Genomic DNA, 60,948 nt, shown 5'->3' with positions numbered 1-60,948 from the left:
TAGTCATAGGGTCAGTGTAATGTCAACTCTAAAATCTGGAGCCAATTAAGTTTTTGAAATACCAAGGTTATATTTATAAAAATGATTTTATCCAATAAAATCAAACCTCTATAGTTCTTTATTGAGAATCCAGTTGGAGACTAAGCATATATCCCAGTTTTTACTGGAGGAACTGAGATTTTGATTGATGATCTGATTTGTGTGAGGTCACACAGAGCAGTGGGCCTCTTTATTTGCAGTTTAATTGCTTGGGTTTCGGTTCTAACATGTCTTAAAAATATATTGCTTTTGAAAATTTGCTTATAATAAAATCTTACACAACCGGTAAATATTAGAAGATAAAAGAAATGTGAGAATTATTTAAATCATTCTTTGGTACCAGAAAACATTGATTAATCAGAATCAGCAAATATGAATCTTTAATTAACTAAGAATACCTTTCCACACTCTTTGAGAAGAAAGAGGCAAATCAGTACAAAACAGATTCAAATCAAGTATTATTGAAAATTCACTTTCTGGGTATCTCTTGAATATAACATATTTGTCCCACTTTATTACACTTTCTAAATATGTATTTTTTTTCATTGCTACCTCGTGGTCATTTATATTTAAGGTAATAACCTGGGTGATGTTACCTTCTTAAAATATCAAATAATAAATGTTATATTCATTCTTCAGTCCTTGCTAAGGCAGGAATGTGAACTAATAGAAAACTTCCAGAAACATCAACATATAAGAGAATTTCTGATTAACCTGAAATTAGCACTCATGCTTATTTTTCTCTTTCTGTTCTTCCTTCTATCCATTCTTTCATCCATCCATCCATCCTGGCTCCTGTCTACCTCTGGAACTCATGCCATGTTACTCTCCCCTTTACTCTTCCCTATGTTACACTCCTCTCTAGCCACACAGGCCTTCTTTCTCTCCCTAGATAAGCCCAAGTTGTTCTGGCTGTAGTATCATTCCATGAGCTGTGCCCCTCCCCCAATCTCTGTATGGCTGCCTGCTTCTGTCATTGAGTTATCAGGTGAAATGTCACTCAGGGGTGGGGAACCTGTGACCTCTGACCAAATGTGGTCTTCTGGATCCTTGAGTGTTGTCTTTTTACTGAATCCAAATTTTGTTCTGTGAAGTTTAGATTCAATTGAGGGACCACACTTGGGGATCTGGAGGGCCACACCTGGCCTTGAGGCGACAGATTCCCCAATCAATCTAAAGTAGATTGGGGAACCCCAGTCAAACTATCACATATCCTAGTTAAACTCTCTTCATACTTATTATTTCTGATATATTTTTTGTTTGTTTTTCTTTTCTATTTATCACCACTAAAACATAAGTTCCATGAAAGCAGGGATGTGTTTATCTTGCACATCACTTTTCCCTTAGAGCCTAGAACAGTGCGTGGCATATAGGAAGTATTCAATAAATGTGTGTTAAAATATGATTTGAATTAACATGTTCATTTAACCCATATTTATTAAGGATTTGAGTTTAAATTATTGATTCTCTAGCTAAAGAAACTGGATTTATTTATTGTTCATTATCTTTCTTTGTTGAATTACCCTATCCTCTCATATTCTTACTCTTTCTGAGCCTGTTTGCTTAGCTGAACAATGGTAGTGACAATGCTTGCTAATTTCAGAACCTATCTATGTAGAACAACCAATAAAATAAACTGAAATAAAATAAAGATCCCACATCCCATCATGGATAAAGTTTATGGGTCTCTCAATAGTCACTTACAGCTTTCTATTATCAAGCTGTTGATTGGCAGATAATGGTTATAAATGCTTACTTTCCACCAGCTGCTAGAATAGGAAGTGAAAATTGTAAGTTACTTGCAAGCTATGAATGTGCATTAGAGTACCTTAAAAGCATTATTTCTCCATGGTAATAGAAAATTTTGAAATGTGTTTGCATCTGTGATTTATTCAGTCTCTCTAGACTGAAATACAAAGTGTAAGCAATCCTGTTAATTCAACACTGTATTTAGAAAAATATATGAGTGCCATCTGGTGGATATCTCTGGTACCACATTGAACAAGAGGATTTAACAAAATTGAAGGGATTGTTTTTTGTGCTCAAGTTTGGGAATAATGAATCCTTATAAAAGAGCCTGCCTTCCTTCCTTCCTGCCTGCCTGCCTGCCTGCCTGCCTGCCTGCCTGCCTGCCTGCCTTCCTATACTATATGTAATTTTCAATTATTTAAATATATATACATGTATAATTTAAAATATGCATTTGATACTAATTTTCAAATTAGTATGACATATACCCTAGAGAAATACAGTCTAAGGGACATAAAAATGAAATTTTTCTGATATTATAGTAGTTTCCACTTTTGCTAACCTTAAAAGAGCCTAATTGCTTTAATCAATACATTTTCTTTATTCTTTAATTACAAATGTAAGTAACAGACTTTCAGTCTCTTTTTCAGTGTTGGTCTTCAGTTTCAAAGATTCATTCATGAGTTGTTGCTCCAGTAAGTGGGCATTCTACTTGGATCTTTGATAACTGACCTGCCAATCAGCTTTATAACCAGATATTTGTTTGCTTTAAAACTTTATTTAAAAATTCCCCTCTCTTCATCATTTAACATCTACAGAATTCACATTTTTCATGAGTTAAGCGGCTGAATTATTTTGTAGTGCAATTCTCCTGATGAAGGGAAATTGGGACTCTCTATTTATTCTAACAATATCTTAGTAGCTGAATATTTGACAGCACCTCCCGTGTCCAACCCATCAACAAATCCTGTTGTTCCTACCTTAAAAATATGTGCAAAATCTGAAACCTCTTCTCATCATGCCATGAGCTACCACCCTGGTATAGGACCCCAATACTTCCTGTCTTCCTTTTCTGCTTTGTTTTTCTTCTTAGCATTTACACATTTCATTTTACTTATTTATCAATTTTGTCATATTTGCTGTCTGTCTTTCAGACTAGAATGTAAGCTTCATGAGGGCAGGCATTTTTTTCTCTCATTCATTGCTATATCCCCGGTTCCTGGAATGGTGCCTGATTGTATGAGTACATTGTATGTACTCAGAAAGTTCATTTCTTGAATGAATAGGTTTGCTTTGAGTGATTTTCCTCTTTCTCAAATAAAATATTTTCAATTCTATCAGTAGGAACCTATTCTTGGTGCTTCTATCAACTCTAAATTATCATGTTCAAATCAGTATAGTCTTTTCATACGTACACTCAGTTTGCCTATAGCTCAACTACATTTTTAAGTGAAAAATGAGCACCTAGTAAACAAGATATCATGATAATTGTGGTTTGAGACCAAAGGTGACTAAGGAATGGCTCTTGTGCTTACGGAACTTAACAATTCTTCTTCATGAAGACTGTTAAGGAATTGTGAGATAGCAAAACAATTCAGACTCAGAGCTACTCGATTTATTCTTCAGTGACATGGGACATAGTTTTTGTTTTGTTGCATTTTGCTTTATTTTCCTACAGGGCATCAGTTAAACCTGGCAATGATTCTTGAGTTCTGTGTGTATACTGACCTGTAAACACTGTGTGTGTGTGTGTGTGTGTGCGTGTGTGTGTACCTATGTATATATTTCCTGTTAGAGAGTCCAAATTCAGAATTTCATCCTTGATCTCTCATGCTAGGCGCTTTACATTAATCAACTCTGATGTTCACCATTAACTTGAAAAATGGGAATATTGGTGACTGTTTTATAGCCAAAGAAACAGAGGCTACAAAGCTAAGTAAACTGCCGTGATAATATACTATCAATTTTAAAGCAGATTTGAACCCAGGACTGTCTGAACTCAATACTCCCTAATAAATGCTATATTTCACCATTCAGAATACCTAAGGACTGGTTTCTCTGGGTTTAGAAATGCAGCAAATAGCCATTTCTTTCACAAATACAGAGAGCAGTTTGCTAGGTGATGTTTAAATTCCATTCTTCCCAAATGGAGGCAACTGCTTACTCCTTCCCATTAAATGTGGAGGTAACTGGAATGAAAATATCCATTCATTTCCTATTTTACACATGTGTTCCTTCCTCTGCTAAGTGTCTTCTGGTACCAGCAGGCAAATTGAGCATCCCCTCTGTACCTCACAGAGCTTTTTGTGAGTGTACATTATAGTATTATCCAGCAGTGGTAGAATTATTGGTTTCCTCTGAATTGTGAACTGTATGAGGGCAAGAACTTTCACTCATTGATCTTTGCATTTCCAATGCCTACCAAAATGCCTTGCACATAGCAGGTTCCCAATAAATGTGGCAAACTTCATGCATATGATTAACTTATACTTCATGTACTTAATGGGTTGAAAAGGAAATATTTAAATAACTTAATTAATATTAATTTTTGGAGACTAGGGACCTGCCTTTGTGTATTTAGCAAAGGCTTGTTCTGGTTATTTTTCCCCAAAAAACTCAAATTTGCACTCAATACAACAAACTGCCATTTGCCATTCACAATAGCACCTTATAGTATTGAAAGGGAAATTAGAAATACTCACTAGTAAGGAAACATTTCAAAAGGAAAGGAAGAAGTGTCTAGAAGGAATAGCTGATGCCAGATTTCCAGAATTAAAAAATTAACTTATATATGTAGGTCAGTGGAAGAATTTCTTCTTAGGAAAGGATGTTTTGATTAACTCCATTTTGCGAATGTAGAAAGAAGCAGACTTGGCTAAAATAACACTGTATTTTGCAATAGTGATGATGTGTCAAATGGGTTATACTCTTGTTTAATTCAGTTCTAATTTCTGTTTTCATAAAACTTAATTAATTTGATTGAACTGAGAATATACCTATTTGAAATAGAGGAAAACTGAGTTCATCTTTGTGCTAAGAAAAAAAAATGTGATTTATTTTTACTTGAACACTTAGTTAAATGAGGATCTATTGGCTTGCCTTAAAGAGTAACATAAGACTAACAATGAATTTACATACCTTCTTCTAAAGTCAACTGTATTACTTTCCTATTGCTGCTGTGACAAATTACCACAAACTCAGTGGCTTAAAGCAACACCCATTTGTTATCTTACATTTCTAGAGGCCAGAAGTCTGATGTGAATCTCACTGGGCTAAAAGGAAGGTGTCACCAGGGTTGCATTCCTTCTGGAAGCTCTAGGGGAGAACCTGTGTTCTTGCCTTTTCCAGCTTCTACAGGCTGCAGGCATTCCTTGACACATGGCCCTTTCCTCCACTTTCAAAACCAGCCCATTAGGCTGACGTTTCTCATATTGCATCTCTTTGGTTCTTCATCTTCTGCCTCCCTTTTCTACTTACAGAGACCCTTGTGATTATTAAGCCTATATGGATAATCCAGGATAATCTCCCCATCTCAGTGTTGGTGGATTCGCTACAATAATTCCATCTACAGCCTTCATTTTTCATTGCCATATAATAAAACATATTTATGGGTTTAGGAGAATAGGATGTAGACATCTTTGGAAGTGGATATTATTCCTACCACATCAATGAAATGTTTGTGTTCTTTAAAATAGGTTAAGCTGTCTTCCTAAGTTGAGTATTACTTAATATTTTACTTTTTATGATTCTGTGGCCCATCTTCTAGCCTGCAATAAAGTAAAAACATGATGTAGTTGAGTGATTTACCCACTACCAGGAAACAGGGTCCTGTTGTTCTATTATAACAAAGTGAAGATATTTCAAGGGGAGTTTTAGGTTAGCATTTTTCTCTCCTGCTGCCTTCTCCTCCTCCTCTTAATTGTTAAAATTTCTCTTTTTCCTTGCTGAGCTTCCCCAAGCTCACTTCCATGGATTTTTTTTTCCCCTTATTTTTCACCTCCACTCTTCTTACTCACACTTACCTCATTTATCTACTTTGCTGGATTACTTCCACTTTTGAGTAGTAAGTAAAGCCATGTTCCCTTTGTTTTGTTTTGTTTTGTTTTAGATTTTAAAACATTATGATTACTCCCTAGCTGAATCTCCCCTTTCTGGTGAAAATCGTTATTTGGAAGGTCTCCCTAAAGAACACAAAACCTCAGAGTGATCTACATAAACTAAAGCAAGAATGGGAACCCTCAAAGTATCCTTTGGGAAAACCACCTTGTTGATTCAAATGTTTAGAATCTGGTTTTATTTTAAAAGATAGAGGATATTGCAAAGTAATGTTATGTAACAAGGTCACTATGCCTCTGAAGGGTTTTCTGTGGTGTTGATTCCCTTGGTAGAAATCCATCTAGTGACCTACCATATCTCTCTGTGATAATCTTGAATGAACTTGTTCTCGTGCGATATTCACAAAGCTATTAAATATATGATAGTCTTTAATGAGTATGTGTTGAAGTTTTGTTCTGGTAGGTACTATATGGGTAACAGAAAATAAGAAGATGTGGTCCAAATCTGTAAAAAGCTAAAATTCAAGTAGGCTGTGTTGCTTACAAAATCAGCTTGGGTTTTGCATTCAAAATATATTTATTTGCTTTTACCTCACCTTATTCAAAATGGTCATGTGGTGGCTTTAGCATGAGGCAGACTTGCGGTTCCATTCTGTCTCTGCCTTTCCTGTATTGCCTTGGGCTAGTTACTTAACTCTTCTATATTTCAGTTTTCTAATTGGCAATAAAAGAACAAAATAACATCCATCTTGTTGGGCCGTTGTAAAGATTCTCTGAGACAATGTATTAGCTCTAGCATAATTCTACTATATTTAAAATAATTAATAACAATGATTCTTCTTATTTCTTCTTTAGAGGCTACCTACCCTATAGTCCTAGCTGATGAGACATCTTCATTTCTCTTCTAAAGAGATTTCTGACCATGTTTACAAATACAATCTTAACCATTAGTCTCTCATCCATCCATTCATTCATTCCTTCAACATTTTTACTGAGTTCCTCCTTTTCCTCATTCTCTTGCACTGTGCTAGGTGCTAGAGGTAAAAAGATGAGTAAAACAAGGCCCTGCCCTTGAAGAATTCACAGTGAAATAGGAGAGTAAGACTTGTGCACAACTTGGTTCCCACCATTTAGGAGCTTATAACCGAGAGGTGAAAAGAACACATTATATTGTTATTTGAAAAAAAATCGGCTATGGAAATAATATTACTTTCTAGAGAAATAGAGTTGGGGAAATCTGTTCCCTGCTAGGTCCACACTTGATTTTGTAGAGCCAGAGGAAGGAAATTGGTGGAAATTATTACAGTTCCGTATTTTTTAAATGATAGAATATTAATATATTTTCATCCTGTATTTCTTTAATGATGGAATCACCTTTGCTTAGCATTTGGTACCTGGGGGTTTTTATTTGTATATTTCATAAATGGACATAAATGCAAAATTGGATAGAATAACTGGATGGTATAATCTGTAAACCCAAATTTCATTTTTGAGAATGTACAGTTTGAAACATATATAAATATTTAAATCAATTTAGATTCTAATCACTTACATATAAATTAAAGAATGTATTTAAAACAAAAATATGTCTCTGTAGATTTTTGGTTTTATGCAGGTAGGACAGAAACTAAGGTAGAGAAAGAGGAGCCAATAGATTATATGATACAATATTCCTTTTCCAGAAAAATAAAATAGAAAAAAAGCTTAGCAACAGTAGCTAAGCAACATATTAAAGAGCACATTGATTTTGAGGAAAGAGATCTGTTCATTGTTGTATTCATACAACATACAAGATTTAATTGTACTCATACAAGATTTAAAAATTTTAGAATATTATTATTTAAGATTGTATATTATGTATTGATGATACATTGCACTTACTTTAACTAAAGGTCTAAGTTTATCCACTAGGTTAATGAAAGAGAAAGAAATCTCATTAGAACAAAATGTCATTTTAAGAGATGTTCAGAAATATCCATGTTTCTCTAGAGCAAAACATCCAAAAAGTATAAATTTTCATATTTTTCAACTTAGATTGACTAATTCTTTTGTTTTTACACAATTAAAATTTAGATGTCATTATTTTTCATTTTCATGCATTAATAGTTTGATATTAGTTGATTATGAGATTATCAATTAGGAAAAAATATCCTGGCTTTCCTCTAGAAAGACTTTGGGCTAGTTTATTTTTATTTTAAGATGAAAAATTTCATTACTGTGATTACTTTTAAAACAAATTTGGATTATTTTGCTAAGCAGGCTAATTCCTTACACACATTGATCATTATAAAAGCTACTAAAAGCTTCACTAATAATGTTACATTTTTTTAGGAATTTAAAAACCTTATGTACCCTACATATTGACTATTTCATGTGATACTTTAAAAAAAATGTGAAGTTCATTCAATAGGTAATATTTTCTCCATTTTATGTGTGAAAAAAACGAGCAATTAAGTGAGCTGCCTGAGACTACCCTTTGGGAACGTCAATCATAAAACTGGATGGTTGGCCACCCAATTTATAGGGTAGAACTTCCTGTGCTTTTAAATGCAGTAGTCCCCCCTTATCTGCAGGGACACATTCTAAGACCCCCACCGGATGTCTGAAATCTCCAGTAGTACCGAGTCCTTTACCTATAGCGTTTTTTTCTATACATACATATCTATGATGAAGTTTAATTTATAAATTAGGCATAGTACTCTTGTGCTTTGTGACCATTGTTAAGTAAAATAAAGGTTAGTTGAACAGTAACCTATCAGGACAGTAGGCCTAGATAGCGACTAAGTGACAGACAGGTGGGTAGCATTTACAGTGTGGATATGCTGGACAAAGTTATGATTCATATCCCGGTTGGGACAGAATGGAGCAGTGCTAGATTTCTTCATGCTACTCAGAATGGCATACAATTTAAAACTTATGAATTGTTTACTTTTGGTACTTTCCATTTAATATTTTCAGACTGTGGTTGACCACAGGTAACTTAAACTGCAGAAAGTGAAGCCATGGATAAGTGGGGCCTACTACTGTACCTTGACTGGTTTTAGTATACAAGTTTGGGAGTAGAAATTGTAAAAAGAGAGAAAAGCAATCTGCGTAATAGAAGGAGAAAAAGTTGGGATTTCCTGGACATTCAGGAGGGAGGTTGTGAAGAGATGAAAGAGGGACACAGAAGGAGCCAGAGAAATAGGTAGTAGCTTCACACTTCTTCAGGATCCTTAAAACTTTAACAATTTCCACTAAATTTCCAAAATGCTTCGTATGACTGTATTTTTTGTGAAAACTGAATTTTCCATAATCTTGATTTCCTTGAGCATTCATTTATTTGTTCAATAATTAATCAGTGATAGTCTATTGTATGCAAGACATTGTCCTTTGGTGTTGGGAAGCAATGACAAATGAGACTCATGCCTTCCCCTTATGGAGAATATAATCTACTATGGGGTCAGGAAACTACAGCCCACAGGCCAAATATGGCTCACAAGCTAAGAATGATTTTTAAATTGTTAAAAAAATCAAAAGAAGAATAATATTTCATGAGATGTGGAAATTATAGAAAATTCAGATTTTAATGCCATTAATAAAATTTTGTTATAATATGGCCACACTTATTTGTTTACATATTGCCTATGGCTGATTTTGTGCTACAATAGCAGAGTTAGTTGCAACAGAATCCATCTGGCTCACAAAGACTAAAATATTTACTATCTGCCCCTTTATAGAAAAAGTTTTCAAAATCTAATTGGTAAAATTGATGTTAAATAAGAAATTACAATTAAGTGTAGTAAATTACAGTGGAAGAAAATTCAGGATTATATGGGACCATATAGATTATCAAACAAGACAGCCATGATGGGTAATATTAGTTATCTATATTAGCCAGATAGAGTCAGGACCCTTTGCATGTTACAGAAACCCATCAGCTCAATCCAAAAAAAGAATATATTGGTGTATGTAACTAGGAAGACCAAGGAAAATTCTGGCTTTAGAAATGACTGGATTCTGCAGTTCAAATGATATCATGGCCAATTTCTCTCTTTTCATCTGTTTTTTGACTCTGCTATCTTCCTCCATATTGGCATGATTTTGAGGTAGATTCTTTCCGTGTGTTAGCAAAATGACCACAAACAATTCTAGACTTCATTGTACTTTCAAGTAGTGAGCCTAAAGAGAAGAGAGTATCTCTCAGTTGTTTAAACAAAAACCTGAGGAGGATTCTGACTGGCCTGGCATGGGTCAGGTGCCCATGCATAAATTGCAGATCTGTGTCTATGCTACATCCATATGACATTATCTCTGTGATAGTGGATGCAGGGCTATGCAACTGACATCTCTACCAGTAGAGAAAACCTACTGGGCTAATAAAAATAAGAGACTCACACTATACCACCTATAAAATTTTTTGCAGATATTTGAGGTATTGGGAAAGATACAGCTTTCCATTCAAGGTGATTGGTATAGTTTCAAAAAAGTAAAATTCTATTAATATGAAAATATGGTACACTTTAATATAGAGATTGCTACTGATTGTCTATGAGGCTAATCTAGCTTGCTGATCTATACTGCCTGGACTATTAACTTATAGTGTTTTTGTTGTTTTTTTTTAGTTGAACCAATCATTTTTCAGCTTATCTTTTAAAAAGTCAATCTGACAATAGTGGAACTGCATTCCTACATAGAAATAATCAGCTCTTTCTTTTATATGGAGCACCAGCAGCTATTCCCTTAGACGGAGCATTTGCTCTTTCGTTAGCCACAAGTGCCATCACTCCCTATTGTCTCTAACACTGAGGCTGATTTCATTTGTCACTTGTACTTGCTTCTCCTATACTAGAATAGGGAATTGCTTCTGTATACCCATATTTCCACTGAATGTGGAAGAAAGAAGCTTGATTCAGGCACAGTGGAAGAGATCATTTTTCTTTGATGAAGTGAAGAATATTCCTCCATGTGTAATATGCAAATAAAAGATGACTGTATTAAAAGAACCATAATTTTAGAGGCCATTATGAAATAAACCACAATAAGATCTATGACTGGTATATGAAGAAGATGAGAAATGAAGACTTTAGACTGAAAAAATGACTGAAATTTCAGCAAGCAATTGTTTTTAAATATGAATAAAATATCTAATGCTTCTATAAATGGGGTTATATATTAAGTGAAAATGTTGCCCAGACATCAAAGCTTTTGAAGATAGCAAGTTTATAAAAGAGCATTACAGAAGGCAGCAGAAATTGTGTGTTCTGCACTGAGACAAGCATTTGTAAATTTAAGTCTTACTGGAAATACTGTTGAGCAGTATATTGATGTTATATCTGAGCACTTGCAGAAAAGTTGTTTGAAAACAAATTGGTTGCAGCATTTCTATTGCAAATGATGAGAACACAGACATAAATAAATATCACCTAGTTAGTTGTATTTAATTGGTGATACTGACAAAAATTTTTCTGCGTGAAAGATGATAGGCCCTGATTGGAACTCAGCAAATGACTTATCTTCATTGGTAAGAACATATTGCAAAATGTAACGTAGTTGGTTGAAATTAGTCAGTGTGACTCACCTCCTGCAATGGACACTGTTAATGCAAAAACTTAAATTCAAACAGGGTACATTTTCCCGAAGACATAGAATTTAGTCTCCTAATTACATCATTTGCCAGGAATTGCTTTGGGCCAAAGAATTTAAAATGTAATATACCATGAATATGTAGTAATTGACAATATGAACAGGGTAAAATCCCATGGCTGAAATCCAGATGCTCCAGGGCTTCCTTTTATGAATTAGACGTATGGTGGCTTGTTGGAGTACATGAACTGCTGTGGCTGAGTGCTGAGAGCTATTTCTGGACACTTTATGTCATTCAAGAGAAAATCCCTACTCAATCCCTAACGATGAAGAGTAGATCAAAGACTTGGTCTTTTTAGTTGATATTACATTGTCTAGACTTTGAATATTTCCCTGCAAAGGCATTTACAAACAGCTACACAAATGAATGATTCAATTTGCTCATTTTAAGTAAAATTATGCCTTTGAGAAACTAATTTGGCAAGGAATAATCTGGCCCATTAGCCTATACTGCAATTCATTTTCCTGAAATGAATGTCACAGCCTGAACTACATTACCAAAACTATAGAGTTCAAGATGGAATTCCAAAAAGGTTCCCTGATTTTAAACTTTATGAAAACAGCTGGGCATGGTGGCTCACATCTATTATCCCAGCATTTTGGGAGGCTGAGGTAGGAGGATCATTTGAGCCCAGGGGTTTTGAGGTTACAGTGTTACAGTGAAGTATGATTGGACCACTGCACTCCAGGCTGGGTGACAGAGAGAGGTCCTGTCTCAAAAAACAGACAAAAACACACACACAAAAAAAATTTATGAAAATACACTAACATTGCTTAAATTTACTTTTCTAGTTTGGTATTGATAATATGAGCAAAGAGCTACAAATTGAAATTTTTTAACTGCAAAGCAATGAGTGACTGAAAACTAAATACAATGACACTGGAATGCCAGAACTGAACACACATTTCTGGATAATAATTGTTGGATACAGAGAGTCTATACAAGTTAAGTAGCACCAATGTTTGTAAACTCCATTTGGCATATGAAACTGAGTAAATCACATTGTTGCTCCAAGTTGAAGGATCTGTGGTTTAGGTTTTATGGCCTGATAGTGATATATTAGATTACAATGACAAATCAAGGAGTAACAAATTATGAAGAAAAAAAAAACCTTAGTAATGAAATATTTCTATTTTTTCAATTTTTTTATTTTAAAATTTCAAATATATCTAATGTTATACATGCCTGTTTGTACTGTTTCATGCTTGTATCACTGTTTAGGAAATACACAGTAATTTTGGTTGTTTTTCTGGCACTTGAGTAGACTGGCATCTAGTCTGCTCCACTTATTTATGTGACCAGATGGCCCCTGTAGGCATCTGAATGAATGACCTCTGCCTAGACCTAAGCCTCTATGTGGTGCTTTATTGTCCTTTGATAAAAGACGATATTAAAGAGAATAGTCCATATGATGTTTATAAATAGAGAGTCTAAAGAGCAGGAATTTGTTTATGTGTCTCTAGCACTGCCTAGGGGAAAAATGCACCCAGACCAGTGGCCTCAAAGATATTGTTACTGTGGAGATAGATGCATTGTCTTTTTCTAGATTGATAACAGTGGTCATAAATCTCATTTAACTAGTTGTCCTTGATCAAATGTGACACTCACCAAGTAACAGGAACAATATTGATCTGGCCTGGGGAAGAGACCATAATTATGGGCACAAGAGTAACTTTTCTCCTGAGAAGTGAATTTTTTCCTCATATGTTGATATATTTGCTTTCTGGTTTACATAGCAGCCTTTGTCAGTTTGGGTAGCTAAATTAGTCATGAGAACCTAATCCTCGTGTGCATCCTGACAAAGTATCTCGACCTGTAAACAATGGTCCAGATCCTGCTACTTGTTTGTTTATAGTAATAACTCAGTGTTCTAAAAATGGTTAGACCACACCGTTACAGTTCCACTGAACTGATGTATGAGTATTTGAGAATAATACTGAGAGCCTCCCTTTCCATAATCATTTACATATAAAATTACTATTACTTTTACTTTGAAAGCTCACATAAAATGGATGAGCTTAGGCATTGGTGAATACTTTTGGAGAAATTTTGGGACTATTCAAAGTGCTAATCAAAGTAGCTAGTAGTAGTTCAAGGAAAAGATGTTTCTACTGATGTATTTTTAAACTTTATTTTAATCTAATCCAGTGGCATTCCATCTTGAAAAATTTACCCAGTAGGCTAGTTGAATATGAGTTTACTGTGAACAGCAGTCTGCACTGCAGGAGAGTAGGCTGAGCCTATAGTGCTCATGCTCTCAGCCTCAGCCTGTAGCCGCTGGCACTTTGCTATGTAAAGCAAAGGCAAAGTGGTTAATGGCCCTGATAGGATTTTCCACAATAAATTCATTAATGTGGGTTTACATTCTTCTCAGAGGCGAATATGCATTCTCTGACATGCCCCCATTAATATAAGTTATGAGACAAATTATTTTAATTATATATCATGCCACATAAGACTTTATAACTTGTACCAAGTCCGTCAATATTGAAGTCAATAAAAGTTGAGTGACTGTGAAATAAGATTCTGAACAATTAATCTTAAAACTAAAATAGTATGAAGAGTAAATGGAAATTATAGATGTATGTAAGTTTATTATATTAGTCCCATTTTTCTGGTTTATATTATATAAAATAATTAAGTTTTCCTTTAAAAAAAAGTCCATCATTATATTGAAAAAAATGTTTGTATTTGCCTTTTATAAATAGTTTTAAATATGCTCTATTGGCTTTTTCTAACTGATTGAATTCTCAGACATGTTTTAAGTAAATTAATTAAGAATGTTCTAAGAACTAGAGAAAATGAGTGTATATAACAGAGGCACATTTCTGCAGAAGACAACATCTGAGATGTGAGTCGAATAGAAAGTCAGACAGTCCTTTAAAAAAAAAAATCCTTCCTATAGTGATAGTCTTAATAAAACCACAAAGCATTTGTTAGAAAGAACAAATCTTGAAGGTCATGTCATTTTACTTCCTACCCGATGTATAAATCTCTCTTACATCACTCCAAATAGTCATGCAGCCTCTCCTTGAACATTGCCAATGACATTGGATTTATTACCTTTCTACTCAGTTCATAAATTTTGCCTTCTATCTGGTTTTAAAGTTCTTTATGTATATGCCATACAACTTCTACTAGACTGTAGTCTCCTTGAAGGCAGAATCAATATGTAAATCTCTAAAGCACTGTTTATAACCAGAGTCTTCCCCATAATAATGTTCTCAAATATATCATTGAAGTAATCAATTAATAAGTTCCATCTTGGGAACATTCTACCTATGAGAAGATTCCTTTTTAAATTGAGCCCTTTATCTTTTGTCAGCTGATCCAATCTCTTTCTTAGGAGTCTCCCAGCCCAAGGGTGGGGCTTCATCCTTGAAGATGAAGCTGAAAGGTCTTTAGCTCCTCATTATTGCTTTCGGTACCGGTACCCCTTTCCACAATGGGGAAAAAGGATGATCTCAGTTTCAAAATAGCAGTAGTATTCATTGCACTGCAAAGTCTCAGATTTGATTGGACATAAATCAATGCCTTCACTCATCAAAACACACTGATTCTTTGGTTAATTTAGTTGCAATTCAAGTCACTCTCCATTCCTAAAATTGTTTAATAACATGCTACTTCAAGAGACAAGCTTCTGGGTGGTGCCAAGAGTCCCCACCTGAGTATGATAAACACTGAGGCAGCATAGGTGGCAAGAAATAATTGCACTTTAGGATAGTTTTGTGGTTACACATCAGCATCATTGTGAGATAGGAAGCCAAACTGGTTAATTTTTTTTTCTCAGAAGAGCTTATTCAAGTATCTATGAAAGCGATCCTTAAAATCCACTGTTTTAGAGCCACAAAGGACCTTAAATCACCATGTTCAACTTTCTTATTTTATGAACAAGGGAGTCAAGACTCAGAAAAAGTGTATTGGACCATGGCTAGCTGGTCAAGTACTGTAAGTAGAGACCAAGACCCTTTATTTCTATTTCTATCTGCAGAGAGCTCTTTCTTACACTACTCTCTTCAGATGTCAAATTGAGTTGGGTTGTCTTTTCTATATCAGGTCCTGTTATGTAAAATTTAAATATAAAATCTGCCAGAGGGAAATAAGTGCCTTTGTTAAAATGGGTTTTGTGATTTATCATATAGCGAGCTAAAGGGTACATATTCAATAAACCTCAACTAGTAGCACGTCATTCTGTCTATACAGCCCGAGTACTGGCTCTCTTGTGAAAAGATAAAACTCAGTCATCTTCAAGTTACCCCCAAGTCATCTTTTCCTCAGAAAATTTAAATTCATTAAAATTGAACAAGCCATTTTGGAAATATGGAAGCATAAATAATATTGAACTAGTTGATAAAATGGTCCAGTATTTGGCCTGATTAGAGGTAAATGTTCATCAATTCCAATGTTGAATTCTTGACATTATTTGTTACAGGAATATATATTTATTACATTGGATACATATACTTATTTTACTATAGCAAAGAGAACAATACATAATAATCTTTGTACTTCAGATAGAAGGAACCAGGCATGAAGTTAATTTTTTTTTTTTTAAAAAGTGCCTATATGTACTAGAAACATGAAGAATGAAATAAATAAACTCACAGGGTTGCTTCCTTTCCCCTGAATCACTAAGGGTTATAATTATGGAAATTTGGTCCCATAGACAAGAATTTTTATGTTTTGATATGTTTAGCCAAATCAAGATGAGTCCGTTTATTATTTACTTAGGTCTCCTTTCTTTCTTTCTTTCTCTCATTTACTTGGTAAAATATTTGTTCAAGAAGTACTGAGTGTCACCAAGTGACAGGCCCCTTACCTGGTACCAGGAAACATAAAGATGACTCAGTCATCTATGAAGCATCGATCTCCTTAATCTCAAGGAGGTAGTCTGGTACAGTCCAACATGTGACTGATTCTAATGTAAGCGCATCAGTTAGAGATATGTCTAAAGTGTGGGGGAGCCCTGAGCCCTAAGTGATAATTTCCAGTTTAGGGGTTGGGATGATTTTACAGAGTGAGCAATACTTGAGCTGGATATCTTACCCAGTAGAGGAGGGGGAGGGAAAAGTGTTGTAGAAATGGCACAAATGAAGGCCACAGGCACAGGTACAGCTAACTTGTTTGCAGTGTTCTGAGAGGTTCTGTTTAAAGCGCGCTTAAAGCAAGGGGTGGTAGGAGAAGCACAAGCATGTGGGGGCAGTTTGGGAAAGGCCGTGCATGAAGGCTGATGAGTTTAGATTTTATCTCATAGACAAATGATCAGATCTGCGTTTTGGAAAAAACCTGTAATAAACAGGTATTATAACAAGCATACAAATATATACACTTGGCCTTTAAGCTTACAATTTAGCAACCAACAGAGATGAAAAAATAAGTAATACAAGATTTTTTAAAGATAGATACAAAAAATTAAAAATGATACAAGATCCAGTGCATAGTTAGAAACTGCAGAAAAGTTATACAACTGACAGCAATCAGAAAAAAGTATTTAAGAAAGAGATTATCACATTCGATCTGTGCCTTGAATTTATAAGAGGTGTTCAAAGACTACTTTCAGGGATTATTTCTATAGTACATTATGAGGGGGATTCAGGTATATAGAGAAGGGTAGGGAAGGACCATCAAAGTAGAAGAAACAGCATGCTCAAAAAACTCACGACTTCAAAGCTCAGAAAATAGACTGAGAAGACAAAGAAGTACTTGATTTAAGTTAAATCATTCGAGTTTCATTGAATAGAGACATTTGAGGAGAGTGTGATTAGAGCTATGATTCCAGATGGTTTATCTGTAGACAATGTCTAGGATGCATGACTGGGGACACAGAATCCTGGGACACCAGCAATATTTCAGGAAAGAGATGAAGTTCTGAGTAGAGATTGTGACAATGAGTCTGACAGGAGGAAATGAGCAAAGGGGGACACCACTGAGGGAGGATCAGCAGTAGCACAACTCACTGAATGGGAGGTAGGGACCTTAAGAATGTCGAAGATGATGTGGACATTTGCTCATGACTCAATGAATTGCAGTTGCAATAACAGGAACAGGAAAGCCATAAGGAGCAGCTCTTTGGAGAGAAAAGAGTTTCTTAGGACTTGGATATGCTGACTTTATGATTCAGTTAAAACACCTGAAAGGCCCAGAAGACATTGGCAATGCTGGGCTGGAAGCTTTGAAAACAGGATTGATTTTGTGATGAACTTTTGAAATCTATCATTAACTCCTCTATGTGACATTTTTCAGGCAGAACTGCCACAATTTTAGCAAGCATCTATGGATTCATTGCTATCTGATCCCCATTAAATACATTTGTTAAAGTATGAGTCTTCATCTCTTAGAGTGATAATCTCTCTAGAGGAAGAATTTCCTTGGATGATGTAAGATCAATGAAATATAATGCTATTTTTTTTCTTTCAACAACTCCTCACCAAGTGTGTGCTATAATAGACCTATTGCCAGGTGTTGGGGGCCCAGAGATGAACAAAAACCAGTCTTCGTCCCAGAATGGCCCAGAGTAGGGGAGGAGATTAATAGGAAAATGCATAACAATTCTATAATATGCTAAGTGCTATAGTAAATTCCTTAAAAATTGTGTAAAAAACATCCAAAACAGGGTGGTTTAAGAAAAGGTCCTGTATTATCATTGTAGATCTTTGTACTTTTTTAATTTAAAAATGTTTATTAAGCCAAGTGAAGCAAAAACAGCAGAGATGTCCAAGATGTACACATAAAGAGTGGTTATAATTGACCATGAGATTTAAACGGAGTAAGAAGGGAATTGAGAGCTGGCTGCCTAATAAAATGTATTTTTAACAAAATACAGTTATATGAAATTTAGATAAAACACACATTTCTACCACACATGTGTATCCATTACATAGCTGCCATAAATTAAATAATTTAGTATACATCACATTTGTATTATTACCTATATCTCATCTATTAGATTTATAACAGAGTCCATGTGCACTAAATCTTCTGGTACCTAATACGTATGCTAGTAACTTCCAAATTCAGTATCTCCAGCTGAACTTCTCCCTTGAATTCCAATGTCATATCTGCAACTGCCTCGTAACATCTCTACTTAGGCATCTAATTCATATGGAATCTATATATCCAAAACTTAACTCCCAATATCTACCCCTAAATCTGCTCCTCCCAAAGTTTTCCCCATCCCAATTAATGGCAACTCCAGTCTTCCAGGTGCTGTAACTAAAAACCTTGACCTCATTCTTGACTTTTCTTTCTATCACACCTGACTGTCAATTTGTCAGGAAATCCTTTGGGATCCTCCTTCAAAATATATCCAGAACCTGAGCACTTGTAACCACCTCCACAGCTACCACCCTAACCGTAGCCACCATGGTCTCTTATATAGTTTGTTAGAATAGCCTCCTGGCTGGCCTCCCTGCCTCTATCCTGGCCCTGCTTCAATCTAGTCTCCATGCAGAAGCCAGCCTCAGTCAGTCCATGTCACTTGTCTGCTCAGAGCCCTCCATGGCTTCTCATCTCATTTCAGAGTAAAAGCCAAAGTCCTTCCAATGCTCTACCAGGCAATTTAGCCCTGTTCCCTCTCCAGTTTTGTTCCCTGCTACTTGTTCACCATCCTTTATTCAAACTCCTTTTGGCCAGATGAATTTCAAAATTAAGATTTCTTTTTGGATTTTAGAAAAATACTATGGTAAATATGCTATATGATATATTACCCCCAGAAGGATCTGGGGCAGCACTCCTCTTACAACCACATGAATATTTCTGTCGTAAAATTTATAACTTTTCCCATTAAGTGGGACAAAGGCTATAAATAGTCTCAGGACAGTTTTTTGCTGCCAAAGGAATTACTGCAAACTAGAAAAAAAATGAACAAAGTAATCAAAAACCAACTTTTTTCCCCCAGAGATTTTGAGAGTGTGAAATAAGGTATTGTGGGTCTTTCTCTTCCACCTTTCCTCATTCCCTGGCCCCCATTCAGGGTGGCCTCCTTATAATTCCTCTGTCATAATAGGCTCCCTATGTCCTTTTGGAGTCTTGTGCTTTTCTTCCCTCTGCCTGGACTACTGTTCCCCCCAGATATCCACATGGTTTGCTCCCCACCCCTTAGGTCTTGATTCAAAGCCTGCATTCTCAATGAGGTCTTCCCTGGTTACCCTCTTTGAATTGCAGACCCCTCCTCACCTAAACGCACACACACACAGCTTCATCCCTTCCGTGCTTTATGTTTCTCCCTGCACCGTCACTATTTAACACAAACCACGTTTTTATTTATTCCTATTTATTGTTTGTCCCTACATCCCCTGCTAGACTACACACTCTAGGAGGGCTAGGACTATTTTTTCCACTGCTGAATTCCAGTGCTAACAGTATCTGGCAAATAATAGGTGCTCAAACAAATAAATATTTCTCAAATAAATTATTGAATCTATTTTCCAGCTTTTCTGTGTCACTGGAAAAGGCTGCTCACAGTAAGATAGAGAAATGACTCCTTTAGAAAGTGGAAATTAGGAAAATATGAACTAATATGCCAATTTACATGATTTCTTAACCAATTAAAACTAGCTTCATGTAATATGCTATATATCAAATGTTTCTTTAAAGAACTCTTAGGCCAAAGAGGAAATAAAACATTTCAATTGCAGAATGTATTAAAATATGATGACCCGAGAACTGAAGAAACTAGAAAAAGAATACGTAAGGTCGAATGAAGAATTTAATTAATAAAAATAAAAATAAAAGTTAATGAATTAGGAAAACAGAAAAAAAAACAATTGAATTGGTAAATCTATGTGGCAGTTGCTTAATAAAACTAATAAAATAGAAAACCATGATAGCAAATTTAAATAAAGTGAAATAAACTCAGATGTGGAGAAAGTTAAAATGACTATATTTTGCATAAATTTATGCTAAGAGAATTAACATTCTAGATGCAAATCTTATGCCTTACACCAAAATAAATCCCAGAGGGGTAAACATTTAAAAGTAAAAAATGAAACAAAAGAAGTATGAAAGAAAAGAGTGAAATTATTAATAATCTTGGAATGAGGAAGACTTTTTTAAAGAAGATAAAACCACTTACCCCTTAAGAAAAAGATTGATAATTTTGATTGAATAAAATGTAAAACCTCTTTAAGGTAAAAGTGAAATAAATAAAACAAATACATAAACAACAAACTGGAGTATATTTGCCAGATATCAGACTGAAAAGGGGCAAATTTCTCTACTATTCAAAGAATTTTTACAAATAAATAAGAAAAAGCAAACTTTAGAAAAATACACACAGGACACAAAGATCTCATCCACAGAAGATGTACAAATAGCCAGAGATGTACAAAGGTATATTCAAAGTTTCTGGTAATTAAAGAAATGCAAATTGAAATAACAAAAGCATTTCATTCTGGTGGAGTATATAAGGTTTTCATTTTGGTGGTACTTATAAAAACTGAAATCTTCATACCCTTCCATAGTGGATTGCATTATTTTTCCCCATTATGTACTCTCCCTCCCTTTAAGATCATTATACACACTCACCTCTGACCACACGACATGGAAGAGAATGTGCCAAGTCTGGACACCTCTAAGAGCCTTTGCATGGTTCTACTGTTGCATCCTTTTCCTCTGCCCCAAGAGTAACGTGTACAGAACAGAGCCTACTCCCTTAGCTTGGATCCCGCAACAAAAAAGACTGGTAAATCACAGCCAGAGCCAACCTAAAAACGCTGTAGCCAAAATATAACGCAAGCAAGAAATAAACTTTAATTTTTGTAAACCTATGAGATGCGGGGGCTATTTGTTTCTACAACATAACCTACAAAAAGCTAATACAGTATACCTCTCCCAGTTCCACTTTGTAATAGAATAACCTGCATGATGGTTCACTTGTTTCTTCGGCCACTTAACAGCAATGCAACATTTCACTTAGGTCATCAGTTTTTCTAACTTTTCTTTTCTCCATATACATGGCACATAGAGGTCAATCTTTTTTTGGTATTTTAATTATTATTAATAAGACAAAGAAAGCAGACTGGGCATCATTTGATAAAGAAGCACCCTTTCTTTACTTTTGTGACTTTTTTATTGTTATAAAAGTAGTTTGTATTCATTATTGAAAATTTGAGTAGATAGATAAGTATAAAGAAGAAAACAACAACTGTTGTGATCTCATTATTGTTAATATTTTGGTACACTTTCTTTGAATTTTATTTTTTCCCCATTACAAATATCATTACAAATTCTCTATAAACATTTACAATGGCTGTACAGTATTTCTCAATACCATAATTTTAAAATTATATCCTTTATTATTGGCCACTTAGGTTATTGGCCCCATTTTAATTTTATAGCAAATGTTATTTTTAGAGAACTATTAATCTTTTAATTTTCTCTTAAGTAGCTTTAATGCCTTATGATGTTGCTCATTCTGCTTTATCATGTCTAGTTCCCTCAAACTTTATGCTCTTTCTGTGAGTATTTTCTTATTGAAAAGAGCACAATGGCAAATACCCCTGGTAAATTATAAGCATAGAAAACAGGGAATAGTTATAAAAATACTCATTTCAAAATCAAAACTCTCTTCCATAGACTGAATAATATAGTTGATAGCCTGGAGGGGAAAAAAAGCCACAGAATGGAAAAAATAAAGGTACCTGGATGTTCTAGGAAAAACAGAAGGTTGTATTAGGAAGCTATGATACAAATAAGAAATCATTGGTTCAAATCAGAACAGGATCAGAATGGATTCCAGGCAGGAGCAATGTTAAGAAGCTGCAATATACTAGGGATATATTGAAAAAGGCACATGTTTATCCTTTCAACAATAGAAAAAAAAATGCAACTAGAGAATCCAGGAAAATACAGCACACAAAAGACATGATCCAAATATGAAGTAAACTCAAATGACACTGATCTTGAGTAATTCAAGTATTAGAAGAGAGAATTCATTTGAATAGTCTCCTTTGAAGGGAAGGGGGTGTCTGAACAATGGAGTTGCAGAGAAGGAAATATTTAATATAATTACAGCATGCTAGTTGGCTGAAGGCAAAAATATTTATCTAGTCATAATAATATAAGTTCTATTTATTGATTTTCAACTTTTTAGAGCCAGCCTACAGACAAAGCATAGAAGGCTTAATTATGATTATAGAACAAAGTCTGAATATTATCCATCTTGACAGCATGAAAGTGAAAGTGCAGGAAAATGGAAAGTAGGAAGAGAAGGAGAGGTGGGTTCACTAAAAAATTCCTCTTGCAAAGGTGGGGAGTCAAGTTATAAGGAATATAAGGTATGGATCAAAAATAAAAGATTATTTAAATTTACAATTGAAGGCAATAAATGAGCTAAAAACAGAGTCATTGACTATATTGGAGGAAAAGATGAGACAAAGTGGACAGTGGGCCATGCTGGGTTATAGAGCTGTTGTCTCTCAGCTTCAAGCCGACCTTCTGGCTGGGTTCTGCTGGGGCTGGGATACAGCCAATGCCATCCTAACAATTGTGGGGTTTTTGGTTTCTTTTTTCTTTTTCTTATACTGTTCCAAGATTCAGGAAACTCACTGTGGTTTTGATTTGCATTTCCATGATGATTAGTGATGTTGAGCACATTTTCATATACCTGTTGGCCTGAAAAACATCTAATTCAGGTTCTTTGCCTGTTTTGTAATTTTTTTATTTGCTTTTTTGCTATTAAGTTGTATGAGTTTCTTATGTACTTTTTTCATAGATATAGAAAAAAACAATCCTAAAATTCATATGGAATCACAAAAGACCCCAAATAACCAACAAAGCAATCTTGAGAAAGAAGAACAAAGCTGGAGGCTGCATACGTCCTGACTTAAGACTATATAACAGCCGGGCGCGGTGGCTCACGCCTGTAATCTTAGCACTCTGAGAGGGCAAGGCTGGCGGATCATTTGAGCTCAGGAGTTCAAGACCAGCCTGAGCAAGAGCGAGACCTCATCTCTACTAAAAAATAGAAAGAAATTAGCTGGACAACTAAAAATATACAGAAAAAATTAGCCAGGCATGGTGGTGCATGCCTGTAGTCCCAGATACTTGGGAGGCTGAGGTAGAAGGATTACTTGAGCCCAAGAGTTTGAGGTTGCTGTGAGCTAGGCTAATGCCACAGCACTCTAGCCAGGGTGACAGAGCAGGACTCTGCCTCAAAAAAAAAAAAAAAATTATATTACAGAGCATGGTAATAAAGATTGTATAGTACTGGTATAAAAACAGACACATAAACCAGAACAAGATAGAGAGCCCAGAAACACACTCATGCATATATGGTCAACTCATCTTTGACAAGGATGCCAAGAATATACAATGGGGAAAGGATAGTCTCTTCAATAAATGGTGTTAGGAAAACTAAATATCCACATGCAAAAGAATGGAATTGGACCCTTATGTTATACACAAAAATTAACTTGAAATGAATTAAAGACTTAAATGTAAGACCTAAAGCCATAAAAATCCTAGAAAATGACAGAGGCAAAAAGCTCCTTGACACAGGTCTTAGCAACAATTTTTTGGATATGACACCAAAAGTACAGGCAACAAAGGACTACATTAAACTAAAAAGCTTTCACAGCAAGGAAAATAATCAACAAAATGAAAAGGCAAACGACAGAATAGGAGAAAATATCTGCAAGCTGTGTATCTTATTAATGTCCAAAATTAAAGATTACTTTAACTCTCATAGTGGAAAACACAGCCTCTCCCTGGGGCTGCTTCCTGTGTTACTGACACTCCATCTTTTTGCTGCAGAAAAAGAAGTTTGCTATGAAAGGGTAAGGTGTTTTAAGGATGATTTACCATGGACCAGGATTTTGTCAACAAAGTTGGGAGATTTACCCTGGTCTCCAGAGAAGATAAACACTTGCTTTCTGCTCTACAGTATATATAATCCCAAAACCTATCAGGTAAGCAAACTTGCTGCCTTCACACATATATTACTCTATCACACGAGATGTAGCTATAGATACAGAAAACAGATACAGTAACCTATTCTGGCATAAACTATTGATTTAAAGGCAAATAATTCTTTTTATCATTGTAATCCAGAATTTTTCCCATGTTATTTATCTTAGTATTTAAATGTGAAGATTGCTTTGACTATGTTACTTCATATGAGATGAATTTGATATTACATTCACTTAATGTACTGATTGAAATTTCCATAGGTAAGATTGTAAATAAGCAACAGCGCCTATTATATATTGAATTGAATAAACAAGACAATGTCTTAAATTTATTATGTTAGGGGAATGGGGTATGTAAACAAATACCTTTATTGCAACACAAATTATGATCTGTAGTATAAGATGCAAATAAAAGACTTTGGGAACAAAGTGAAGAAGAACTTGACTTCACTTTGGGGCTGGTGTTGGGGCCAGGCTTTGAGGAGGACACATATTTGAGGTGTATCCTGAAGGATGGGCAGGATTCTCACAAGCAGATACAAGCAGGGACATGGCAAAGGAAATGGCATGAACACAAAGGTGAGGAACTGCTGGGCTGACGAATGTCTGTGTGATGAATGACAACAGTCTGGGTTAGGTGGGGACAGAGAGGAAGGCCTTAAAAGTAAAGTTAGAGAAGTAGATTATGGATAAATTGTACAATTCCTTCCTGCCGATTTTGTATTTCATCCTGTGAATTAATATCATAAGCAATTAATTATTTATAAGACCATATGGTAAAAATAACCTATCTATCTCATTAAGGATTAAATAAATTAATATATAGAAGAGTTAGGACACAGCCTAACATATAGTAGATCCTCAATTAATACCTACTAATATTATTTCTTATTATAGAATCAAGTCTTGAGACACTTTGGTTTTCTTTAACACTTACTTCTTTAGTATTCATAATAAATCTTTGTACCAGGCACTGCTACAAGTGAAAGACATAAACTGCATTAATTTAGACTGGATTAATGGTTCACTGGAATAAATCCATGCTATAAACAATCTACGCGTTGTTGATGCTGAGGTGGCTTATTTTACTGATGTTCTCGTGGTATGAAGAGTTGATTTTTTTAATTTTATTTAATTGGTTTTGGATCGTAACACCCAGAATTCCAGACAATTTTGTGTCCTTTTTATTCGCTTAAGCAAGTACGGAACATGTGAAATAATAAGCATTTGTGCACAGTAGCCAGAAAAGGAGAATTTCTTCTTAGGAAAGAAGAGCCTGTGGTTATATGAAGCAGCACTTGGTGGCAATGTGTCTACACAGGCTCATCACCAAAAAGTCCCCTCAAGGTCACTGCCTTGGTCAGCGTGTTGGACTATGTTGGTTAGTTTTCATCACATTGTAAATCTATCCTTAATGATTATAAACTGTGTCCATCTTATGAATGCTATTTGTTTAGATCATAAATGCATTTTTCCACAAAAAGAGGGTTCTATGGCAATGAATTAGTTAGATCTATAAGCCAGTCCAGATACAACTATTTAACATACATATTTTCTAAAAGAATAAAACAGACCTTGATATTTATGAGGGCTATACTCTGAGACATTTATGAATCTCCAAATGCTTTGCCATTGTAGAAAGTAATTTCCCACCCTAAAATGCAGTGAAATAAAATCTAAAGATGTATGACCCTTTTGGATTTTTAAGGAGAGTTCATTCAAGTATAGAATAAAATATTTGTTGAAAAATATTTTATTCTACACTTGCTGTGGAATTGACACTATTCTAGCCATTGAAGGTATGACTTGTGAGCAAGACAGTGTTTCTTCTCTGACTCTAGTAGATAATGGAAGCAAGCAATAAATAAATGAACAAGAAAATGTCAGCTAGGACCAAGTGCAATGAAGAAAATGCAACAGGATGGAGAGTGGCAGGAGTAGAAGCAAAGTGGGTGATCAGCCAGTGGAGCTGATATTTGAACCTTGACCACAGTTAGTAAATAGCCTGAAGAAGGAATCAGGGAGTCAAATATTCACTTGTGCCCCTGTACTTCTCTATCTTCTCTTCTCACTGCGTCAGGAAGACTAGGGTGCAAGAAGGTCCTTAGAGTACAAGGAGGTTTTTTGCATACAAAGGATGAAATCAGATTCATTTCCTCTTTGGAGAAAAACCAACTGTAAGCTTTTGGGAATTTCTTCATTGATCCTAGGGCCTGAGCTGTGGGCTTTTATAAGTCCAGTAAATAAACAGTAGTGGCTTATAGGAAGCTGGCAGATGTGTGCAGAAATGAAGGGCAGTATTTGCTGAATTAAATATTCACTGAATTGAACAGCCCACCTTGGAGTCTCAAAGTGAAGAAGGGGAGAGGGTTTAGGGTGAAGAAAGTCTGGAATCCCCTGAGAATAATTCAGGAGCCAGGCTTAAAGAAGGAGCAGGTAAAGAAACAGATGAATCTCTTCTCTACCTCTCTGTCATCTCATCAGAGGTAACCAGGCCACCACATTTCCCCACCTGCACTTGTTCTGGGCCAAGCAGGTGCTTGGGAATAGGATATTAATTAGGTTGATGGGGAAGAAGGAGAAGAATGAAGGGGAGGAGGGCTGAGAGCTGATCTCAGACACCAGCCTGTATAGGGAGACAGGAAAGAAAACAGATATAAAATAGTGGGAGCAGTGATGGAAGTGATGCCTTAATGACCATGTGCCACTCACTGGCACCCATTCACATATGTAAATGACAGAGAAAATACTCTTTGTAAAGGGACATATATATTATATATGGTAGAAAACATAACTGGTGGAAAAATAGATCATTTGATCAAATGACAAATGTTTGCAAGTGCAATCAATTGCTTGATTTTCACCATAATCATGAGAACCTGAAACTTAGATGAAACTATTAATAAAAATGCTTGCTCAGGAGTGATGTCATCAAGATAGCAGAATTAGAAAGCCCTGGGCCCTTTCTTTGCCCACAAACAACAATATACAGATAAATTCTTTTTGTGAGAAGTCCCAAAACTAGTTGAGAGGTTCCTACACCCTGGGTAAATATAAAAGCAGCTTCAATGAAGCCAGTAGGAAAATTTGAGACACCTTTTTGTCATTACTTCTGCTCCCGGCACAGAGTCATATGATCTGAAGGAAACTCCTAGCTTCCAGCTTCACTTTGGAGATGGAAAAAGCTGAACTGAATGTTCAATATTCCAACTTTTCTGAGGGCTGCTTGAGGAATTCACTTCAATCTTGCATGTCTCGGATCACTGATGAGACCCAGCATACTTATGAAATCTAAGGGCCAGTGAGAACAAAAATGGCAGTTTGAACTAGCATGCAAGCAATTGCCATAGTCCCTTCCCCTGAAGTGCAGAGTGAGTGGGCAGAAAACCCTAGATTCCAGGTTCTTCTTGGAAGGGAAAGAGTTTGACTGCAAATCAAAATTTCCAACTTTTCCATGGGCTGCTAGATTCTGTCTCATCTATCTTCAACCACTTGTATCACCCAACTTACTCTAGATGCCTGGGAGCTACTAAGAACAAAGACAGTGATTCACACTAGCACAAAGGTTCGAGAGGTCTCCTGCCCCCTAGTATCTCTGACTGGGCTGATTGGTGAGAGTATTCTCATATATAGGTCAACCCATGAACACTGGGAGGGATGGTGTTTTTTCTAATGTGCAGATGTTAACATCAAGAGTCAGGGAAAATGAAGAAACAGGATATGTATCTCAAATAAGGGTACAGGTTCATTTTCAGAAACTGACCCTAATGAAACAGAGATATATAATTTGTCTGGTAGATAATTCAAAATAACCATGATAAAGATGTTTAATGAGATCAGGAGAATATTGCATGAAGAAAGTGAGAATTTCAACAAAGAGATAGAAAATAGTATAGATTCTACAGGAGCATACCACCACACCCAGATAAATTTTTTTTTAGAGACTGGGTCTTGTTGTGTTGCCCAGGCCGGTCTTGAAATCCTGGCCTCCAGCAATCCTCCCACCTCAGCCTTCCAAAGTGCTGGGATTACAGGCATGAGCCACTGTGCCCAGCTATTTTTAATTTTTTGAGGAATATCTCCATACTGTCCTTCATAATGGCTGTACTAATTTACATTCCTTCCAACAGTATACAACAGTTCCCTTTCTTCCACATCCTTGCCAACATACATCATCTTTTTTTCTTTTGATGATATATTCTGATATATGTATACATTATGAAATGATTATATCAAGCTAACTAACATAACAGGTAGAAGGCGATATTTCATTGTGTTTTAATTTGCATTTCCCTGACAATTAGTGATAGTCATCGTTTTTTCATAGACCTGTTGATAAGCTGTATGTCTTCTTTTGAGAAATATCTGTTCAAGTCCTTTGCTCATTCTTTAATGATGTTATTTGTTTTCTTGCTATTGCGTTGTTTGAGTTTGTGAATATTCTTAAAAGCTCCTCCTAGTGTTGCCTTAGCCTGGAGGAGACAGACACAAGCAAGGTGGATAACAGTGTAGGCATGAGCTAGCTGCCTTTGACTCATGTTAGTGGTGTGCTGAAAGGGTTTGGCCTCACAAGGGATAAGCATGGATCTGGAAGCCAAAAATGCAGCTGCTGGGGCTGTTCTCTTATTCCCAAAGACCAGGAGGCCAGCTCCTTAGCACAAGAAGAGCTCCAATAGAGGGCATTCTTCCAGGCCTGTCTGATTCTCTCCTTTGATCAGATAAAGATGTAAGTGCACAGAGGTGTCACTTTGTCAGTTTACCAGTCTGCATCTTACATGCAAGAGAGAGAACCAAGTTGTTTCTGGCTTTTTGTTTTCTAAAGCATATTTAAGCCAACCTACCTGTTCCGTTTTCCTTTAAAACAATCCTTTCAGAAAACATGCAAATATTCCCCTTCTAAAGTGCACTTGATTAGCACCAGCTTGGGAGCACATCTGGCTGGGGAAGCTGGGTCCAGGATACCAGGCTTTGGAAGAATGACCAGTAAGCATACCCTGGAGTTGGGCTTTATGTTTGTTTACATACAATATCAAGTATCTGAATACCAAATAAAGTAGCAGAAGCAAATGTAAGATACTACTAAATGTGACTCATCTAAAATAAAACGTGAACTGTTTTCAAAGCCTGAGTGTGTAAACACACATTCAAGGGTGTCACTGCAGCATTGTTTGTGGTGGCAAAGTAATAGAAACTATGTAATCTCCCACTTGTAGAGGAATGGTTAAAAAAATGCAACTGGTGAATCTACAGGTACTCAAATAAGAATTAAAATCAATTTCACCTAGTAGAGATAAGCTAAATTCATACAAAAAAGGCCTATTATAAAACTTATTTCTCTCATTATTTTTCACATTGTGGCCTTAAATCCTTTCAATGAGGATAAAATATAGATCAAAAGACTTCTCAAAAGACTTCTTTATATAACTATATTAAGTGTTATACACAGATCATATGAAATTCTGTAAAGGATTAATGCAAGTAAAACATACATTTATCATAAGCTATCATTTTGAAACATTATAAGATTTCCTACAACTTTATTAGATTAAAAGTACATTTATCATTCACATTAAGTCTTCAGATGAGTTTTAAGACTTTAAGATATCCTATTTTACATTATATTTATTACTAAGGAACCATTACTTTTAAAATTAATAGTTCGCTATATTCTAACGAACTGTCTTGTCTAAATCACAATTAATTGTGAATATAAATAGGTACATTTACAGAAACCTAATGTAAGAGAAGTCCTTGTTTAAAAAAAAAGGATACCAATTATTGATCTCTGCTGACTGTATTACATTTCTGAAATTATGCTGTCTCAGTTATCTATTGCATCACAAACCATAGTTTCTTACAAGAGCAATTATTTTTTTGCCCAGGGTTCAGAGGGGTCAGGATTCAGAGTTCTGGTAAGACTCTGCTTTGTGTAGCATCAGCTGGGTAATTCAGGGGGCTATATCCAGCTAGGGGCTGGGCTGAGCTAAGTTGGGTGGGAAAGTCCAAGATGACCTTCCATGTCTGGGTCCTTGGGACTGGTTTTCCTCTGTTAAGTGGTCTATTATCTTCCAGGGCTTCTCTCCCCAGCCAGTGAGCCTGGATTTCTTAAAATGGCGGCTGGGTTCCAAGAGAGCAAGAATGGGTACTGGAAGGCCTCTTAACACTAAGGCCCTAGAACTTGCACAATGTCAGTTCTTCCACATTCTATTAGTCAAAGCAAATTACAAGATCAGCCCATAATCCAGGGGAGTGAAAAAATAGGCTCCATTTCTTGGGAGGAGGAATGATAATGTGTTATTGCAAAGGGTTGAGGACCTAGGAAGGAGTGATTTATTTTAGGCCATTGTTATAGAATAATGATCTGCTGCATATACTAAAACCAAAATCTAGTTTCTCAAAGATCAACTAAGCTGGGTAGGTAGTTAGAAGAATATAGTCCATGCCATTCAGTAAAAATGTCATTATGTAAGATAAAGAAAGCATAAATGACTAGAATGCTATGAAAACTTCAGACTGTGCAGATGTATTTAGATTTATTATTGCAATGATCCTAACTATTGAGGGCAGTAATATCATGCTTGACAATGAAAAAACTAATTTGTCTTTAACATTTTGTATAATACCCTCCACCTACCTGTCACCCTTCTAAGTCAGTTCTGTTTAACATTGCTCACCGTTTTGTGGTTAAATGGAAGGAAGTTCAGTCCCTCCTGCAGAAAGAAAGAAACAGAGACTTGGTCTAAGGCAGAGATGCTGTGTGCACAGGGATACTATGTCAGAGATCCCAGGAAGTGTTTGGGGATATTGGTGTCAAAGGTTATCTACATTTACTTTTGTTTATTTACCCTACTGGAATGTCCCTTTTGAGTCAGACAAAAAGAATCCAAAGAAAATGAAAAAAATTGTCATTTAAAGTTACTCTTTCTAAGAAATGCTACCAGTTATCAATTAAGTGCTATCAGTTAATTGGCAATTGTTTTCACAGAAGTGGCTTTCTTCTATGAATGTAGCCATGCCCGAAGTCATTGCTTTTATGCCAAAAGCATTCTCAATCCTGATACATTCATCGCTTAGCCTTGTAGATCCTACAAATCTTTTAAAGCAATAAGTAAGCATTTTACTTAGAATTTAATTAGAAAGTAATTTTTTGAAACATGATTAACTAGCTAAACATTAGGGCTTTGAATACATAGCAAAAAATGCATCTGCCATTTTGGGAAATAATGGCTTGTTTCTCTGTTGAGTACTGCACAATAGCTAGGATTGCTGGAGGGTTGAAGTAACAAAACCAACAATTTGTATTCTGGTTGTTTCAGGTCTTTTGAAGATTATAACCAATTTTGTTTCTTTGGCCATTTGTTATGTGGTAATTAGATGCTACTGTGTAACAGGCATAAGTCCAGGGCAACAATTTTTGTGTGTATACATATTTAAATGTCATCTTCAAAGATGCCCTGAGAAGGCTGAACCAATCAATAGCTACAAGCAAACATATTACTATTTACTAGGAACATGGAAATTATTTTATTAAAATTTAATTATTTATACAGAGTAGAACTAAAGCATAGCCAGCACACAGGAGTTCCACACAGATCAATACGTGACAAAATATCAAATCTGATTTTGCTCACGTCATAAAGCATGCTGTGCCAGATCTGAGCTAAACGTATTTTTCATTTGGTTATCACTATGAAAAGGACAAAGAAAATCTATTTTGTAGTGGGAAGTAGAAAAGATTTTTATTCTTGTGCTTTAGAGATCTAATCCCCTGTTTTATCAGCTGGGCTTTCCAGTTTGAAGTATACTATACGTAATAGCACTTTGGGAATATGTGTGGCATTGGGACTGGAATAAGCATTTCCCTCCTGCTACAGAGCGTGTGGGTGCGCTCAGGCTATACTCTGGGTTTCATACTGTTCTCAGAAAGCTTGACAGCCAGACACTGGAGTTTCCCATATAACCTCCTTCTTCTCCACCTCTCCCTTCTTCCTGCCACGGATGCTGCTCTGAGTCGCTAAGGGATCCTGGCATTTACTTTTAGGGGAGCAGGCCCTCGGAGTCATTGTATATTCAGAAATAAGGGTGTTGATCTGCAGGACTAGAGAGCCTTTAGGAGCTGGCTCATGCCACTTGGATGCTAATTTTGGTTACAGACTAGAAAATGAGTCAATTTCCTTGACATGTTTTATTGTATTTTATCCAGTCATACAATTAAATTAAATTAAATTAGAATTGGGCACAGTGGTGTGTGCCTATAGTCTCAGCTACTCAGGAGGCTGAGACAGGTAGATCCCTTGAGCCCAGGAGTTCAAGGCTGTAGCCTGCAGTGATCATGCCTGTGAACAGCCACCACACTCCAGCCAGGACAACATAATGAGACCTTGTCTCTTAAAAAAAAAAAATTAAATTAAATTAGGAGGGGTTCTAGTGCCAAGCCACTCATGTTCACATTCTTGCTGCATCACTTACTAGATGAGCAACATTGGACAAATTGACTTCTGTGTGCTGTAGTTCCCTCGTCTGTAAGACAGGGAGAATAAAGGCATAATGAGGGAGTTTGTGAGTACTAAGTTAAATGCACATGAAATACTTAGAACAGTGCCTGGTACATAGTAAGCACTCAATAAATATCAGCTCTTACGATTTTTTCAGAATTTCCCTTCATTAAAAATGGAATTTTAAATGAGGTATGTTAGATAGTCTGAGCCTAAATGTCCATGGTTTATTAAATTAAAAATTCAAAGCCTAAAATAGCAAATACTCAAGCATTGCTACACAAATTTTTAAAAAGTTAACATTTTGTTAGTTTTGCTTTAGATTTTAAAACATATAAATAAAATTAAATAATTGAAGTGCCTTATTTAAAATACATTTGATGTATATCAAATAAGTGGAGTTACATTGTAAGTGTCTTTCTGGATTTGCTCTCTTCATTAAATATTAAAATTTGAGATCTACATTGATGTATATAGACCTAGTGTATTTATTTTGTAGGAATCAGCCACAATTTATTCATTCCCCTACTAATGTGCATTTTGGTTGGTTCCAGTTTCTGTTATTAAATACAATTGTGCCACATACATCTCTTTGCATGTCTTCTTATGTACTTGAATGGAAGTTTCTTTATGACAGATAACAGAAATAAAATTATCAAAGCTATGTGCATTTCCATCTTTATTACACACTGCCAAATTGCTGTCTAAAGGATCAATTGTTAAAGAGAAATAAAAAAGGAAAGCCACAGTTTAGACAGAACCCAAGCCACACTACCCATAACCACATAGCCGAAAACTTAAGTCATCCTGATTTCTCTGAAACACTAGCTCTACTCATAAGCGAAACACAGAAACAAGTTTTACTTCCTTGCCAGCAGGATTCAGTGAAATTAAACTAATCAGTTATAGACAAATCATCCAGAACAGCTCTACTTGCCCTAAAAAAGAATGTTACTGCGTAATAGCCAATCACAAAAATGGTCAAAGCACTTCCTCCTTTACGGTTTATAAACTGTGCTGTAACTGCTGCAAAGGGGGCTTCTTAACTACTTTCAGTTCAAGGTCTCCTGGTTCAAGAACTGCTCGTTTGTATGCACAATAAACTTTTCTAAAATTCAAAAATTTGATCCAATCAATTTATTTTTGACAGAATTTATATTTCCTTCAGAAACGAATGTGAATTCCCCCAGCTCCATGTACTTAGTATTGCCAATTGTTTTAATTTTTGCAAATCTGCTGAATATGAAATCATATCTTGTTTTAATTGGCATATCTCTGACAACTAGTAAGACTGAGCATCTTCTTAGAAAGTTATCAACTATTTGAGTTTCCTCTTCTGCAGATTGTCTATTCATATTGTCTACCATTTTTCTAATAGGAAGTTTTTCTTTTTCCCTCAGTTGCTTTTGTTTCATTTTTGAAAACAGGCATGGTGGCCTTATTAGTCAATTTAGTAATTTTTTAGTGCATATACTTTATTTAGATTCCAAAGATTTATTATCATTTAATTATATAGCATGAGTTTATTGAAGGGCAACATTTCTAACTGCATAAGTAACTACCTCTTATTTTCTGTCACCAGGGAGATTGCTTCCATTGTCCTAAAGAAGGATGTCCAACAATGGGTCATTTCACTGATAGATTTCACCTCAAAAATACAAAGACTAATAGATCATATTATTTTTTAAACACCGGGTCTCTTTCCCCATTTGTCTGTAAGTATTATAGCTAAGTTTTAGTGTAATGCTTTAAGGTACTTATCTTTAAAAATTCAACAGTTGTTATTGTGTCTACTAAACAACTGGGCACTGGGCCAGACTGGGGATGCAGTGAAGAACAATGCAGTGAGGTCCTTCATTGCGTTGGGGCTAGTGGGAAAGACGGCACATAAAATCTGTTTCAATCCCGAGTAATAAGCTATCTGTCAGGAAACATTCAAGGTGCGTGCAGAGCAGAAAAGTCAGGGGAGGCTTTTGAGGGAAAGTGATTTCTAGGCTGAGTCCTGAAGAATGAGTGAGGGAGAGCAGGAAATGGGAGTGTTCTAGGCAGGAGGAACCGCATCTCTAAATGCCTGGAAGGAAGACAGAGCAGAAACTGAAAGAGGAGGCCCCCTGCCAGGATTGTAGAGACCAGGAGGATAGAAATAGGAGATAAGGTAAGAGAGACAAATTGGGTCAGAAAATGAAGGGAGAGCCTTGTGTTTCATGTGAAGAGTTTCGGCTTTATCTTTGGGTGAGTGGAGAGCCATTGAAGGGTATCAAAGATTACTAATTGTTTTTTTAAGAAAACTCACTGTAGTCTCTGCATGGATTAGAGGGAGCAAGATGGAGGCCAGGTGCCTGGTAGACAGCTGTTGTAACAATTCAGGCAGAAAAGTAAGGAGAAATGGAGTGATTGCCGAGGTGGTTAGAAGGTAGAAGCAAAATGGAACTGGATTTGAAGGATGCAGAAAAACTGAGGGTCAAGGACAATTCTGGCTATGGATCATGCACCATTTGCTAAGGTTGGTCACAGAAAGAGGCTAGTTTGGAATAAGATGATGGACTCAGTTTCTAACGTGTTGGGTTTGAGGTGCCTTTAGGGTGTAGGAGTGTGTTTGCCACACTAGGCAGCTGGAGATATGGGACTGAGTCTCTGGAGATGGATGTGGTCTACAGATAGAGATTAGGAGTCACTCCAACTGTAATCAGAGCTGTGAAAGCAGATGATGGGATTGCCCAAAAAGAGCCCCTGTGCCAGATGAGAAGGAAAGAGAGCCAAGAAAGTGGCCCCTGCAAAGGGTTTGAGGAATGGGCAGAGAGAGAGAAGGAAGATCGGTGTCAGGTTGTGGTTAAAAGAGGAGGAGGAAAGGAGGAGGCATTCACTGCACCAGAAACACTAAGAAGTCAAATGAGACAGGGGCCAAAGAGGCCCATGAGATGGAGAAACAGCTCAACCACTGGTACAGGTCGTGCAGGTGGTTTCAGTGGAGAGGTGACAGTGGGAGCCACATTCCAGTGAACTGGGCTGTGGAGGGAAAGAGAACTCTTTGGCAATGATTAACTTGTGAATTCAAAATACTCTCTGGTAGGTTTTTTCCCCCTTTCAAATTCTTTTCAAATAATTTTATGAAGAATTGCATTTTTCAATTTATTATTAAGTATATAATAATTTTGGAATTCAGGATAAAAGATCTGTTTAGTTTCTGATTTTTTAAAAGTTATAGTTGATCATATACAAGGGAATTATCCCATTGTCAGATATCATATCGGCCTATATCTAAACGGACTGGACATTCTTAGCACATATCCCTGTAGGAGAGGAAGGATGATTTACTTTGCCTCTAAGTGATTATAAAAGCACACACCTTCTTGCCCAATAAGTCTTCTATATTTTTTTCTGAACTAGTTGTCAAACTATGGCAAATAAAAATTTGGCTGTAGAAAGTATACATGCAAAGGAAATAGACAAGAGAAGACATACAACTTCCATTTTTAAAAGTCATAAAAAATGCCTGGACAATTAAAGAATTTTCTTTTTAAAATATCATTAAACTATTTGACTCTGAAAATTAAAACTTGAAACTTAATATGTATTTTAAATGCAGTTTTCTACCAAATTCACAGAAACTAGAGTTGTATTTTTTCATGAATATGTGCAGCACTGTCCAAATACAACCCTGAAAGTTGTATTTACACCAAAGGGCCCAGGGTGTCATGCTTCTTGTGTATTTTTAACCCTTTCTCTTCCTCTCTTTTTCTGTTTCCTTCATTTCCAGGTTGGAGACACAAATTGTCTGTAAAACTCAGTGGAAGTGAAATCACTCAAGGGACCATATTTCTCCATGTAGGCAGGACAATTGGAAAATAATTTCTATCTAAGTAATATCCGCAGATACAGGACATGTGTTAGAATAGTCAAAGGTCAGAATAACTAGTACAGATGTTCACTGTATATCTTTTGCTAGAGTCTCCTTTTATCTTGAGTTTTCCTTAATCTTATATTTGATCAGCGTTACTATTTCTGTATGACATATTTCACTTCCATTGTTTAATTCTGTAATTTATTTCAGAATTAACATTATACATACTAATTAGTTGCTACCTTTTTGCAAACAGATGAATGGATTAGGTGTTTTATCTCTATGATTTCCATTATCTTCAAATACTGGGCACAAGCACGAAAAGCAAAGATGTGTGGTTATTTTGTCAGTTAAGATGCATCAGTTGAATCACAGGCAGTTTCTGCATATCGTCTTGCCTGAGTGCAGCTGCCTGTGATCGTCTGGATCCTGGGGTGCCCAGGCGCCCACCCACCTTTCTAGCCATGTCTCCCACTACTTGGCTTTGTTCACCTCCAGTTCAACAAGGTTACACTGTTCACACTCCCCAACATTCAACAGATCCCACCCTATCCTCTTTTCCAGACTTCCCTGAGGCTGTTCCTTTGTTCCAAACACTTTTCCCTGTCTTAGCATATTTCATTTCTACCTGTTCTTCATGGCTCAGTTAAGCATCCATCTGAGAACAGTTCAATACAACAGTGTCCCTGTGGCTCTGAGGCTCACAGGACACTGAGGAAGGCTGTGTGGTTTGTGCCCTGCACAAAGGCACCTGGCCTGGGCAGGTGGTGATGAATATGCAGTTTGTGCCTCTTTTAAGATTTGTGGGAGTGTTTCCACATCTCTGTTCTTCTTTTGGTAACATCTAAAGAAGCCGTGTGTAATGTTGTCACATAGTTGCCCAATCCTCTTTTTAGGACAATTAAGCATTTAAGGTTCACAGCAAATTTCTCATCTTGAAATGAAGTCAACTAGATGAATTTGTATGTTAGTCTATTCCTATTTTTGTCCACCTTCACCATAGGTTATAGCTTAGTTAATTGGGTTTCTGAGGACACATTCAGGAAGGGCTGCATTGTATGGGTGATGAGTGAAGGCAGTTCATGGAATGACAGGAAGATTACCTTCAAGAACTTGGGAGAAAAGTTGCCCTCTGGTAATTAAGTGAATTAATTCTACTTGTAATAGAGTAAGACAGACCCTAGGAACAACAACATTCATTTATTCATTCAACAAACATGTAAGTGCCTATGCCATACCAAGAACTATTCTACTTGATGGGGATACAGATACAGGTCTTTCTCTCACAGACCTTATATTGCAGTTAGAAGAGACAAACAATTCACTAATAAAAGAATAGTAATAAGTTAGGAAAAAAATAAGGCAAGATGATACGGTAGGCAACAACAGTGGGACAATTTTAGATTGGACTATAGCTTAATCAGTTACTAACTATAGCTTAATTTATGTTACTGACACAACCAAAAAGGGACTGTATCATCAGAAGGTGAATGGGTATAAACAGACATGGAAAATGGGAGTCAGGTAACCCTTACGGGGGTAAGAGATGTTGGTTTGGGTGCCAGTAGCAATCTGGACCACAGAAAAGAGTTTTTGCATTGTGGGGAAGAAACGTTTTATAATGTTTCATTTTGGCTTGGATGGAATATGCCTTATGCCTCAATATAATCCCCCTATCTCTGTTCTGTCACCATGATCACCAAAACATCTTTCGATCACTAGTTTGGTTACCCAATTCCTTTTATATAGATAAAGAAGGGACCAGGGAAAGGGTAGGGGAGCATTCTGGTTAACAAAAAGGAAGCATTTCCCCACTGTGAATTGATAAACAGGATTCTGGCTTATAGATCAGTCTTGTGTAAATTTAGTCCTAAATTGACAGTTTCTTGATTTTCCAGTGTCAGTATAGTAATCTTGTTTCTGAAACTACAAAGATCTTTCACTAGGGAGAACTCATCATGGTAATGCCTCTCTAAGCATCCCCTAAAAATCAGCTAGCCACGCTTTCCATTTACCTCACCCTTCTTTCAAACTTCAGAACCATGCTCTTCTGGGATAATGATCAATGTGAATGGAAAGAATAAATCTACAAGCAAATGCCAGCAAATACAAGTTTCTCTTCCACAGTACTCACACAGGTGTGCTTTCTTTCATTCAGCATTGTGCATACCCTGTGCAACCTTATTAGTCTTATTTTTGTTTACAGTGGAAAACTTGAACCAGGCATGACTTACACAAAATTAATTGATACAGACATTAACATTAGAAACATTACAAGTATTGAATTCATTTGGAAAAAATATTTGTTTGGACATTCTTAGAACAACTTGGGAGCAGAAATGGTGATAGATATATCTGGAAAATATGGGTATAAGTATTATTTTTTCCTTTTCATTTCCAAGTATAGTTTAAATTTTATAAAGGATGTTTAAATCCATAAATAATTTGAAATTTATGGCTAGTATAAAAATTTACACATCTTGAAATTTTGTAATTAAAGAAAATGAAATTATTTAAGAATCACTATTATATTTGCAAAAGCAATAACTACTAATTAAATTGGAAGATCTACCAAAGTCTTTTTCCTCCCTGGAATCACATTAAAATTCTTTTTTTTTTCCCCTTCAAAATTTTCAGATCTACCTTCTGTAGCCAGGACATTATAGGACCTAATATTGCCCAGATCCTGAAACCATGCTAATCCCAGACACAGTTCTGATGGGTTTATTTAGTGGGAGCAGTGAAGAATAGAGTTGCCTCCCACCCAGTATTCAGATAAAACTTGGCCCTTAAATGAGACAGAAAAGTACAGGTTTTGGGGAAGGTTTTTCTGTATAGGCTGTTCATCCCATTGATAAATGTGCATGTGTGCCCTAAAAATGGACTGAGCCCTGGGACTGAAAATAATACCATAATCTATAGAAATCTGGATATCAGTGACAAAATAGAGCTACACTGGAATTTCCTGAATAAGAGGAGGTGATGCAGAAGTATGGTGGTGCAAACTCACTAGGCAAAAGTGAGCCTCTGGCTGGCTGAGTTTTTGAAGTACATTTAGAGTATTTCTAGGTGGAATAATCATTGCTCTAAAATGATGTAAAGAAAATTTAGTATGTTGTTAAAATCTTGCTGAGATAAATTATGACTATAGTACATGATACATAGTAGATTATAACCTTTTGGTTTAATGTATCTTTCTATTAATAATGAAAACTAATGAGAGTACACTAGTATTAGTATTTCCAAGGTATTCTTTGGTCCTCAGGGGTGTGTGAGGTAAGAGCAATTTGGGAGCTTATCTACTTTGTGTACATCAGTTAGCAAAGGGCCCCCACGGTGTGGCCCTTCCTCTAAAAGTCCTGGCCACAGGGGAATTACTCCTCTTCCTGCGTCTTGAAGGCTCAACTGAGAATGTGTATTTAGCCTAAAGGCAGCATTTCATTTGCAAAACACTTGAATAACCCTTTTGTGTTTGCAATAACAATATTATATTATTTAAATGTGTCAATTGTATTTTTTCTTTCTTTTGCCTCATTTCTTCTAATTCAGTTGTCCTTGTCCATTGAAAGGGGAAGATTTATGTTTTTCTTTCCTCTGTTTTTTATCACTAGGCTCAGTGTTTAGCCTATAGTACCGTGTTATAAATATTGTTGAAAATAAATGATGACAAATACTCTGCAGAGGGTTTCTTGATTCTCTTTGGTGCCTCGCTGCCAACTGAACCTTCAGAAGAGATCCATGGATGTACATAAATAAACCTAAGTTGTGGCAGAAAGCAGAGAAGCAAGTGGGGAGACTCTCTCCCATTGTGCAAGTAGGGAATAGAAGATTGGAACACAAGGCAGAGTGGAGGAGAAAAGGGGATACGGGCACATTTGGCATGACTATGGCTGAGTATATTTAGACTTAGGACTAGGCCAGCCCAGAACGGGGTGGGCATGAACAGGCTGGGTAGGAAGGACTGAGCCATACTTGTAACTGTGCCGCAGTCCTAGCATTCATTAGCAACCTGCTGGTGGAGTCAGCCCATGATTCCAGGGGAGGGAAGGCATCCTGGGACAGCAGGTGTCCTGAGCCTGTGCCCGCCAGTGGGAGGAAGAGTTATGGAGCAGGTCATGGCATTAGGCTCAGTGAGTCCTAGCCTCACTCCTTGCCCCAGAGGTCTCCAGGCTGGCTCCTTCTAGGCTTGAAAAAACAAATGGGAGTCAATTAACTTCTGATAACCCTATTTTAATAAAGTATAGACTTTCTGTCCCATAGTTCTTCATATCTGTCCCCTTTTTTGCATTGTAAGAATGTTGTGAAGATGAAAAATAGTGCATGAGCTATCTGGGCAAAGGAATTTCAAAAGTTCAAGGTGACACAATTATTTTCTGGGTGTGTTGTTCCCTAGGAAAGCTCTTAAAAATGATTCTCTTTCCCTCTGAGTGTCCTGCATTATTATAGTGTAATAATTTTGGCCTACGACTGGTGGGCAAAGACTTCGGCTTCTTCATGGAATGCTGAAAATGACTTCCAATCCAATTATCCATTTGCTTCCTCCACTTTCTGCTGCCGTTGACTCACACTCATACCTTATCATCACATCACTCATAAATGCCCACCTCCAAACTTGCTAATTGGAGCGTCCCCCTCTCTGACTGCAGCTGCCTCCCCTTCAGGCTTACTGCGGGATATTCCCAGGCCTTACGGGATATTCCCAGGCCTTACAACTTCTGACCCATTACCCTTTTACATTCTTGAAACCTTCCAAGGTACCAACCCATTTTCTTTCTTACCCAGCTTAGGTGGCACGATACTTTGGTTCAGTAATACTCCTATCAATATCCTAAACTCCCTGTCTTTTTTTTTTTTGTACTCTGTTAGGTGAAACTTCAACCTAAAACGCTCCCAGATTTCCTCTTTCTCTGAGCCAGCACCTGAGCAGCTCAGTGCTGCTGGAGCAGTCACACCACAGAGGGGGCTGATATCACTATAAATTGTGATCAACACTGTCCTGAAATTCTACCTTTTTTTTTACATCACCTGCAAGAACTCTGCTCCTACTTTATACAGAACACAGAAGCCATCGTCAGGTTGCAACTCTCTCCTATTTTTGATCCAAACTACCTATGTCTGCATCCACTCCATCCTTTCTCTTTCTAAGAGGGAAGCCGCCTTTTCTCATCTCCCAGGCCAATCCCTGCCTCTGTGCACTGGATCTCAGTCTTCCCTGCTTTCCTGGGAACTCTACCTTATTGGTTACTTTTTCTTTCTTTTGTATATTCAACTTCTCATTGCATCAGTTTTGTTTGTTTGTTTATTTGAGACAGGGTCTGGCTCTGTTGCCTAGGCTAGAATGCAGTGGCATCATCATAGCTCACTGTAACCTCAAATGCCTGGGCGTAAGTGATCCTTCTGCCTCAGCCTCCCAAAGTGCTAGGATTACAGGTGTGAGCCAACACAGCCAGCCACATCAGATTTTTAAAATCTGAAGTTTCTCCCATTAGGAAAAAAACTCCTCTTCAGTTCTAAATTCCCCTCTACTCCCACCTGACCTCAGAACCACTCTCCAAGATTTCTAGTGACCATTGTCACTACGTCAAGTGGGAAATCTCACTGATTTACTGTTTTACCATCAGCTGTTGTCTGCTGCCTCCTACTCTCTCTTGTTTCAAAATTAAAAACATTTTTCTTTTTATTTTTTATTTGTAGGAATTTTCAAATGTTCACAACAGCAAAGTAGTAAAACAGCACCCCCAGGTGCCTGTCAGCCAGTTTAACAATTTTCAAATGTTGCCAATCCTACATTATGAGTGTGCACACAAGCACCAACTCCCTGTTTTTGTTTTGTTTGTTTTTGCTCGAATATTTTAAACCAAATTATAGATATAATACTGTTTCTCCCATTTATACTTCACTATATATCCGTAAACAATAAACTTGCTTAACATGAATACAAAATCAATTTTATAAAAGTTAAAAATTATCATTTTTAAATGAATTTAATGTTAATTTAAAAATTAACAGTTTAATTAACAGTTAAATTTAACAATGTAATTAATGATATTAATTTAAAAATTAATATTATTTTATACTCAGGTTATACTTAAATTTCCCAGATTGTCTCAGAATGTCTTTTGGCAGTTAGTTTGTTTAAACTGGGACTGGAGCAAGGTCCACATACTGCATTTGACTGACATGTCCATATGTCTCTTTTAATGTGTGACAGTTCCCCCTCTCCCTTCTTCCACACCAGTTTGTTATTATTAATAATAAATAAAGCAGGTCACTTGTCCTATGAAAGTGCTCACATTCAACTGATAGAATCCCCATGGTGTCATTTAGCATATTTCTCTATCTTGCATATTTACTGTCACTAGTATTTAGGTTAGAGACTTGATGAGATTCAGGTTCCTCCTCACTAGGCAGTGGGGGGACTGGCCACATCCATGGTAGCCTACAGAGGGGCAAGTTCCACACCTTGCTTACAGCTCTCAAGTTAACTGCTGATCTTTTTTTTTCTTAAAATATTATGTATGTAATAGCATTGTATACATTTGAGAGGTCTGTACCAATTAGAGTTGTAGGTAAAATAGAATATTGGATGACTCGGAATCCAGTTGTTCAATGGCAAGCTGAGAGGAGAAAGGTGTCAGGGAGAAAGTTTCCCAGGGTTTGTGGTTGGGAGGACTGGAGGAAAGGGGCAAATAGTTGTATAAAGATCCAATTATGGGAAAAGCATTGGCCTCTGCCTGTGCCTAGGGTGGCGGTTGGTAAAGAATAATCTTGCCCAAGAAGCTAAAGGAAAATTCCGACACCTGGTAGAGTTGCCCAACTCCTTCCCCAGGCTTCTCAGATGAGAGTGGGTAATAGAAATTCCCCTCAGGTTTTGTTGACTCTGCACCTCTCCAGAACAAGCAGGGGGCCATAGTAACAGAAGAATAATTTATGCCAAATTATTGTTTCCCAGCCTTTTAAAACCTAAGCTCATGTTAGGTAAACATAAAAATCTCATGTCCCTCCTGGGGTCTTTACTCTTCCATTTGGGAAAATCAATCGTTTTTTCATAGATCCTCTTGGCCAAGAAGATTTTGTAAATCTTTACTTTCTGAAAATGGTGTAATAAAAATGATAGTTGTGGTTTGCATTATGTTGTGTTTCCCCCCACAAAATACATACTTCTAAAACCAGATGGGCTTCTTTATTTTAAGGATGCTTTTCTAGGAGTTCTGCTTTTAATGACTTAAGTGTTATACTCAGGAGAGTGAAGTCTTTCTACTAGATTTTATTCCAATAAGGGAGGCTGAATGTCTGTATAGGCTGGGCCAAAGATTTTTGGCAAATATTTTCTTCCTTATACAACCTATTTTCTTTGTGTGAATTTTGCAAACATTTAGCCTTCACCTAGTCATATATTTTTCTTTTCTTTTACAGGCTTATTTTTCCATTCATTTACTTAGCAAACATTTATTGAGTTATCCTTTTGTGCCAAGCATTGTGCTAAGTAATGAAGTCATATGTAAAACAAGATAAAGTCTCTGCTTTCAAAATATGCACAGCATTGAAGAGGACACAGGAAAGGAAATCACTGATTATAACACAGCATGACAAGAATTGTAACAGAAGCAGGCTCAGGGCTGAGAGGAGCATAGAAAGAACCAGCCTACTCGACTACTTCTAAGACCTCCACCCTCCACTCATTGATATCCTATGGAAGCAATAACTACAGAGAGAGCAAACAGTAGGTTTTCATTTCTGAATTCTGTGGTTACCACAAATATATTTTCATAAGCAATCCATTCTGGAATTCAGTGTACTTTATTTTTCCAGTAGCTATGATCCTGGAGAATAGAACTGATATTTCACTCACCCATACGCACATACATCTATCCATCAAGGATGTATTGACTGTCAACTGTGGCTAGAGGAGCAATAATTTCATCAGGGATCTTAGACCAAGGGATCAAAGGCCATGCCCAATAGATATAGGACAATGTCAACTACAGCATGACTAATCCACTCATCTTGGGCTCCTCTCTGACACAGTCCACTGGCCCTAACTGGTCAATTGCCAACAGTACCCATTGATCATGAAGACAGATGCAATTACCGAACTTCAATCCATCAATTAAGAATAACCACAGCAAACCTAACATTTAAAATAATTTAAGGCTAGAGATGTGTGTGGAGAGAAAAAATGTCACTTAAGAACAGAAAAAACATTATTGTTTCCTCTCTCTTAGCTCAAAGAGCTTGTGGACAGTGGGCAATGTTTCTGGACACTGTTCATTTATGTGAGACAAGACTCTCAAGCTTTTAAAGTAAGACCTCCATCCAAGTCACCATACTGCATATAAGTATGAGAACAGGGAAGCATTAGTGATTCTCTTCTTGCTTAAAAATGAAAATGTATGTGTATCTATTGCTTCTGGAAAGCAGAAAGGAATTTAAATTTTATTTCCAAAGCAAAACATTAAGTCAAACAATTAGAATTAGACCTTTTATAGGATGAGGGTTACTTTCATAGAATGTAACATCAATATCTAAAGTCCAGGTGTTTTACCAAACTGCTTGTAGCATTTATAAATAGCATTTATGGCAACATTTTTATAATACATGATGCCATTTGCTTTTCCTCCAAAGCTGCAGTGAAAATATGCAACATTTTCTTCATCTTATTTACAGAGGTTTCTTTCACCAACTACAAAGGTCCATGGATTTTCAAGGCCAAAAACTATAATTCCATTAGTTATCAGGGAGAAAGAGACAGGTCCAAGGTCTCCAAACAACAAACCTTGGAAAAAGAAAAATACAGAATACGAATGGAACATGGAGCACATACTATTTTGTACCAGTAATGCAGGTGGCACTTCTGAAATCTCAGAAACAGAAGTTTATTTCTTTTTGCACTTCTACAATATCTTAAAACTGAATGTAGTAAATAGAGCATGGAATTGTGAATTGGAGAATCTGAGGTCTAGTTATCAATTAATGAAGTGGACTTGGACAAATCTATTCTTCCCTTTGAGCCTCCATGTGTTCATCTGTAAAAGGAAGATGGTATTCATGATTTTTTGTGTTACTGTCTCATTCTGAAATCCTCTGGGGGAATTAGATGAGGGTGTGTGTACATGAATGAGTGGACAGATGGATGAATGGATAAATGGATGAATGAATGAATGAATGAATCAACACAAAATTTACTTTGGATTTTCTTGTGTGATCATAATTCTCCCCATCCATATACAGCTCAAATTAGGTATTTCTGTGTCTTTATGACATTTACCAAATCAATTCACATTTTCCAAAAGTTTGATTTGTCTTTTTTTATTGTGGAAAACTTGGCTTTCTTGAATTGAGTACATTTATTAAGGTGCCCTCTAGTGGAAGAATGAGCATGTTGTGACATCCAGTGACTGCTTTAATAATCAACAAACTACTACACGATATTCATGTACTTTTAAAGAATCAAACCTCTATACTTTGTGCAGAAAAATTTTCAGTTCTCAATATGTCACTCTGGTTAAAATTCTGGTTTGAAACCAATTTTGAAATTTAACAATAACAACATGTATAAAGGTAGAATATCATTTAAGAAAAAAAAAAAAAAAACCTCTCCTAATTACTGATTGTTGCTCTTGACATAACAGTCTCATCAAGTTCTCCAAAACCATGATTACAACCAGTAAGGAAAGAAGATTCTGAGATCCTGAACTCTTTACTGTTTTACTGTGTATTTCCATAGCACATGTGTCAGCTGGAGCAGGGACAGTACCTGCGGAATGGAGAAGGGAGCAGTTACTATGATAGAAATGTGCCAGCCTTACAGAGTATCTAGCATGAGGGCACATGAGTGGCCCGTGTTGGGGTGTCCTTCAGATGTCTGTCATCAGGTAATATAAGAACTTACCATCTCACTCACTGGCCTCTGTTTTAGTGTAATTGCTGTTGGTATAGTAATCAATAAAGACATTTCTCTCCAGAAATTGAACTTTCCCCTTGGTTGACCAGCAACTGAAAGCATGTGAGAGCAACATTTAAGCCATGTCTAAAACCAATTTAACACAATTAACTGGTCGGTTTTGTTGTAAAAGAGTGACAAAGGCATTTTGGTCAAGAAACAAAGTCAATTTTTTTTTTTGGAACAGAATTTCTCCAGTTATTGATTTCTATTTTAATATATCAATACACCAATTCATCCAAACTATCACATTGGTTGTGTGTACAGAGAGTGTCATGAAGTAAACAGAAAGCTAGAAAGAGATGTGGCAACTTGAATGTCATGGGGTTAAATAGTTACTTTGATTAGTACTTTATAGGACAACATTTGATGTGGTAAGTTTCTATAACAACTCTTCATATTAAGTTTAGATCACTCCTCATAGCAAAAGAACAATAAAAAGTTCTATGAAACTAATTTAAAAGTTAGACACATTTCTATTTTTTATATAACTATGGGAAAATTCCGTGAGTAATGAATCTTTGGGGTATTGATACTTCTTGCAATGAATGGGGAAATATCCTAGCATCTCTCTGTAGCTTTTGTCATCTGAATAACTAAGTTTCCAGAGGTTCTCTACATCTTTAATCCTGACACTTTATGTCCTCTCTTTCTGTTCACACCATTGACAACAGGCCAGGCCCCCACACCACTGGGGAGGTTAGAAGGAGGATAAATGGGGCCAGTGGGTAAATCACAGGTCAGTGAAAACAATAAGAGGTGAAAAATGTACTGTACCAATGTACACAGTGTAACCCAGGTCACCTTATAGGAAGAAAGCCCCTAGAAGAGGGCCTGGCACAGTTTTGTTTAATTTAAACTCATTTTTATTAAACTGTAATATACATATGAGAAAGTGCACAAATCATAAGTGTACAGCTCAATGAATTTTTTAAAAGTGAACTCACTTGCATAAATTTTTAAAAAAGAAGAAGAGCATTAACAGCATCCTAGAAGTCTCTTTTGTGCCCCTTCTCAATCTTTACTCACCCAAGGGTAACCACTATTCTGATTTCTAGCACCACAGGTTAGTTTTGCTTGTTTTTTAACTTGACATAAATGGAATCACAGAGTATGCATTCATTCTTAGTTTATTCAACATTAAGCCTATAAGGTTGTTGCAAATAATAATAATAATTTGATCTTTTCCATTGCTATATAGAATTCTTTTGCAGGACAATTTCTTTATCCATTCTACACTTCATGGACACTTAAGTTATTTCTAGTTGGGGGCTACAACACATAATTCTTCTATGAACATCTTTGTATATATGAACATTTTTGAACATATATTTTGTATGCATTTATTTTGAGCATATACCTAGGGATAGAATTGCAGATTCATGGAATATGCACATACTAGCTTTAACAGGTACTACCAAGAAGCTGTATAGGTGGGTATATGATTTATAATCCATCAGCAGTGCTGAGGGTTCTTTTTGCCCCCCACATCCTCACCACACTTGCTATTCTCAATTTTAATTTTAGCCATTCTCGTATGTTTGTGATGATATCTCATTTTGGTTTTAATCTTAATTTCTTTGATGACAAATTATGTAGACAGCATCTTTTCATATCCTTAATGGACATTTACATACCCTTCTTGGTAAAGTAATTTTTTCTGTTTCAAAGTCTTATGGGTGTACAAATGTTTTTGATTACAAGGATCGCTGTTGTAATGCTTGAGTCAGGGTTACAAGTATGCCCGTCACCCAGATAATGTTTCTTGTATTTTGCATCAAATCGCTAGTATACCATGTGGAATTACTATCACCTGTGCCTGCCAAGAAGCTTACATGGTTGTATAAAACCATGGATATGTAAAGTGGTGTGAAGGAAAAGTATTCTGTGGTCTTTTGTCCTCTTGGTCACTGAAAGCCCATGCAAAGAGTAGCAAAGATTTCCATCCAGCAAAATGATTGGCTTGTGAGCTGTAGATAAACTGGGAAAGGTGTACGGGGATTCGCACAGACAGCACCAGCTGTGTCTGCAGCAAAGCAGCTGTGAGGACACAACTGAAAAATGTGGCATCAGAGTACCAGTTAAGGCATGGCTGAATGCACAAAGAACAGTTGGTCCACAAAATGCCTTCTGATCCTGACATGGTGTTGAGAGTACTGTGAAATTTTGAATATGACAGTATCATGGCCACGGAATACGTGTCTAGCATGCTGTATGAAGAAAAGAACTCCAGTGCTGAGGGGAAGTGTGTTCATGGTGAAGGAGACAAAAGCATTTTCAATACCCCAGATGCTATCTGTTCTGTGATTTCAAGTGAAGTACCTCAGCAATATATTTGTTTTCTTGAATAGATGGAACCTCTCACTTTTTGGATAAAATATCACAATTTTTAATGCTGAAGAAAAAAATTAGAACTTCTAAGAGCAAACTGCAGTGAAAAATTGCTCGATGCCCAAGAACTGCATTCTTCCCCATCACTCACTAATTCTCCCCTCCACTTCCTCCACCCCTAACCCTGCTGCCAAAGAGGCACTTTTTTGAGAATAAAGAAGAAACATGCTTAACATCCCCAATTTAGGATATTAAGAATGGCTGGATTCTCAGATACTCTTCAGTCTCTTTGTAAAATATACTAACGGGTGTCCACAGCACAGTGGCTCAACTGTGACTCAATATGACTGTTCTCAATTATACTTTAATATAGGTATGTAATCTAACCAAACATTACACCACCTGATGATATGAAGTTATACACCAGATTATCTCGGGAAGCTTTAAAACTACCAATGTCCAGGCCACCCTCCAGCCCAGTCACATCAGCATCGCTGGGGATCAACCCAGGCAGCAGAATTTTCTTCAATGATCTCCAAGTGATTCTAGTGTGCAGCCAAGCTTGAAAAACAGAGATACAGAGATTGATCATAAAACTACATTAGGTATGCAACAAAAGAAAAAATTTGGCACAAATTATTAGACTTTTTTTAGCATAGCTCACAACCTATCTTCATTGATTCTCAGGAATTTTACCTCTTTCCTTTTTTGTCCCTTTTACTAAGTAGTGGCATTTAAGAAGTCTGATTTTTTGAGATATTGTGAAAGAAGTCCCCTTCCCTCTGCTCCCCCACCCCCCACCACACACACACAAAGTCCTGACTGTGTAGGCAGATTCAGATCACTTCTTGGCCTTTTGTCTAAGATCAAGTGCAGACACCTTCATAGCCCACTAAACAGACAGAGGCTACTTAGAAGAAGGTTGAAGCTGGGCACAGTGATGTGTGGCTGTACTTCCAACTACTTAGGAGGCTAAGGAGGGAGGATCACTTGAGCCCAGGATTCAAGACCAGCCTGGGCAAAATAAGGAGACCCCATCTCAAAAAAAAAAAAATTAATAAAAAAGAAGGTTGACTGAAAAAATAGCACAAGGGAGCTGAGCTGAAGGGCAGCAACAAAGGGCAAGATTTTGTGCTCAGAAAGGAATGACTTCACTGATAGATGATACCCACATAAGCCCAGTGTGGCTGAGTGGGCCTTTGGAGAGGGAGTTGCCAGATGTGTGGGGATGGGGGCAGGATGTAGGGGCTGGGGCAGGCCAGGAGATAAAATTCTTACTTGGGCAAGAGAAAGGTGAGAGGAGAGCTGAACGACTGTCTGCCCTGAGTCCCCAGGGCCCTTGGGGAATTCCACTGCTCTGCTGAACGTCATGCTTGAAATGTCCTCACTGCAACCTCTCTGGGGGCCAGAGGGAAAGACACAGGAACAACTGTTTCTCTGCAGGTCCTTGTTTCTCAGACTTTCAAACTCATGTTCATCTATTAATTCAGCAAATATTTACCTAAGGTAGGAGCCTCCTGGGCATCTTTGAAAAACAGCCAGTGTTGCTGGAGCCAGAGTGCAAGGCAGAAAGTGAGAGGAAATGACATCAGGTAGCAAAATGACCAGCCGGCAGGCAGTCTGAGTGTGATGAGGAACTTGGAATACATTCCAAGGAAGTTGGGAAACCAGTGGAAGATTTTGAATACTTCCTGTAAGTTAACTCCCTAAGAGGAAAAATTTTATCCTGAACTCTTGATGTTCCCCAAAGATGTGTCCCCATTTTTATGAATATGATCACCGTTAAATGACTCATGTAAACCTGATGGTAATTTTATGGGTTTTTTCTTTGAAATACCTGTTGGATGTTTTATTTAATAGACCGGTTCTTCTAAAGAATGACTTTCTTGCAACTTCTTTGCAAGGAGATATCTTCTTTTCTCTCCTAAATGCTTTTGTTTCTGAGTCCTGTTTTCCCACAACCCACAGGCTTTACTCTGGGCTCAAAAAAGAGAACAGACTTGTGAAACCTGCCTTCCCCGCTGTTGGCACCTGTGACTATTAGGGACCCGAGCAGGCACGGAGGGATCACAGCTGGGCTGTCTCAAGATGTGATGTGTGTGGTGGAGACTGGAGGAGGCTTAGTCTTGGTGGCAGGCCCAAGCAGCCCACCTATGGACACGAGTGCCTCTGTGTATTGGCCCACTGGGCAACTTCAACCTACCACATGTGGTGTCTGGGACCCACGCAGTATTGGGTAAATCTATGCTGGGATGTGGGGTTTCACTCAGGCTGCCTGGAAATCTCAATTCCCGTAGGTATGATAAATAACAATTCACCCAGACAATACTAGGTAAATCTATGCTGGGATTTGGGGTTTCACTTGACCTCAGGCTGCCTGGAAATCACAATTCCCATAGGTATGATAAATAACAATGGTTATATTCGAGTACCTTATCAAATCACGAATTTTAGATATTAATAATCTAAGGATAGCAAATAAAAAAGGATTTTTTAAAATATTTAGCAATATAGAAAAGCTCTTCCATGATATTAGGGTTATTCAAAAATACCATTTCTTCAGAAGTATTCATAAGTATTGCCCAAGCCATTGAAGATGTTTGCAGACCAGCAGGAAATTTTTTTCACTTGAACTTTCAGTGGACTTTAGAGGGAAATCAGTGAATAATGAAATACTGAAATACTCTACACTACTTTTCTACTGGGAAATAAATGGCACCCTAGGGGCCTAAATAAATCATTACAGCTAATAAAATTTCCTGATACTGCTTCTGGTGAATTTGCACTAGGAATATTGAATTTGTACAGATTTATATAGTCAAACAAGGTCAGTCTATGTAAAGGAGAGCTGTTTATCCAGCATTTGGGCAACATAAATTTAGACTATTCACTATGTAACCACACCCGCAGGGGGTGCCCTTTATGGCTTTCCTACGAGATTGGAGATGAGAAGGCTTACGCTGCTATTTATGAGTGCTAATGAGAGAGGTCACTACACAATTTTTTCTTAGGCTATTTGACTCAAAAGTCTGTGCCTTCAATCACTGAAGGCTTTTGGTTTTATTTCTTGCAAAACGATATCTCATTTTAATTTACATTTTTCATTGCTATATTTAATCATATACAATGGCCATTTTTCATTATCATGCATTTTTTTTTATAATTTCTGAATTTCCTGTTTGTGTGATTTGCCTACTGTATCTTGATGGTTTGTCTTTTCCTTATTGATTTGTAAAAACTCTTTGTATATAAGGGATTTTTTTTGTCTGCTATGTATTTTGCAAATATTTTTCCCAGGTTGCAGTTTGAATTTTGTCTTTGTTTGTTTTTATGCTATGGAGATGTTTTTAATTTTTATGCACTCATTGGTGTAAGAAATGAGGTTAGGATTATCTTTACTTTTTTAAAAAAAATTTACTAATTATCTACAATCCATCATTTTCCACTGATTTAATGACACCTTTACATTAGATTATACTTCTATTGATACTTAGGTCTAATGCTAGATTCTCTAAATTGTTCTGTTCATTTGTCTATTTTAGTTTCTCAACCATGGCACTAATGACATTTTTGGGTCAGATAATTCTTTATTGTTGGGTTGGGAGTGGAGGGCTGTCCTGTACATTATTGTAGGATGTTTAGCAGCATCCCTGGCCTCTACCCACTAGATGCCAGTAGCACATCATCCCTCAGTTGCAAGCCAAAAAAAAAAAAAAGATGTCTCCAGCCATTGCCAACCGCCTTTGAGGGGCAAAATTGTCCCTTAAGAACCCTAGTCTATGTCTATCCCAATACCTCATTATTTTAATGACTGTGGCTTTCTAGTATATTTTAATATCAGCTAGGGCAAGTTACCTTTTTTTGAGCTTCTATGATTAGAATTTAGAACTTGGAATCGTTGGTAAATTAAGGAAAAAATCATGATGCAAATTATATCTCAATAAAGTTGTTATATTTTAAAAATCCTGTCAGGATTTTATTGGGTTTTCATTTAATTTAAATATAATTTGATAAGAACTGACATCCTTCATGACAGCAGCCACCCTCTTCAAGATGTATATCCAGTGAGTCGGGTGTTTTTACGATCCTTTAGTGGAGTTCTATAGTGTTCTTTGTAAAAATGGAGTGGCAGTCTCCAGCCATAAAGACCACAAACTTTGGTTCAAATCCTGACTCTGCTGTGTTCTGTAAATAATTTTGAAAGGCTATTAAACCTTTCTGATGCTCAGTTTTCTCAATTACAAAATGGTTGTAATAATGCCAACCCAGAGTTCACTTTGAGGATTAAGTGATAATGTAAAAAAAAGTCCTTAGCCTCAACAGATGATTGTTATTAGCTACTATTGCCATTTCTAGTTATTTTGGGTCTTGTTGTTTTTGTGAGGACAACTTCCTCTTTCATGATGGTAATTGTTTCCATAGAATGAAATCTGTTGATTTTTACATATAAATTTTACAACTAATCACCTTATAGAGTTCTCTTATTGTTTTCAATGGTTTTTCATAAATATAGGGATAGCATCTGGAAATAAGGGAATATTGCCTCCTCCTTTAGAAATGACAAGCATCCTGGTTTCACCTGGTGTAAATGAAAATGTTTCTAGCCTTTCGCCATTAAACATTGGTTTCTGAGTATTATTGTTATGTTGTAGAAGTGGCTTTGTATTCTTACTTTCTAAGGTTTTGTTTGTTTTTTAATAAAAAATAAATATTGACAGAGAGTAGAATGGTGGTTGCCATTTTAGTATGTCAAATGGGGAGCTGCTAATCAGTGGGCATTAAGTTTCAGTTATGCAAGATAAATTCTAGAAATCTGCTATATGACATCATGCCTACAGATAGTAGTACTATGTTGTACACTTAAAAATCTGTGAAAAAAGTAGATCTCATGTTAAGCATTCTTGCCACAATAAAATAATTTACAAAAAAATATCAAGTAAAGGAATAGAAAAAGAGACCAATGAAATAAAATAAAGGCAAGACACAGACCCATATGAATGTATGAATAACACATGGAATTGGCAGATGCAGATCGATGGGGACAGATTGGACTTTCAACACATAGTCCATGGACAACTGGTTATACACATGAAGCTAGACCGCCTACATCAGACTATACATAAAGAAGTCAATTTGAGGCAAATCTGAGACTTAAATGTAAAGGGAAGACCTATAAAACAATTTGAAAATGGTATCAAATATCTTTATAATTTCTGAATTGAAAAGTATTTATTTTAAAAGATATAAAAATACATACCATAAAGGGAAAAATAATATATTCAATTACACTAGCATTAAGAACATCTGTTCATGAAAAGAAAACATAATGAAAGTGAAAATCCAATCCTATAACTAGGATTGCAACACATATAACTGGAAAAATTAATATTTATATCCTGAGTATGTAAGGGATACTTACAAATTAATTTTTTAAAAAAGAAGAAAAACACAATAAAAAGGGTCAAGAGGCTCTTTACAGAGGAAAAGAGTCCAAGTAGCCAAAGGAAAAAAGCTTAAAGTCATTGGCAATCGGGGACACACTAATCAAAACAACCAGGCTGTTTTACTGCCAATAGATTGGCAAAAATTTTAAAAGTCTGATAACATCAAGTTATTGTGAGGAAGTGGAGCAACTGAAACAGTTACAAAGTTCCAATATGAATGTAAATTGAAACAACTTCTTTGGAAATAATTTGACACTATCCAGTAAAGACTAAAGTCAACCTATCAAGACCCTATAACCTATCAAGTCCACTCCTAGATATGTAATCGGAAAAAAACTTACACAATTGCACAGAGTCATATATAGGAATATTCACAGCAACAACTGTTGTGCCAAAAACTAGAAACTATCCAAATGTCCACATATACCCCACAAAAAGAATAAATTAATTGTGGCATAATCACACAACCTTATGCTCTATAGTGGTAAACACTGAATCAAAGCTATGTATTATACAACATGGATGAATTTCAGAAATACAATGCTGAATGAAAAAACCACATCACGGAAGAATGCAGATAGTATGATTCCATTTATAAAAAGTCAAAAATATGCAAAACTAAATAATATATTTTTAGAGATACAAACACATATTGTATATGAAACACACAATGTATAAAGAAATCAAGGGAGACATAACCATGTTTGAATTTGTGGCCACCTCTGATGGGGGAGGAAAGTAGGTGAAATAGAGGAAGATCACACAGGGGATCTGTCCCGATCCTTCAACGTGTTGGTAGAGTTGTGGGTATTTGCTCAGACATGCACACAACAAGTATTTGCTCAAAGCCTACCCTGTATCAGGAAAGATAGCAGATGTCCTGCCCACTGCAGCTGACTTCTGATGCTGAGAGGTAGTCAACAAATATGAATAATATATGTTCTATAATGATAAATGCTAAGGATTTTTAAAAATGAAGCCTGGAAGGAGGAGAGGAAGTCTTGGCTGGGGTGGCTATTGAATTTCCCCCCAGGAAAGGGCTCATAGTTGAGGTGGCATGTGGGGTGAAGCCCTGAAGGAAGTGAGACTCAGCCCTGGGGCTGTGTGGAGAAGAGAGCAACAAGCAGAGAGAGCCGGGGCAAAGGCCTGAGACAGGGCAGTCGGCTCTGCTTGAGGGACAGCAAGATGTTTTATAAGCATATTTGTAAGTATTTGCTATGGTCTGAATTTTCGTGTCCCAGAAAAATTCACATATTGAAATCCTAACATCCAATGTGATGGTTTTAGGAAAAGGGATTTTGGGGAGGCCATTAGGTCACGGGGGCAGAGCCCCTATAAATGGGATTAGTGCCCTTATAAAAGAGGCCCGAGAGAGACCTTCACCCCTTCTGCCATGTGAGAATACAGCAAGAAGACACCATCTATGAACCAGAAATCAGTTCCTTATCAGACACAAAATCTGCTGGCACCTTGATCTTGGACTTCCCAGCCTCCAGAACTGTGAGAAATCAATTTCTATTGTTTATAAGCCACCCAATTTATGATATGTTGCTATAGCAGCCCAAATGGACTAAGACAGTATTCTTTTCTGACAATGCAACATTAATTTTTTTAAAAGCTACTTAAAGACTAAAGTGGGTTTCTCTCCCACCCCCACTCTATGCGGTATTCCCATGAATTTACAGAAGAGGAAGTAGGTGAACTTACAATTCCAATGTTTCAATTAGTAAATAAGTTTAGATCATGACTATATAAACAACAAAGGCTGCAGTAATTAGGGATTTGATTTTGGGTTTCTTTAATAGCAGACAGGAGCTGCTGTGTAGACTTAGTCTCTGGCTGTGACCTAGCAGTTAACTTGATATTTACATGAGCAAATATCTTGAAGAATTAGGACTCTGGTTTTTAGAAGTTTCTGTTCTCTAATGTTTCAACAGAGTTTTGAGACAATGAGAGCTCATTAAAAATCTCAGTGTAATATTTTACAGGCGGCTGATTTGACAAGGCACACTGGACAAGATAATTTACTCTTCCATATCCATAACTAATCTGATTTTTATCAGAACTAGTTCTTTCCTCCGTATTGTGTCATCACGAGCATATCACTCAGCAAACCTCTTGGTCAGTCATACACAAGGTCTCTGCCCTCTGATGTGTCTTGCTTTCTTTTTTTGCACCTGCTATCTCATCGAGGCACTGAATAACTCTTTTAGGTACACACAGGCAGGCCTCAATGCACTGACCCTTTTCTCTTCATACTGTACCACAAGGCCCTGCTCCTGGCCTCATGGAACTTACAAGCTGGTGGACAAGACAGACCCTGCGCATGTAATCTTCAGTTCTCTTCTCAAGAAGATCTTTTCTGACTCTTTTTTTTCCCCAGAGGGAATTTTCCAAGTTGGATCTTAGCTTACTCTCTTTCTCATCGTTTCGTCAGGTGGCCTGTAACTTCTTCCTCCCGTAGGCCTTCACCACAGCCACCCTGTTAGCTCATTTTTTCTTCCACATTAAAGATGAGAGGTAAATGGGCTGGTCATACTTTCTTCAAAGCCAAAATAACACCCATTTTTCTAGAATGATGAAATGATCTTGTTGGGTTAGCAGTGAAGAATCTTTGTTAATTTTCTGTCTCTATCTTTACCGTGGGTTAGAGAAGCTATTCATAGGAAAGCTATGTGGGCAGGTAATTTTTTCGTATTCATTTGCCAGGCTTTCCTAATAGGCTCTGTGGTAACAAAGCCCTTTCAGCCACAAGCATGTCTATACCCAGAATTGTGGAATAAAAAAGAACCACACTGAAAAAATGAACTCTTGTAAGCATGATTATCCAGTTTTTAAAGATAAATTTTATGTGTGCCCTTATGACCTTCTCTCAGTTGTTACTGGTATAAGCATTTCAAAATGGTTAAAATTGGAAACATATTCTCAGAATCTTCTCTTTTTTCTTGTTCTTTTTCTATGGAATTAAAGGCAAAAGTGAACATTTACCTATGAAAGGGCATTTATACTCTGACATAATATGTGAAACCTCCTGGAGCTACCTGGTGACTTAGAAAATGTTCCCTATTTAATTAGATATTACAAATGCTTTTTAAATATATAAAATTTATTTCATACCTATCTGTCTACATTTAAATTTAATTTAATTATAGTTATCGCTTGGTATCCATGGAGAATTCATTCCAGGCCCCTACCCCAGGGTACCAAAATCCTCAGAGGCTCAAGTCCCTGATATATATGGTGTAGTATTTGCATGTAGCCTATACACATCCTCCTATATATTTTAAATAATCTCTAAGTTACTACAATACCTAAAACAATATCAATTAATTTAAAAATATGTTAAATTTTTAAAAATCTGAATAGCTTTAAATATTGAGGTTTGTATATTTAGATATTTTTAGAATCAGTGAGTTCAAGTATCATGTTATGTAATTTAATTTGAATTGATATATTATGTAGATATTATTCTTGTTCTTTCATTTAATAAATATATTCCATTATCAATTGCTGTTTTCTATGAAATGGGGATTGTGATAGCATCTGCCTCATCAGATTATTTTTTAAATCAACTTTGTTATAAACTTTATTATTTAAAATAAACTGCACTCATTTAAAGTGTGCAGGCTGATAGGCGTATAAGCCTATGAAACTATAATAATACTGTAATCAGATTCACCCCAGAGGTCTCCTTTTGCCCCTTTGTAGTCCATTCTTTCATACCCTGGCTCCAGGCAACCATGAATTTTCTTTTTTTGTGAAAAGATTAATTTTCCTTTTCTAGGATTTTAGATAAATGGAATCAGACAGTATGCATTCTTATTGTCTGGCTTCTTTCATTCAGCATGATGATTTCGGGGGTGATTGTTGCATTTATCAGTAGGCCACTCCTTTATATTGGTGAATATTATTCTATTGTATGCCACATTTTGTTAATCCATTCACCTGTTGATGGACATTTGGACAAACCTGGGATATAACTTAAGGCCAGAGGTCAGTGGCAGTAGGAGCACAATTCTACCGAACAGTGAAACAGCAGCGTTACCTATTGCTCAGCCTAAAAGTCAGGTGGCGTGGGGACTTCCCCTAGGACTTGAGAATCAGAGGCATAACTACTTATTCTAGATATTTATGTATATAGAGAAAATACTGGAATACGTCCCATTGGGGAGGAGTGGAAAAGCCTGGAACTGGGGCTTAGGGAGCCTGACTCTGCCATAACTGGTGCTCTTGCCCTGGGCAAATTATTTACCCTCTTGAGCCTCAGTTTCTCCATCGGTAAAATTGAGAATGTTTAGGATTATTGCTGAGATTACTACATTAAAAAAATAATATTTGAACTAATGTAAGGGTATTTCTAAATTAATTATTTTGTTATTCTTTTAAACGGTTCATTCAGCATTAACACTATGATTTTATTTTTTATTTTGCTTCTGACATTGTACTTTGATCATGGAACTCCTCTACCTTATAAAGCTCTAATTGAATATCTGCATGTTTTCCTATGAAATAACTTTCCCTTTATATACAGTAATGGTACAGATTGAACGTTTTTGATTTTTAAAAAATTGATCTTTTTGTCATGAAAAAAACCTCTTTCACGTCCCTTCAATATCTTTAGTTGAGGGGCCCTCTAGTGGAAGAATCTGCATATAGCATGAGAACAGTTGCTGCTTACAGATTGAATAGCCCACATACTACATTACAATAAATATATTACAATCCAATTCTCAAGATTTGAGTTCTTACTGAGGTTAAACTTCTAGTTTGGATTCTATATTAAAATGCATAATGTCTACATATATAGGATTATAAGACTAATTTTTTCTATCACAATTATTATTCATTGTTAGATTAACCTTACATGAGAGTCTGAGAGTAGATATGGATAGTGTTCAAAAACATATGAATATAAAATGTCTCCGGAGACCGTGACAAAGAATTGATGAATTCATTAATTCAATAAGTACTTAGAGAGTGTTTACCATGTTCCAGACATTAGTCTAGGTACTGGAAAGCTAAAGATAAAAATATAGAAATGATCCCTATGTTCATAGAGTTTTTTTCTCTCATTTGATATTTCTCGAAATGTGATCAATCAAGTAGAAGACAGTTGATGAATCAGCTAGTACTACATAACAAATCATCCAAAAACTTAGTGACTAGAAAAAATAAGTATTTATTATTGTTCCGTGGGTCAACTGGACAGTTCTGTAGATCTGGGCCAGGTTTGGCTGATCCTGGTTGATCACTCATGTGTACACAGTCAGCTGCCAGGTTGGCAGAGGGCTGCCTGGTTTGGGATGGTCTGGTCTGGTTGGCTGTCCTCCACAAGATCTATCGTCCATCAGCAGACTAGCCTGCTCTATTGAACTTGGACCCCCAGGGGTCCAAGGAAATGAATGTAATCAAGGAAGACCTCTTGAGGCCCAGGCTCAGAATTAGCAAAGCGTCATTTTCACCACATTTTACTGGATAAAGGAAGTCACATGGCAAGCCCAAATTCAAGGATAGATAAATTGATTCTACCTCTTCAGGCGAGGACCTAAAAAGTCATATTGCAAATGTAATGTATAGAAGAGGGGTAGGGAATTGAGACCATTTTAATAATCAGTCTAGGTGGTTTGTTCGTTAGCTTTGGTAGAGAAAGTGATGAAACCAATTTGTTCACCTACATTTGACAAATATTTTTGTTTTTTTTTTTGAGATAGAGTCTCGCTCTGTTGCCTGGGCTAGAGTGAGTGCCGTAGCGTCAGCCTAGCTCACAGCAACCTCAAACTCCTAGGCTTAAGCAATCCTTCTGCCTCAGCCTCCCAAATAGCTGGACTACAGGCATGCCCCACCATGCCCGGCTAATTTTTTTCTATATATATAATTTTAGCTGTCCAGATAATTTCTTTCTATTTTTAGTAGAGACAGGTCTCACTCTTGCTCAGAGCTGGTCTTGAACTCCTGACCTCGAGAGATTCTCCCACCTTGGCCTCCCAGAGTGCTAGGATTACAGGCGCGAGCCACTGCACCCGGCCATATTTGACAAATTTGAGTTGTAAAATTAATTAGGAAGTCCACAGAAATTCCTTTCCCTTCTTAATAATTATTGTAATATTTGGTACAGGTGGCCCTTGACATTTTGTCTCAGCACCATTTCCTTACCAGAGAACACTTCTGTGGTTAATGTATTTTCACAGCATTTGTGTGTATTCACTCTCATGTGTGAAATATGTATTTTATATTATTCTTATTCTGTTGAATTGTATTCTCATTGTGGGTTTTAAAAAAGGAACAATGGCTTAAAGTGGTTCATTGAAGTAAAAAAACAGCAATGAAAATGGTAACACAAATACAGTATCTCAGAATAATCTCATAATCTAAATAGTGGACAGAACTCCAATGAGAATTCCCCACATGAATCTTTACATCCATAAACAAGTAGAAAATGTGATGGTGCTAATATAATACACAGTAATGATCAGCTAAACTCACATTAGCCTAGATCCACATTCATTTGTCCTGCCCA

At 36.6% G+C, this 60,948-nt stretch overlaps 1 protein-coding gene across 1 annotated transcript; it reads left to right on the top strand.

Annotated features, from left to right (window-relative positions):
- The first annotated feature begins 21,955 nt into the window (after nucleotides 1-21,955).
- PNLIPRP3 (pancreatic lipase related protein 3) lies at nucleotides 21,956-39,414 on the top strand. Its single transcript, XM_045567899.1, is given in 9 exon segments — nucleotides 21,956-21,971; nucleotides 24,223-24,377; nucleotides 25,348-25,479; nucleotides 29,252-29,360; nucleotides 31,363-31,485; nucleotides 34,459-34,587; nucleotides 36,630-36,732; nucleotides 38,902-39,087; nucleotides 39,351-39,414. Coding segments are annotated over 9 exon segments (1,017 nt in total).
- The last annotated feature ends 21,534 nt before the right edge of the window (nucleotides 39,415-60,948 follow it).

The sequence above is a fragment of the Lemur catta genome, chromosome 14 (assembly GCF_020740605.2).
Source record: "Lemur catta isolate mLemCat1 chromosome 14, mLemCat1.pri, whole genome shotgun sequence".
In the NCBI taxonomy this organism is placed as follows: Eukaryota; Metazoa; Chordata; class Mammalia; order Primates; family Lemuridae; genus Lemur; species Lemur catta.
This window is presented reverse-complemented; position numbering and strand designations above follow the sequence as displayed.